General features: G+C 39.9%; 3 protein-coding genes and 1 long non-coding RNA gene across 4 annotated transcripts; 3 read left to right on the top strand and 1 right to left on the bottom strand.

Annotated features, from left to right (window-relative positions):
* The first annotated feature begins 2,698 nt into the window (after nucleotides 1–2,698).
* LOC145455486 (uncharacterized) lies at nucleotides 2,699–25,433 on the top strand. Its single transcript, XM_080333467.1, has 15 exons — nucleotides 2,699–3,330; nucleotides 5,637–5,844; nucleotides 7,230–7,553; nucleotides 7,617–7,777; nucleotides 9,957–10,131; nucleotides 11,551–11,717; nucleotides 12,247–12,376; nucleotides 12,691–12,802; nucleotides 14,094–14,308; nucleotides 14,799–14,998; nucleotides 15,518–15,695; nucleotides 15,782–16,084; nucleotides 16,939–17,233; nucleotides 17,300–17,376; nucleotides 23,369–25,433. Exons 1-15 carry the CDS (start codon nucleotides 3,157–3,159, stop codon nucleotides 24,094–24,096), a joined length of 3,447 nt encoding a protein of 1,148 aa, XP_080189593.1. The 5' UTR covers nucleotides 2,699–3,156; the 3' UTR covers nucleotides 24,097–25,433.
* A 1,061-nt stretch (nucleotides 25,434–26,494) lies between these two features.
* LOC145455489 (glial fibrillary acidic protein-like) lies at nucleotides 26,495–29,180 on the top strand. The gene is made up of 9 exons (XM_080333471.1): nucleotides 26,495–26,693; nucleotides 26,755–26,985; nucleotides 27,045–27,283; nucleotides 27,614–27,770; nucleotides 27,964–28,125; nucleotides 28,247–28,372; nucleotides 28,440–28,605; nucleotides 28,665–28,807; nucleotides 28,870–29,180. The coding sequence occupies exons 1-9, from the start codon at nucleotides 26,541–26,543 to the stop codon at nucleotides 28,912–28,914; spliced, it is 1,422 nt and encodes a 473-aa protein (XP_080189597.1). The 5' UTR covers nucleotides 26,495–26,540; the 3' UTR covers nucleotides 28,915–29,180.
* Nucleotides 29,181–40,334: 11,154 nt separating this feature from the next.
* On the bottom strand, nucleotides 40,335–54,170 carry LOC145455413 (uncharacterized). Its single transcript, XM_080333379.1, has 3 exons — nucleotides 52,212–54,170; nucleotides 43,970–44,141; nucleotides 40,335–40,670 (listed from the first exon to the last, which is right to left on the bottom strand). Exons 1-3 carry the CDS (start codon nucleotides 53,301–53,303, stop codon nucleotides 40,591–40,593), a joined length of 1,344 nt encoding a protein of 447 aa, XP_080189505.1. The 5' UTR covers nucleotides 53,304–54,170; the 3' UTR covers nucleotides 40,335–40,590.
* On the top strand, nucleotides 47,451–50,468 carry LOC145455414 (uncharacterized). Its single transcript, XR_013920329.1, has 3 exons — nucleotides 47,451–48,021; nucleotides 48,490–48,534; nucleotides 49,499–50,468. It is a non-coding gene; the product is annotated as an uncharacterized LOC145455414 (long non-coding RNA).
* Nucleotides 54,171–58,830: the final 4,660 nt, after the last annotated feature.

Raw genomic sequence — 58,830 nt, 5'->3', positions numbered from 1 at the left:
CCAAGTTGATACGACTCTTTCAAAGATATATTGGTATATACTAGAGCCAAAAAAATATCAGCACTTTTCGTGACGTCACAACACGGTAGCAAGAAGCCAGAGAACTATAATCTGCGACCGCTATAGACTGAGAATGTTGATATTTTCTTATGGCGTGTCCAGATGCAGTCCGTCTAGTTTATTTGATGTCTGAACATAGCAATAGCTACAAACAATATATCCATAGTTCAAATTTGTTCTATGTATTCCAAATTTTGCAATATGAATAGATTGTATGTTGCTGTGTTGAGTTTCTGTACTTCCAAAAGCCTATAGCAATACCTCTATAGCTAGCATTGCATTCAAAAACAAATGGTTGTTTAAAACACTTTGTTTAAAACATGTTTTAAACAATGTTTTTGACAAATGCCTTTTTAAAGAAATTGTGTTTTTCTAAGTTGTAAAAGTAGGCCATAATTGTGTAAATACTTTCCAAAAAACATGTTGTATGAGCCCACGGACACCTACCACCCGATATAGCCGACGTATATCGATACGGGATGGTTGGGACTCTCAAAATAGTCGGTTCAACAGCTATAGTACAGATATTTCGTCAGAGGAGCTATATTTACCCTATATTTTCCATTGTCAATGTCAATCCAGTATGACGTCACAATTGAGTATTCGTGATGTCATGGCTTAAAAATAAAATAAAACATGTTTTAAACAAGGGCTTTGTTCTAAACATTTTTGTTTTAAATGCAACCCTATGTATTGCTACTTAAATATGTGCTGTGAAGTTTTGGAAATGTGTCTCAAGCTATATACCCTATATTTTGAATATCGTCTAAATCAGTGGTTCTCAACCTTTTTGGCTTCGCGGACCCCTTTTGACCGTCACGGCCCCTCGTGGACCCCCTCAAGTTTTAGTTCAATTTTAGCTCTATTATGTAGCAACCTTCATCTGTCTTGTGCAAATATGAACTGTAGGCTTGTGATAAACAGCAAAATAATGATTTTTATTGAAAATAACATCATACTATTATTGTAGAAATTGGTAGACTTTTATTATTTCAAAGCTAATTTTGCTGCTGTATTTCTTGAAGTACGTGGTCGTGTCTTGAAAATCCGCGTCTTCGTTTTGATATGAACGAGGAGTGCCGAAAACCATTTCCGCAAAGATAGATGGAGGCTAATGCAATATTAACGCATAACGCTTCCGACGATACTTTGGGCGTGATCGCAATATTTATGGCAACAGAATGAAGAAATATATATTTTATGAACATATCACGTCCCGCATCTAGCGCAGGGACGGGCAACATACGGACCGCGAGCCGGATCCGGACCGCGACAGCATTTTGATTGGCCCACAGAGAGTTTCTACCGTCAAAGTGAAATCCTAATCTAAAAGTATAGACAAATTTTATGCGCCAAAGAATGGATACAAGTTTTCCAACCTGAGAAAGACTGTCATGAACGACTTGTTATGTTCGGGTTTACATATATATTTACGAAGAAACATTTTCGACCATGAACAATTGAACATTAACAAGACAAGGCTGCATACCAATACAACTGGTGATATGAATTTCAGGGTTTGGGGCGTAATGCTTTGATAGCAACGAAACACTCCTTGTTCATCAAAAAATCAGCCTTGTCGATAGGGCATCCGCAATAAGAATGCGCTAAATCTGATAGCCGAGCTTTGAGAGCAGGTATATCATTGTCCGATTTATGACGAGTGTCAGCCGAAAATATTCGGGTTCATTTCAATATGAATATATTATGATTCAATTGTATATTGAAGTTCTGTACCTCCAAGAAGCTGCTCAAATAGTGGTTATGTATATCACAGGATGAAGTGGATTTCGTGGCGAGGTTTCAATCCCTGCATTGGGACAAATTAGGGAAATACTTCGAAAATTTTTATTTCAAACGACTGTTCACTAATTTGATGAGACTGACAACTTTAAATCGAGAAGGTTTCGCCGACATTACGAAGTCACCCTGATTGACGTTGCTATCTCCATATTTTTATTTTTTCCACAAACATCAACAAAACGTCTCTAAACAGCAATATCTTCGTATCAGCCGGTTATTGGAAAATTGGCAATGAAAATGAATTTCCACACTACGATAGCTCATGTCAGACGATTATTATGATGATATGAGTCATGAGGTTTTAGCAGTTGTGGTGCGAAACTGCCTCATGCTTTCTCAAATTAAAAAAAAAAAAAAATTACGTTATCAACCATTTAAAATTTTTAGAGGTCTCGCGGACCCCCTGAAATTGCTTCGCGGACCCCTAGGGGTCCGCGGACCCCCGGTTGAGAACCACTGGTCTAAATATATGGTTATTGTTTAAATGCAACCCTGCGGGTAACCTAAATATTCTATAACAATAATTGTGCTCAACGATATTGTGAGCTTATGGTATTAACTGAACATGTCAGATACTAATTTGGTATATTATACCCACCAAGCAATGATTTATTGAATGTTGAGAAATATCAACTAAGCTCCAAGGAATTTTGTGAGCGCCATGATTTGGTGACGTGCAACTATGGCGGAGGTGTGACTGTAAGGATGCTATATACGTTTTGAGAGGATTTAAAATTTCCTGCGCATATTACGAAGCCTATAGATTTTACTATATTACATATCAGACGACCATGGTTGTTGTAGCAATCATTCGTTTTAGGCTTAGCTTTAGCGAATCAACCGCAAGTGACGCAAGAACTGTTTACGCCACGAGCGAAGCATGGAGTGACTACTTAAAACATGCTGTCACTGAGCAGACAAATTACGGCAAATGTATATAATAATGGTTTGTTTGCCAAGTGGAACGATATATCGATCAGATCTTCAAGCCATAAGTATCGTTGACACTTATGAACGAAAATCATCAATTGATATTTATTGCACGCGAGAAGGAAAATATAGATGAAGAAAAGGAAATCGCTTAAATTCACATTGAAAACATTTGTCCTTGACAAACAGTCGCTCAAGACGGTCTTCAAACGCAGGCATATCGCTGGATACCCGACTATGTTTGTTTGGCTGTACACCGCGTCATCAGTTAAATATTACCAAAATATGCACCGCAGACAAGGCGAGTCGTAATCAAGGAGAAGCGTTTAGACTACCCTCTTCTTGTGCTACCTGCAATAAAACATGCTCCTAATAACTTTACTTTTGAGTCTACTTGCGTGCTTAGTGCCTCGGGTAGTTAGCTTCAGTGAACCATTTACCGAAGTATCAGTAGGTAGTGCAGTGGCTGTGCGATGTATTGCTGACATCGCCTCGGAGAATGCAACATCGAAGGGCAATATCGTGTGGACGCATCGGGTAAGTGTGGCCTATCCCTTGTCGCTGCGAAGCGTACTGCCTTCGATTCCTCCGTTTTTCGGGTGGACTAAATGTGAATCCACCATGTATGCTTTTCGCACGATAAATCATGAAATCCGCAAGGAGATCGGTACATCATAGTTTTCGAGTTATTGAAGCAACTAGATGTTTCTGCTTCGTGTGGTAACCAATGAGTTTGGCTCAGTACCAAGAGTGCTAAACACCGATATCACATATCTTTCCACCGTGTATTGTGCTACACGCGGGGCATGTTCTGATGAGATCTTCACATCTCACAATTGCTAGAACAGATCCATGCGCCAAGTTCTTTAGGACATATATGTACTGTCTAGCTTTTAACGAAGTTTCCAAGGGGAAGAGTCATTATCAGCTATTGCTGTGACGTATTTTCGCTCTGTAACTCTACGGCAGTGGTTCTTAACCTAGGGGTAATTACCCCCAAAGGGGTAATTTGGCAATTTTCGGGGGTAATTCAAAGTGACGTTTTTTATATACTTATAACGCTGCACTGAAGTATTTTCAAACTTAAATATGATTGTAGGCTAACATACATATATTATGCGAGCTTGTATATATTTCGTTTCACTTAACGCACCAAGCCTGCTGTGATATTATAGTAGCCATTAGCGAATATGAATAACAGGGCCGAATGTAGTTTAGTGCAGCTCCAGGTAAGTCCAATTTATTTTGCAGCAGTGCAGATCATATATTGTTGCGCATGCTGGCAAATTGAAATACAACAAGAGGCGTCTAAGTTCATAGCTTTACACCTATCATGAAGTAACAATATAGTAGAAATATAGTTGTTTGTTAGTATTGAAAAGTGTAGTTGTCTAGTCTACTCAGTAAAATTAAGTCTGAAATCAGCAAAATGCCTTCGAAGAAACAAGGGGAATATTTTGGAACCTATTGATTTCGCCTTCAAATGCATAACCAATCTTTGTCATTATGGCATTGAACTTTCTGATTGAATTTCTTTCAACTTATTGTTGTTTAGTAGGATTTTCTGCACGAAATAAGTTTGCGGTTGACAATTACATGAGATGCTGTCTATTATCCTCCCCTTTGTCTAGATTTGACCACTGGATGACACGTAAACAGCATTAGCCTTCCCATTGACTTGATATTTTTAATATACATTTCAGGGTACATTGTGACGTCATCTTTGTGCTGTTTTACAATTAATTGAGTGCAAGCTGTAATTTGTTATATTTTGGAAAGGGGTAATAGCATCCCGTCATTTTCTTCCTGGGGGTAACGATATGAAAAAGGTTAAGAACCGCTGCTCTGCGGCATCGCGTCCATCCTTGCCGATAATGTAGGAATACCGCATCGTGCGCATATAAGTTACACTGGCACTGTATGCAGTTCGTATAAAATCTAGCTTTATTCTCGATCCCCTATCTTAGTCAATCTGCTGTGTACGTATCAGTCCGATCGACATTTCGATCACTGATTGATTGGTCACATCTAGGTAGAGCAATCGATGGGTTTGTACTTGACGACGTCTGTCAAATAAGAGGAAATACATGTACTCTGAATTTATTGATTGTCCAAGTAGAAACATCGCAGAAACCCGTGTGAAACGTTGTTTACATTATGTCAACATCTATTGTGCGCAATATCGGTGACCAGCTGACTCGATGACCTAACGGTCTTCTCAGTGACCACCATGTCATCAAACAATTTGTCGGTCCGTGTGCGAATTTCTGATGATTAATATTCTGCAATGACAGCTCTTCTTTACTGATCACTTCATCTGTTGAATATGCCTACGCGGTTTCGATTCTGCTCGAGAGTTGTTATTGTATCGTCATTTTGGGTCGATGCAATGTAGGCGACCAAGTCGTTCTCACATCTTCCAGCCTTATAATATTGCTATGCTGCGCTATCCTTATAGTTCCCTTTGACTATAGGGGTTACCATATGTCATCTTTTTTCAGGAAATCAAAAATGTCTTCCGAGGACGCATGAATGTCCTCTTTTTTGTCAATTCGTCGTCATTGATAGGTTTGAAAGCTAGGCCACTGGATAGGCACAACTGAAAAATGCCATAAATGACGCGAAATCTGTAATGTGGATTTTTGGGAGTGTAATTGGAAAACTGACCGTTTTTTAGACAACCTAATAGAATTTCCCGTACAAAATTTAGAAACGCCAGTTTTCTAGTCCAGTAATATAATTTTTGTGATTTGTAAAAAGTGTCCTCGTTTTCGGATCCCAAAATATGATAACCCTAACTTTGACAGCCCATGCATTGCTACATCTTCTGATCATACTTGCAGCATGACGGGAATGAAGAATCATATCGAATATCTGACGACAATATCACTAGCATTTACAACTGCTCCGAACCCATTCACGAAGATTGCAATAATACGAATGTATTATCGCTGCTCGTAATCTCAAACTTTGGCACATCCCATGTTGGATTATACACATGCATCGGCGAAGACAACATTGAGATCGACAGCACTCTTCTAGCAGTGAAATGTGAGCCGTTGATTTTGGAATTTGTACGTAATCGCCTGATATGAGTAGGGTTTACGTGTAGCGATATAGTAACGGTGGTATTTGTACGGTAATTTCTAGTTTAAATATTGAATATCATAGTATATCATTATAGACAGCATGACAAATGACGTCAGATTACTTGCTACATAATTAATATCACTCACCTGTTGTAACGACGACTCGACATTAAAGACACAATGGTTTTCAGAAATTCCAGTACCAGTACATCAGTATTACCTGCAACGCTCTCAATTCTGGGTTCTTCTCAAAATCGTAATACTCGCTCATCAGCAAGGCATGCTACGAATTGGCAATTTTCGTGTCATTGCAACAACACAATCAGGCAGCGTATACTGGTACATTCCACCGATAAAACACCTACGATGGCATAGGTTCGCGTCAGGCCGAGGTCAAGTCTTAGAATTTCTACTCAGTGTTGTAGACCGTACAGGATATATCCCCATCCGACCCACTTAACAAGCGGTGTCTAAAAAAAGCGAAAGTGGACCGAGCTATAAGTCGGCCGCACAGGAATATAATTAGGGTTGCATTTAAAACAAACGGTGTTTCAAAACACTTTGTTTAAAACATGTTTTATGTTTTAAACAGTGTTTTAAAAAAAGGCCTTTAAAAAATTGCAATCCTAAATATAATCAATATGGGCATCGACTTGATGTAAACCGACAGGCAGCTGTATATATCTAAACATCATCAAAATAACGAATGCGCTTCTATAAATAAACCGTTTCACTAACTAAGTTATCTCAATAAAACTTAACCTGTTTTTGATGGTACGGGAAAAGCCAAGTCATACTTCCACTTTTAAGTTAGTTAGGGTTGTTGAGCTTCTAGCTTGTAAGCAAACTGTTACGTCATAGACACCATTGAGATCTGGCCAATCCAGATCAAAGAGAATAGAAGCATACTAGCAATAGTTTTATAGTATGTTCTTTTTAAATCACAATCTTACATTTTCCGCAATACTTGATAAAAGTTGCAGTGAAAAGTTGCATGGAAAATAGAAAAAAGTTTCAAAAAGTTGCTTAATATAATTCCTGCAAGCAGCTTAAAACATAATACTAGAAAGCTGCCAAAAGCTGTAAAAAGAGCTGCAAAAACTTATCCCTAATCCTCTGTAAAGAATCCGTGGCAGACCAAAACGTCTTACAGTATAGTTTTGAGTAGGCATATTTTGGAATGAAAAGGATATTTCGCGTACAATTTGCATGGTGTTCATTTTGAAACTTCGTTTCGTCAAATATGTTTTTACTAGCTTCATATGTGGATCGACTGAATCTGTATTGATATTTTCTGTCTTTTATACAAAATTTGCCTCGCCGACACACCTTTATTCGTAACGACAGGTCATCTGCCGGTATATTTAACCGAAGATGGATGCACACACTACATGGACACAGACACGCTCAGCTGCTGTTGGACTGCGTCTTCCTCGATACATGCTTTCAGTAACTTCACTTTGTCGAGTACATACTGGAACTATGATGCTAAAACGAGCTCGAGTCATGTACCGAGTGCGAATAAATTAACCTCTTGCAATGCAACCGACCGCGTTTGCTGTGATGTTCACCACTTGAACTCATTTGATGAACACGATCTAGTATTAACTGCGACAGATGGTAATAAATTATTTCAATCGAGTGAGATGAAGATCATTCCTTACAATCACAGTAAGTACACCGCATTTCAACGGTGCCTGGAATCATAACGAACGCATGTATGCATCTTTTCAGTAAAGCCGAAGAGAGCTATTATAACAGGAGTGAAGCCACTGAAAACAGGAGATGATATTCGTATACATGTGACTTTCTCGAAGGCACCAGATGAATTGTTCTCTGAAAATCACCGATTCAAGTTACGATATCGTAAAAACGAAAGCTCTGCGAATTGGATGGTATACGCGTTATTTTTATGTAGATATGTAGTCTATCTGCATCTGTTTTAGTGTTTATTTCTAAGACTCACTTTATTCATGCAATGATTGATTTGTTGATTGGTTGCTAGGAAGATCCTGATTTGCAAAGTGTGCGTGATAGTGTTTTCTGCATTTATCTATGCCATCCCATTCTGGTGGACAAATTAGCCATCTATGCCACTCAAGTTGAATTAATGCCAAATAAGTGCTAAAAATAAATAACGATTTCAAAGGCATACCAAATACCAATAATACGAGGAACTGGCTGTTTGCAAATGTTCCTCATGTAAGCAGTTTTAGCCACACATTGCATACTTTTATTTGTCAGTCGTATATTGTCTTTAGTCACTTTCACGCCTTCGAAATTGCAAACCCTTCTGCCGTTCGCAGTGATTCGAATCTGTATATGACCGTGATCACGATCACCCATAGTATCGAATGGTTATGACAATTTCACTGATAAACATGATGAAAATGTGGGCAAATATTTTCCATATACCGCACAAAATATTTCTAATATAGTTGTAGAAGTAGAAGTATTTACAAACAATATTATCAGAATAGTATCTATTCAAAAAACCTGCATGATGGTGCCAATTCGCTACTGACCACTTTTTTCTGTACAGGCAAAATTGAATATTTGTGCAGTGATAAAACGAAATATATGCTACGCGTACGAGTCGATATCAAACTTTGAAAGATATATCGGTACCGGTCATTAGAGGTAAAAAAATATCGCCAATTTTCGCGATGTCGCAACATGGTAGTACCTCTTAGCGACAACAGAACAGAACCTAACTCAAGTAGTATATCACGGTCATAAATCCTATGTCCACGTGCATACCACGCCCCTACGTAAAAGCACCATTTGTATTAAACGGTTGTGGTTGATTTATACCGTGGTGTAAGTCTGAGGTACAGATTCTGGTTTCGTACTACGTATGTATATTCACACCCCGTATCACGAGTGTTACACAGGTGTGAATCAGTGTTGGGATCAAGTCACTACCTTCGAGTCACGAGTCATTTCGATTCATTGCACATTTTGACTCGAGTCAAGTCAATCGATTTTCGAAGGTGACTCGAGTCAAGTCAAGTCACTCGATTTTTGGAGGTGACTCGAGTCAAGTCGAGTCAAGTCAAGTCAAGTCAAGTCACGAGTCAAGTCACATTTCAAGTCAAGTTGCATTTTCGAATACCTACGCCATTGCATTTTGCTAGCTGTCTGGAATACAGATTAACTGGTCATTGATTTTGAACCGATGAACGAATATGAAGGTAAATATAAACGTAAGACGGCGCTGTATCGCTTACATATACGTAGAAATGCTGAACTACGCAAGTATAACGGCAAAGCCTCAGTATATAGTTACCAGCCAATATATAGAATTGATAAGAAACGAATTGATAAGATGCAATACATTACCCATTTACAAATGAATATGATACCATTCGAGCCTGCGCCAATGGTCGAGGACTATATAAACTATCTTCGAATTTAATTTCAAGAAAGAGGTTTGGTTCAGGTACAGAGAACAGTAATAGACATTATTCTATTAAAATACATTACCATACTAGTTTACGACAGCGTAAGCTATAAGCTTCGATCACTTCGTAAGCGGTCAATTTATTTGTGAGAGAACAATGGAGGCTCAGGAAAACGCACGATCATTGAATGATTGGTCGCTCTCACGAGTTACACCAGCGTTTTGCGAACAATCCGATTGCAAGATACAGTGATTTTTATCGACATCGATTGCTTGATGACTTGAAATTGACTCGTGAATTTTGCTTCGAGTCACGAGTCAATCCACATTTCTGATACGTCGAGTCAAGTCAAGTCATTTTAACAATGTGACTCGAGTCAAGTCAAGTCATACGAAAAAGGTGACTCGAGTCTGACTCGAGTCAAGTCATGACTCGAGTCATCCCAACACTGGTGTGAATACAACTCTTTTCGCCAAGATTGAGGAGTCAGATAACAATTATTTGCGACTGTTAGACTGGTGGTATTAATAAGGTAACGCTTCCGATTATCCACATGCAGCATTTCTAGCTTGTTCCGTGTACTGGACACGTATATAGCAATGGTTATTAAGTGAATATGGTTGAAAAAATGAGATTTGTTGATTAATTTTTGCATTTGTTATTTATTCAGGACACAGACCCTGTCGACAATGAACAAAGTTATACTTTGCCCGCCGCTGACGAACCTAGGTTACAACCAAATACGATATACTTCGTTCAAGTCCAGGGGCGTACGGAAGATTTAGCTATGACTGGAACCTGGTCCGACTGGAGCGACAGCGTATCCGTTCGTACTAATCTATTAGGTATAACGCTAGCTAGATAAAAGAGTTGGTCTGGCAGGGATCTGAAATACACATATGGGTTGGCAATAGGGATGGTGTGAACCTCTGAAAGGTCCAGGTTCGTGTGAACGCGAACCTTTTTGAAAGGTTCTGTGTGAACGCGAACGTGAACCTCGTGACGTCACGTGACGTCATATAGCTAATTCCAACCCTATCTTTCAATGAAGTGATAGCCTATATTAATGTACACAATACCTAGCGACGACTGGGGCCACATAATGCCACAATGCTGAAGTACATTTTGGCGTTTTAAACGTCGCTAAATGTATCAACTGAGGCAATCAAATGATATAATACTCCCATAAAATCAATATCATCCTTCGCTTTGCCAATAATTTCGAAGAGGAGTTGCCAGGGAATATAAGCTTACGCCTTAACGGTCTTGACCAGACCGGGCAATGTATTCGGTGTATGAGTATTGCTACAATGATATTGGGCAGAGTGTAAAACAGGTTTTTATACTTGCTACCGATATTAGGCTACCACAAAAGTTATACAGCTGTAGCTAACACCTCAATCGCACGGATTTGGTTTTAATGATACAGTAAACATATGATGTGAAGATAGACCCCGTACGCTAGCTAGATTTGTACATCAAAAAACGATATCATTCTTATTGATTGGTTGAATAAGCATCATTCGCTCTCTACATGTTATGTATGTCGCCCGTGATGTTGTGTGATTGCGGGTTGGCTCACATAAGAGAGTCACTAAATATTCACAAACGGAAAGTTAGATATTTCGAGCAAAATTTTTGTAACAAAGCAAGTAAAATCTTTGAGATTGTAAAGGTGCATGCTCGTTTTGAGTTGGTTTTTTATGCTGCCGGCGTCATTCATAGAGTGGCCCGTAGTTGAAATGCAATAAATTCGATCCAAAGATGTCAATATGAAGTGAAAATTTTAATATATGAAAAAGGTTCACAGTGCAGAACCTAACAAGGTTCTGTTGTGAACGCGAACCTCTAAATTCCCGAGGTTCACACACAGAACGCGAACGTGAACCTCGCGTTCACACCATCCCTAGTTGGCAACCATATGTTTAACTACTTGTTTACCTTGTTTCACTACCCGCCCCGAATCATGACAATTGACACTCGGTTCGGACTCGTATACTAGAATCGCTGTGTCCATTATACTGTAAAGTAACCCGATTTGAACTTAGTAGTTATCGCGTCGTGGTATTTATATCACATGGTATCTCTCATGTCCTTCATACTTTGTACTGTCTATTTTGTCGGAACTGTTGAGCGGATGTTCATGATATTTACACGGATATATCATCCGTCATTACTTGTTCAATGGAATGAACTGGTAATGTGAGGTTTAATTTTTCAATGGGCCGCACGGTTTACTTACGAGCGAATATCTTGGTTTTCAGCTCCTTCGCGACGCTTCAAGTTCACTCGACGACTGACACGGGTAAAGCAGGTGCGCGTCGAAGGCACCACGTACAGTTCAGCTGAACTGCACTGGCCGCGATATCCCCTGGCGTATGAAAACGTGAACAAGTTCAATATATCGTGCAGGGACGCGGAATGGCGCTACGTAAGACTATGTTCTATATCACAATGTCGTTGGTAATCGTAAGCCTTTCTGGTGAATTTACGACCCGACCACGATAGTGGCGTAACTGCCGATATCGCAGCAAACAATATATCCGATTAATTCACTCCCAGACAATCACAACGGTGAACGAGATGACTTAGAAATTACGAAATAGCATGCGTGTGTCTGCTCATGCCCAACAAACTACATTATACTACACAAACCATTGTATAATGTATATCATATTCATAGGATGCTAAAGCATTGATTATTGATATCAACTTCCCTGTCGTCGGGTATATGTAAATCGTTCGAACTTGGACTCGATTTCGTTTCGATGAGATCATAGTAATGGTGGTTCACGAATACTGCACTCGACCGATGTCGAGGTACCTGACTTGAATTCCTGCTCATGTGCTTTTTGTACCATATTTATTTCCCAACTCTCTACGCAGCCTTGACCGTATCCTCAATGGAGATTTTTGGTTTTAAATAAGCTACTGAATTTTACGATATTAACAATTTCCAGAAGAATTTTACAATTGCAAACTTCACCAGCATGACATTCAACACTACTTATGAAATGATTTCATGCTCCGGAAGATATTGCAACGACATAGGATGCTCGAAAGAGGGGGAAATTGATATTTCAGCGTCAGGTAACTAACCAACGTTTACAGTTTTCAGTTTTGACAAAGTGATTGAGGTCAGCCTGTATGCAATAATATCACTTACATATTGTATAGCAATTTAATTCCTAGTTTTTATCATTCATTCAGGGGCACATCAAGTGAGGGAAAGATAATTTTATTGCCTAGAATATTTTTTTAAGTTACACATTCAAAATTCCCGTTTCAATCGTTTTAGTGACAGAAGTAACGTTGTTTCGCAATTGACACGTTCTGTTTTAATCATCGAGTCTAACCCCTAAGTCCTACCCTATTTCATTCCTCATGATCAACTTGATTTTTAGATTGGTTTCCGAAACGTCCTCGCAGCGTTACAGTTGACAGTTCAACACTAAAATTCATTTATGGAAATCAAACTCAAGAATGGATGAAAGCTCGGATATGTTCGAGATTCAGGTGGCCGATTTAATTGCTAAAATAGGAAGCAGCATACGCTTTATGCTTTACCTCGTTTTAAGTTTGGTGAGAAACTGAATTTAGCTCGCTGGGAAACTGTAGTTGTCCTAGAATCGATATGAAAGTTAGAAAGCATAGTAAGGAGTAACGCGCAAGCCTGACCAGGGTAGGATGGTGTCACCACACCAAAGCACTAAATTTAAGACGACTTTCGTTGAACACTTGAACAGTGGGCCTCTTCGACCATACTGCGGTGGCATTGACAAACACGACAGTGTCATAGCAGTGGTCGAGAACCTTTTTCGTCTGAAGAGGCATGTTAGCCCTATATTTTCCATTTTAACTCCCAAAGAGCCATACATGTCCATCAATTGTTACGTCACAATCGAAATTCGCGACGTCATTGTAGTACAAATTCGAACTCACTACATGGCATTCGTCGTGGGCGCCATATTTTCTCTGTAAAAACTGGTAGGCTACTAATCATCCTGTGATAGCGCAATTCCTCGTTAATAACTCAGAATTTATAATAATTGATATTAATCTAATATAACTGTAGCACTCATTTCGAAAATCCAAATACGGCGGTAACATAAACGTTGCACTATACACGCCTACATTTCAGCGGCAATACTAGAAAGCTACTTACTAATGAAGAACGTGGTTAGCGAAGCGTTGCTCGTAATTTGGATTAGTAATGAATGTCACTTCCAATGCTGTTCATATCTCAGCGTAGATCAGGTAGAGAATGTGTATTTGAAAAATAGATTGTCATTTATGCATCCCCATGTCTGCTATTGTCTTTGATCAACCAACGTATGGTGCAATCCAAGATCACGCACCGCGCGATGCCCGGTACATCGAATTCGCGATGGATATTGGTCGCTGTCGCTACAGCAGCTCAAATTTGAGGATTTTATAAAGGGGTTCGAGCCCGTAACCCTGAATACGCCACTGTCTGACCTCTCAAATACATGTTTATGCTGCCACGAGAATAATTATTCTGGCCGTTACGAAAATTTACTAACTAGTTGCTGCAATATCGATAAAATTTGTTTAAAATTAAAAATATGTCAATGATCCATATCTTATACCCAAAAGAGCCATATATGGCTCGCGAGCCATAGGTTCCCGACCACTGGTCTATAGTACACCATATAGCCTAACTGTTGCAATTTGACAATTGTGTTGTTTTTCATTAAGAAAATTCACTATGCATCGTTTTTGTTGCAATTTCGGATCGTATTATGTGTGAACGATAATTGTCCTCTAATGTTCACCTTGTTTACAGAACACCAGACGTTGAAACAGTTGAAGAGTACGACTATTATAGCGATTGTCTCGTCAAAGGCTTCAACACTATTTACACAAAGAACATGGACATGACTCGGGACGTTTTGAGAATCAACCACAGATGGAGCCCGTGTCTGGAATATGTTGTTATTGTGGAAAGCATGGCGAATCCCAGAATGGTTTTACAGTCACGTGCAAGTCGCATTGTAAAATGTTAGTATGTTATGTGCGTTTTCATATATTTTGTTCGGCTGGCACCCTGTTGAGATATAATACAGTACGACCAATTTAATTGTGCCACTTCTCGCATAGTGAATATAAGTGGTAACAATACCACTCGCGTTATATCACCAATGAAACATATAATGCTAGAACATGTTGCTATAATCGCATTTGCACACATTACGCTTACTCATATCTAAAGTCTTGGGCTAGATAAGTACAAGTAACGAGTTCAATTCTTGTGAAATAGTATCGTCATTGCGTTTGCGATGCTGGTATTGCCACTTCAGCGTTTAGTTAGACAGTAGCTTTTCCTTTAGCTGAGCCCACCCCGGGCACAATTTAATAAACGTGGCCCTGCTTGTATCTCTCGTAGCCTACATATGTTCAGCTACGCAGCAAGCAGCTCGATTGCGTCACCTGCATTTTGAGTGCACAATTACCATCGAGGATAAAATTCAGATATTGTCATATGTTTCAGATGACCCGTTGCTTCGCGGAACTGAAGACTTCAGCCTCACCGATTCTTCCAACACCACTGATGCAAAAATCACCATCGAATGGCCAAATATGCCAAAATACGATTTCATGAACCGACAAATTCAATACCTCGCTGTGGGGGGTGCGGAATGCGACGGTGAATCGAAACGGTTGTGTCATCGAACATTTATACACAACATCGTAAGTAGGCCTACATCGTAAACTAACCTTTACGTGCTGCTTTTAGACGTGGAATATATAATTGAAAAGGAATACTATAAATTTAAAATTTTAATCGGATGACTCGTTCGTTAATAATATTTACTCTTTCCGACATGATTGCGCTGATATTTGCGGAGAATACATTTTGTCGTGAAACCATCAGCACTGATCACACGGTCTTGTTTTAGTCAACATGCTCGTCAGTCGTCATGATCACCCCATTAAACTATCAGTGTGGTATTCAATGATGGATTTCAAAATTGACGCTGTAATTTCTGGGTTACAATATTTTCTATGAATATCAAAATGACAAAAACAAGTTTATTTTGTACTTTGAATTCGTCATGGATTTGAGGAAGTTCAGCATGGTATATTAAGTCTATTGCCCAGTGACACTGCTACACTCCTACACTGTTTACTAGTCTATCGGAGAGGAATGTTGCGTTGCCCAACCGAACGTTCACACACGTCAATGCTTTTAACTTTCATGTTTTGCAGAAAACGCGTAACTCAACCAAAGTCACATTGACAAAGGATGTATTCGGATATACCAAGTATGGAGTGACGGAGAGGCTTGTGTGTATAAATGATCTATCCGAACCAGGCGATAATAGGAGAATCGGTGTCGCTATGGATGTTCCCATTAAAATGAAATTCATAAAGACACCAGTAACCAGTGAGATATTTTTACATGTTTTCTAGTGCAACCGCTGTCTGAAATTACGTATCATCCGTTTTAATTGGTTTTCCTGTCGTACTCAGAACCTGGAAAACCAGGAAAACCCTGGACGCCGCTACCGAATAACTCACCGAGTCCGATGTTGTCCTGGAGTCCACCCTTGCACAAAAACGGACCGACCATATACGAGATAACGCAGTACGACCTTCACGAAGCAGTAAAGAAAACATACGTGACAGCAAAAACTCAGCAGGAAGTAGACACTTCGTGCGTTGATACCAATGCTACGTTTTCGTTCACTGTCGTTGCTGTTAATGAGCTTGACGGAAAGAGTTTACGTTCTGAAGCGGATGAGTCGCACGAGATCTCCTGCATCATTTCCGAAGGTATGTTGAAAATTAAGTGTCTTTATCGAGAGACTCGACAGAAATTGATAACATTTTTCTCAGTAAATACAGCACAGTCCTGGACCACTTGGTACTTGGTCCGTATTTTTATTGAGGACATTTTTATAGTAGGTCAATGACATGCTGCGTGGGAAATGTGCTTCAGAGTAAATTATATTATTATAGGATGCACTAGAGGTGTCCAAAGTCGTTGGTGTTGTCAATGTTTCGACTCAGGTAAAAGTAACTTTCTACTCTGTCACAAGTAAAGTGGCACTTTCCAAGACACATCAAAACGAATTCAAGAGTAGAAAATGAAAGGTATGAAAAAAGTAGATTTAGTCGAAGGATCGCATACTTTTAGCATAGTTAATCAGAGGAACTTTCTAAATTCCAAGATGTATGTTCGCGATTAATTCATGATGACTATACTAATAAGTGAAATCTTCGAAAATATATTCAGTTACCGTGAGATAGGGGATATTTCTTAGGACACTGTCATTTGAAAAAACTCCTTTTTGCTTTCCAAAATCTATATTGTAAGAAATTAGTAGTTTTCCGTAAAACTGCCGATTAGTCACCTGACATTATCGGACGTGCTAAATCAAGCAACAATCGGTGTAAAGCTTAGTCCCGAAATAAGTTATTGAAATATGTACTTCTCTTTAACGTAATACTGTAAAAAGTAACTGTCGAAACGTTACAATCTGCCAGTCACTCGTTGTATATTGTATCTTGCAAAATAAACTGTGCAAAGCGTTGTTTAGATATTACTTAGCTCAGCTTTAATTCGCACAGCTTTGATCAGCCCAGCTGCAAATTTGGATGTCGTTTTCTGATACCGATCTTTGCAGATGGAAGCAGCTCCAATAACGTGATATTGATTGTGACGTTACTATTGGTAATCGCTCTGATTTTGTTCGGCTTGGCCATCATGTATTGGTATCGAAGCGCAATCAAGAAGGGCTTAAAGAAACGATTCACAGCACCAGCCCCTACCATCGACATGAACGTGATTGATAAAGTTACGGTGTCGTATACACAAGGGAAAGCAAATAATTCTGATGACATGGAAGTCTATAATTCCATTTTCCCATCGACGAATTGTGATGAAACTCCTGATTTTGTTGACAATGTCGAAACCACAAGGTAAAGCAATTGCAACGAGTCTACGCGATCTAAACATTTGAAACTGATATTGCGACATAATTGCAGCTCTGAACTGGACACAAACTCACAACATCGCCCTGGCTATAACGATGACGAGACGCACGACATCATTTCATTGGAATGTAAGTGTGTTTGCTTCACTGTGAAAACACCTTGCCATTGTGTATGTTATTTAACAAGACCGACTGACCGTACTATACTCAATTACTCATGGTTAGGGCAATTTTTTTTGACATGTCAAAAAAGTCACAATTAGGTCAAAATTGTAGCGTTAGGTCAAAAAATGTCAAAATTGTTCAAAAAGTTGAAACTTTTTTGCAACCTGCATTTCGTTTGTATCGTAGATTTTGCACTGTCGGTGAACTTATTATTTGACATTTTACAGCTTGTAGCCTACTTTATAGGCCTACCGTTGTAGACGGCCCATTGTCTGCTCATTGTGAATCATAAACATTCAAATGAAACAAATAGGCTGATGTGGTGTTTGGTCAATGTGCCTCAATATCCTAACTGAAGGAAGACTGCGTGGGCATTGCATGGTTCTTATATCAAGAAACGCATGATGAAAAATTGTGATGTAGATAGCATTTTCAAAATGAAGCAACACGGTGTGTCACCAGCAGTGTACGCACAACTTCAGTGCTGTCAGCCAAAAAGGCAACAACTGCTGCTGTTGATCGTTCTTTCTCCATTTTTGGCAAGCTACTTAGTAAGGACAGACACTTTCTACCCGAGAATGTAGGAAAGCTTCTTTCGTTAAACTACAACAAATTTTAATTATTTCTACCATAATTCGTGATGTAACTACTGGAATTCTTCATTGGGCCAGATTTCGTCGAAATACTAGTTTTTTCATCTAAAAATATGTCAGTTTTCAAGCCAAAAAAGTGTTTTAGGCCAAAATACTTCATAAGGACAGACAGTTCCAACCAGAAATGAAGATAAGTAGTACAATTTTCACATTAGGTGCGAAAACACCTAATTTGCATACGTGAGGTCAAAATTTGGTCAAAATTCAGTTTTTTTAGGTCAAAAAATGTCAAAATTTTGTTTTGTTAGGTCAAAATCTTCCGTTTTTTAGGTCAAAAAAAATTGCCCTACTCATGGTATACCCGGCATGCCAAGATGCATGCCATAAATACCACCATATCATACTCTAAAGCCCTGTGTGCATCGAGGCCTCTTGGTCAGTAATTGCAATGGTCTTATTGACACTATCGTGTAACAGTAAACACGCGCAATCATCATATTTCGTCTCGCTCGTTAAATATATCTGTTTAACTGGCGATGCGTCAGATATATATTTTGTCTTATAACCTAAATATCTGGTAAACTAATTATACTCTACCATGGTAACTAGTAAAACATGATGCAAACATATAGACCACAGATCTTCATTTAGGGCAGTGGCACTTAACCTATGTTCGATCGAACACCAGCGGACATCAAGTCTTTGAAATACTCCATCATATCGACTGCTGCAGGATATCTGAGCAATCAATTTCACACGAAAATAGTAGATATGAAAACGAAGAAAAGCAGTAGACTTTGTTGTAAAAATGATATAAGAGTGTCATTTACCAATGTGTAGTCCGTGTTATTTTTAGCAGAGGACAAAAGTACCAAAAATAGCTAATTTTTGCCATTTTTCATATTTTATTTTTAACAATTTTGGCATCGTCATGAATTCATATTTATAGACTCGTATTAGCCATGTAAATTGCTTCAGTTTGGTCTTCCTTATGGAGCGGAAGTCACAAAACATGCAGTATCCACACAGTGTCATCAAACAGCAAGATTTAAATCCGAATTAAAAACGATGTTGCAGACCAAATCTATTCGATACAGGACCGAGTGCTTCTGCAATATCTATTCTCAATAGTCGATTCACTATGCTTACGAGATTACTAGGTATGGTGTGAACGTTCGCGTTCTGTATGTGAACCTCGGAAATTTAGAGGTTCACTTTCACAAACGAACCGTGGTAGGTTCTACACCGTGAACCTCTTTGATATATTACGATTTTCACGTCATTACAACATCTTCGTTTGAAATTTATTTCATTGCAACTGCGGACCACTCTATGCATGGCGCTGGCAGTATTAAAAAAAATCCAAACTAAACGAGCATGCACCTTGACAATCTAAAAAAATTGACCTGCTTTGTTACAAAAGTTTGCTCGAAATAGCCAGCTTTCTGTTTGTGAATATTTAGTGACTCCCTGCTGTGAGCTTGACCCGCAATCATATAACATCAAGAGCGAAATACGCCACATGTAGATAGTCAGCGAAGGATGCTTATTCAACCAATCAATGACATTGAAATCATTTTCTGATGTAAAAATTCAAGCAAGCGTACGGGATCCATCTTGATTTCATATAGGTTTATTGTATCATAAAAACCAAATCCGTGCGATTGGGTGCTGGCTACTGCTGTATAACTTGTTAATAGGTTAAAACCCGTTTAACACATTCTGCTGAATATCAACGTAGCAACACTCATACGCCAAATACATCGTCCGGTCTGGCCCATACCGTCCAGGCATAAGCTTAATATTCCGTTTACAAGTCCTCGTCGAAATTGTAGGCAAAGCGACGGATGATATTGATTTTACGATTTATTATATTATTTGATTGCTCTAGTTGATACATTTGGCGACGTTTAAAAAGTCAGTATACTTCAGCATTGTGGCAATATGTGCCCAAGTCGTTGCTATGTATCGTGAACTTATATAATGCATATAAATATATCACTTTACTGAAATGTAGGGTTACAATTAGGAATATGACGTCACGTGATGTCATGAGGTTCGCGTTCACACAGAACCTTTCAAAAAGGTTCGCGTTCACACGGACCTGAACCTTTTTGAGGTACACACCATCCCTAAAAATGTTTTTTATACGTTTGGCTAGCAGCCGTCACTACCCAAACAATGATTAGAAATCATGAGGGAATTTAATAATAAATAATGTGAAACATCATCTACCCGGCAATGAAAACTAGGAAAGGACTGCATGTAAGTATACATGTAAGTGTTTATGTATGTATGTATGTATGTATGTATGTATGTATGTATGTATGTATGTATGTATGTATGTATGTATGCATATATGTATGTATGTATGTATGTATGTATGTATGTATGTATGTATGTATGGTGCGTATAGATCTGAAGGCCTTTTGCACAGGCAGTGTTAATTTTTTGCATATGCCAAAATTACCAAAAAATTACTTATTTTTGGCATTTCAAAATTTTTATTTTTGGCAGTTTTTGCATTTGGTTCCTGAAATGCCAAAAACAACACGGCCTGCCAATGTAAAAACACGCAATTCAGAAATCGCCTCTCAAAGGCAACTGGTCAAACTCGTCCAGACGCACTGTTACCGAGCAATGAGAACGCAGTGTCAATGTGTCGTAGTTTCAGTGCGCAGCGATCGTTCGAAGCACTGCCGATTTTCTCTTTGAGTGTAATTTTGAGGACATCAGCTTCCCGACTGGATTACAATTCACCTTTTCTGAATCAGCGTGACAGCTAGCTTAAATTAGAAACGATTTCAATAATTCCATTTGTGAGGAACCATATTTCAAATTACAAAATCACATGCTCATGATCCAGTGGCGGAATGCTGCATAGGAGGAAACTTATAGTCATTGGCAGCACCTGGTCTCGGTAGTGGTTTGATACCATCGTCTACACCAGTGGTTCTTAACCTTGCCTCCAGCGCCCCCCAAGGGGCGCTGGCCATTTTGAAGGGGCGGAAACGCTCAGGGGGCGATATGGGGGGCGCTGGGCTCAGGGGCGGTATGGGGGGCGCTGGAGAAAAATGACTTCGCAGTAGATGATGTGTTGGTAGCACATAGGCCTATCCCTAATGAGTATTCAGAGTAAATTAACACCGAAAACTTCGTTATATATAGCCTACAAAAGACATATAGGTTTAATTGTCCATGGGCGCCTAAATAACTGGCACCGAATGTTCCTGTCTTGGCAATCTGAACCCCAGAAGACGAATTCCATCTGGCAGGGAAAAATTATATGCAAGTGAAGAAATACCACTCTGAAATCGTGCGCGTCTTTTAGTTTAGTACGATTGGGTGACAGGGATATCTAAAACTAGATATTCCTGTTGGGCGATATCCCTGTTGGGCGATTCTATATTTTTTGATATAGCAGACAGGAGTTCACGAAATAACATCATGCAACGAAGTCGTACCAACGGGTTCGCCCGCCCGAATATGTTTAATTATCAGTTACGGGCCCTACCGTTTCCAAGACACCTCACAACGTTCGCTCTAAGTTTTGATGAGTCTGCGCACACTCAACAACTCACTGCGCTGACCCTTGGACAACAGTGCGTAACGACTAAAAAAAGGTCATAACTTCGGATTTGTTGTGCGAAACGTAGATTTTCTGTGCGCAGAGACCGTGTAAGCACTGCGCACGGGCGCAGCTTAGAGGGAACATTGCACCTCACTCAGCTCTATACCGGTAAATCTGGCAACGTGAGCAGAGAGGACAAGAAATTGATAGCAATATATATGCAATTCCCGATCTTACTGACCGATTTTATTATGAATAATCGAAAGTTTTCGCGCTTCGCACTGGCTCGCTAAACAGTACAGCTGATTCCTGGCAAAAGCGAACGACGTGATGGGGGGCGGTCGGTTTATCACCCTATGGGATCCCAAGACCCAAGTTTTTTTCGGTGGGCCTGACGAAGTGCCGTTTCGTTCCTGCCAACGGGTATACGCCCGAAGATGTATAATTATTATTGAGGGGTCCTACCTTTTCAATCACACATCACTCAGCTTTACCGGTAAATCTGTTTACGCGAGCAGAGAGAGGATAAAAATTGATCTCAATATACATGCAATTTACGATCATATTGACCAATTCAATCATTAATTAGTGAAATTTTTCGCGCTTCGCGCGTCTAGACGAGAATAGCTGCCTCAGTAAATGGACACCCAATGTAGATGACTAGTTTCAGCAAATAGCGGATAGCCGAAGGGGGGTCTGGGGGCGTAGCCCCCCGGAAGTTTGATTTATTACCCGATGGGGGCTCAAGACCAACTTTTTTTTTAGGGGGCTGACGAAGTGTTGTTACGACCCTGGTAACGAATTAATTGTACCTACGGGCACGCCCAAATATGTTTAATTATTAATTACGTGCCCTTTATTTTCCCATACAACAGCTCCCTCAGCGCTACTGGTAAATCTGATTACGTGGGCTGAGAGGATAGAAATTTTATAGCGACTTATATATGTAATTACCACTTATACATTCATGCATTATAGAAAATTTTGGTACCTAGGGCGACCAGGCCACACAAACTCTGCTGACCATCGAAATCACGCTACGGGGTTCTTGGGGGGCAAAGCCTTCAGAACTTTGGTTTATTACGCTATGGATGCGCAAGGCAATCGTTTGTAGGGGGGTTGACGAAGTGCTGTTACGGCCCTCCCTCTAACTCATTGTCTTTATTACATTCCTTACAATATGAGGTTGGGGGCGCTGGAGCACGATAATTTTTGAAAGCTGGAGGAAAAAAGGTTAAGAACCACTGGTCTACACTGCCGTCTTCACCTTACTGATACTGATCGAAATTCGACAGTTCTGTGGTGATTAAGTTCCATTTGACCACTAGGTGGTGTTTATGCTGATTGCTTTCTGATTACTTTGATATCGTGAATATTGATTTCATTCTGTACTCATGTACTGGTTGGGTGTGGAATCGTTTCTGTTCTTTGTACTTGCGTATTGAGATACACGAGTGTATACTTTTATGTTAATAAAAGCTTAGGAACCGATCGTATTGGGTTCTAGCAAAGGGTGTATAACACTTTCCTATTAGGACAGATGATACATATATGAACGTAAAAACTTCCCGACTCCAGTTTATTGAAAATACCGGAGTACGTCGGTACCTTCCAGAATTTTGTTAAATTTGCCTATGTTGTTTATCAAACAGACCAATTATACATTGATTGCTAACTAGATATTTAAATAACATTACATAGCCTCGAAAGGGTTGATATTGGGTTCTATTACACGCTCATCCGTATAGTGTATGTTTCCGGCTGGAATCTGCCACCAGTATTCTTGTTTCAGACGTAGCCGACGACGCAGCGACAGCTTGCGAAGATTGCTGCTGTCCGCGAAACCGAACCGTCTCCACCGCATCAACACTACCGGCGTATTCCGGTCGCGAAACCGGAGACAAACAGTACCTAAAAGTGTGCGAGCAAGCGACCGTGAGTCAGGGAGACTCTTCTGAGTATCTGCAGGAAGTCGATGCTATACCTGTTAGATCCACGGTGCCTGACACAGCAGAGTCGACAAACAGAGAATCTCTTGCCTCATTCGATGTAGAATACACCGATTTTCCGCAATCATCGGTTCCTCTGGACCCACCCGCAAACAGTAATATCCTACATAATCATGTTAACCCCGAAATGACCCTAAGTGTGGGCGAATCATGTTTAGATGAAGAACCTTACATTCATGAGTACTTGTCGTCGTCACTACCGGGAGTGAACGGACCCAAATCGGCCTTGAACAATGACAACCCGCGTGGAAGATGTTCATCGTCATCGAGTGGTATCTTTGAAGACTTTAACGATTGGGGGGACTCCATGAAAGGAGATATCACGAATTTTTTAAGTAGATGCGTTCCGCAAATAGCGAGTGCCAACAATACTTCGGGTGATAAACCAGAGGATGAATGTAGACCGTACGAGATGGACGATATGGAAAATGTCTCGCTAGTCGATGAGACGGGAGACGAAGAATATATCGATATAGAAAGGGTCGAGCTATTATCTCCAACTAATGTATAACACCAAACAGGACTGGTCGCTCCTGACTTATTGGAAAAAGAGTGAGGGCTTGCTGTAAAATGCAAGAATCAAGCAAACTTTTTTCGAAGTGTCTGTCGCACCATAGTGTCCTACAACGGTGCGGATAAGAGCAAATTTCACAGCTCACTGCGATTGATTACGTCACACTTTCCATTGAACCAACGGTAATTTTACGGTAAGTTTTGACCAACTTGCCGAGCGCTAAAATTGGTAAAATTTGGATCAATCCAAAGCTACCGCGGTACTGATTGCGAAAATATATATTTTATTGTGCTCGTGGTCCTGAACCCCCCCCCCAAATCAGCCTCGAATGTTGCATTGTAACGGAGTTTGGTATTGTGACGCAACTATGCCGTCTGGGAGCAGGTGAGGAGAAGCACAAACCTTAAGCGTATTCGTCTTTGTTGCGCAAGCAATTGAGTATTCACACTCTCATTCTCGTACGCACATGCTCATGAGCTGCGCATATAATTCTAGAAGCATCGTTGCGTTACGATACCAAACTCTGTTACAATGCAACATTGCAGACTGATTTGGGGGGTTCCTGGTTCAAGAGCAGAATGAAATTTATATTTGCGCAATCAGTACGGCGATAGCTTTCGATTAATACCAATTTCATCAATTTTCGCGCTCGGCAAGCCGGTTAATAATCACCGTAAAATTGCCTTTGGGCAAATGGAAAATGTGACGTGTACCAATCGCAGCGAGCCATGAGATTTGCTTGTATCCACCCCATTGTAGGACACCATGGTCACACGTTCCGACAACTATCTTGCTATATGATATGCAACCATTCTGAAACTCAGGAATTTCCACCTTTGATGTTGATACTACCTCATGCTAGGATCCCGGTAACACGACGCCTGCATTCCCTTTCTAATTGTGATATTTATATTATTTTATAATTACGGTATTGTATTGTTTTGTATCTGGGCTTGAGGCCAAATGAAAAATAAGTAGGACTAATCGTTTTCAAATTCTGGATACTCGTTACAGTTGTAACGTGAAACGACATGATCCTTTCGTATTGGTACGAGCCTAGTTCAAATACACAGATAGAGCAGGAATCTTTGCTGCAACATAAAACCTTGAGCAAGGACGTATCATAATATGTCCATTTTATGCCTGAGCAAAATTAACCGCAGACAAGATCTCACTATTTATTGCTAATCAGTAATCATGTATGTCGATAGCGATGTATAGCTGGTCAGTGCTCACCCATGCAATAAGCTTCTTTCCGGATCTGAATCTAGCAAATGGAATAATCGTTTATTATAATTTTACTTTCATCTTATTTATAAATTCGGGCTATGCTACACTGTGTTTTGTGTATTATATTTATATTTACTTTTGACGGGTTCTGGCCAGGGTATTGTTACGACACGCTACAGTACGATACATCTATCGCAATTTTTAGTACCGTACTAGTTTGGTCTCGCACCATATTTCTGTATGGTATACATACACATTTGGGTTGACCGAGCTCTACGGCCGCGGTGTAGTTAACGACGGCATGAAATTCCGAATGAATATTCAACAAAACAAAACAAAAGACTTGCGGTTTACAGCGTAGTGATATACTGCCGACATATCTTGGCTAAATATGGTTATATCTATACTATATGGAAGCAGTGACATAGCCAGGGACGAAAACCGCCCATGCATGGCCCCTCCAGCTTTCCGACTTTCGCATTGTGGCGTCATCTTCAAATCTTCTATACACACTATACAGCCATGATTAACAGCTTATGTCGATAATAATTCATCTCGGTTATGCTGTAACATTGAAATAGGGTGGCATACAATAGGAAGATGGTGGCTCGAATATTCGAGGACTGATTCGCGATGAGTCGCATTTTGTCTATATATGACACTACGCGGATAGTTATATCATATCCAGTGGCATTTTCTTCGAATGTATCAGAATTTTTGCCGCATCAGCGCGTAAAAGCCATATGACATGTTGACGTGTCTGCAAAATGTAATCTGGCGCCCGAGGCGATGTATTACGACAGTTGCGAACTTTCCAGCTAAAAAATTCAATTGGCTGCGCCGCAAAAGTTTCCTTTGGGCGTATAGTTAGTTCTTGGTTATGCCAACGAACGTTAGCACGGGCGAGGCAGTCGGAATTCGCATTCATGCCATGCAAGGAAGAGATGCAAAAATCAAAACCAGGGTAGGCCTAGGTGGTGTTGTTCAGGCAGGCAGATAATCAGTTATTGGTGTATTGCTATTTATTTATATTGTGTGAATGAATTATGTTCGTTTTCTTCATATTGAGGTTTCGAGTATCAAAATAGCGAAAGGAGTTACCGGATAGCATTTTAAAACATCAAAGAAAATACGCAGTTTTCTAGTAATATCAATTTTTTAACAAGGAAACTCGAACTTCTAACAGCTAGAAAACTAGTGCAGCAGACAATATGTCGAAATCCACAACGAAAACCGAAAGGATCATAACGAAGTCCTACTCAAGCTCATTGGGCGGCAATACCAGTCCGATGAAAATGTCGATGGGAAGAATGTCATCCGGTGGGCGAAAGTCAGAGTTTGGATTCGGCACAATATCCCCAACAGTGAGTATTAGGGATATGGATTATATCATGGCATCAGACGATTATAATCCTATCTACTCAGGTAAGCAGCACTTCTTATTCGTATTCTTCTGGATACGGAGACGGCTACGGAACTGGATACAGCGGAGGCATGGGTTATGGAGGGGGTATGGGTTATGGCGGAGGTATGGGTTATGGAAGTGGAATGGGTGCTGGTGGGATGTACATCAGCGAGAAAGACCTTCAAGAACTTGGTGGAGAAGGCGGGGCTGAGTTTAGAACCATGAGGTCTGGCGAAAAGAACGAACTAAAGGTATGACAGCGTTGGATGGGCTTATTTAACACCGTAATCGGCTATATTTCTTTGCTTAGGTGCTGAACAATAGTTTCGCATCCTATATCGAGCGCGTGCGATTCCTGGAACAGCAAAACTTGGTCTTGGAAGCTCAGCTTCGTCAGCTGTCCGTTAAGTATGAATCACAACTGGATGATTTGTTCAATGCTGAAGTGAGAAGATTGAAAAGTTTCCTCGATGCCCTAAAGACGGACCGAACTCACATCGAGACCGAGGTTGAGCAGATGCAAACTGACGTTGCTGATCTCAAGAAAGAGTGAGTAAATATGTTTGGGATTCGTTACAAAAGTCTGAAAAATAATCATGCTTCCTGCATGGTTGCCGTGTATTAGAAATGCTTTTGAAGACCGAACCTTGGTTATCAAATTTACAAGTTCAGCGATAAACTTCTCGATTTCCGTCATAATTTCCGAATATCCAGCCACACCCAGAATATTTTCGCTTATCGACGTTTACCAATCACGGAGTGAATCGTTTTTGTCGGCCCGAGGCTATCTTATGGGAGGATTGTTTTCCGGCATATCATGTACCGGCACGACGGCACCGCTAAGATTGTTATTGATATGTAAGTCGAATTTCTCCGCAGATACGAGACAGCTGTCGAGGATCGTGAAGAATTGGAACGCGAATTGGAAAATCTGCGGAACAATGTCGACGAATGCACCATTACGAGAGTGGATCTCGAAAGAAAACTCATTTCTCTCAGAGAGGAGCTGGATTTCGAAAATCTCGCACACATTGAGGTGAGGCCCTCGACCTGAAACTCTCGTTGCAACTGCGCATTGAAGTCGATAAATGATCGCTCAACTTATCCACGCAGAAATGGTGACCATCGAAATCTGTAAAAGTCTAATAAGAAATTAAGCATATAAAGCAGCCACATGTTTATTGTTATAAATAAATAATAATTTCATCTAATCCCATGCTGTTCTGCAGATTGTCAACGAGCTGAAATCTCAATTGGTCACCGATCATGTCCGTGTACAAATGGACACTCACGGGCCTGACCTGTCCGACCTATTGCGGGATATCCGCGCACAGTACGACCTTGCGGCCAAAAAGAACAAAGAGGAAGCCGAAGCCTGGTACAGCAGCAAGGTAAGATGTTAAGTACTTTCAGCCTCCAGTTTTCATCCAACTTCAATTTAATGCTGATTATATAGGTTCTATGTCAGTGCAAACTTCATATTATTCATTTATCGTTTCCCTGTCATTACAGCTCAATGGTCTCAATATGGCAGTTTCGCGGGATGCGAGCCGTCTGAAGGACGCTCAAACTGAACTCAGCGACTACAGAAACCGTGTCAGCGGCCATAGTGCGCAGATTGAGTCCCTTCGATCTAATGTAAGGATTTTTCTTCTAAATCTCAAGACGAGAGTCACTTCATTTTCGATGTTATCTGTACACGCAGAAAGACTACCTTGAAAGACAATTGGCCGATGTTGAAGACAGGTTTAACCGCGATATTGGCGGATACCAAGATCAAATCACCGAACTCCAATCGCAACTTGATAAGATCAAGTCCGAAATGGCGGATCGCCTTCGAGAATACCAAGAACTCCTGGCCGTTAAACTCGGTAATATAGAGCCTCAATACATTTAGTTTTTGTATTACAATAACTGAGGATACTGATAGGGCTGGATTTCGAAATCAGTACCTACCAGAAGCTCCTAGAAGGAGAAGAGCTCCGCCTACAGTCAGTCCCACCGCGACTCTCGTCTGGAGAGCAGCTTTCTCTTCGAAGGGTGGTCGAGGAATATGAAGCGGCCTACAAGAGCGTAAGTATATAACTAACAAAATAGTGCCCGATTCTAGTAAGTAATAAACGTTCGACTTTCAGGCTCATTCGGAGATCAGTCACGGTAGAACACAAGAGAAAATATAACCTCGTTCTGAAAGCTGCACTTACTTTATAACCCAGCGTCGTTCAACAACAATATATTGAAACATTTTAGTCATGATTTCAGAATCTTCGCTATGGTGCTTGCGGTATTCTCAATTTGTTATTCGGGTGGCTCTTGCACTATCATTGCACTTAGCGCAGCAATAGATGTTGAGAATTATGTCTTGCTGCGGAAATATGCTACTGCTGTTTTGTACAACTGAAACTTATCGTGGGTGAAATTGAAGTATATCGTGCAGTCAAAAGAATACATTTAATTTTGGTTTCGGGGTGGAATCAGGTATCGGCATTCGTTGATTTATGCGAAGTGATACACGTCCCTAACGCTTAACAATGTCTACTGAAGCGTCAGCAGAGGTTTACTGGGCTAGTTTTGTTTGACAATTGGTTAGATCGCATTGACCTGCGACAGTACGGACGGAAACTTTCCCGGCTATGAATATTGCACGACAAAATGGCGGTTCTCAACGTAGCGGAAGAAGATGATGGAAGTATAGGTTAGGTAACGACATTAATCAGACACATTTATTGATGCTCTGGTAACAGAGTTAGGTTACCAGACCACGAGACCGGTCAATACCGAAAATGATATTACAGAAAAAGACACGACCAAGAAGGTATATTACCGAGAATGAAAAATGCCGAGAAAGACACGACCGAGAATGGACATTAGTGAGAAAATAAAAAACATTCGGCGGCATTTAAAATGATGAAATTTAGGTCACTGTGCAAGACACAGTGCACTGTCAGTGTTGTCAGGCATTGTTTCCCCATGCCATTGATGCGCTACTATGATACAATCATAATTCATTTGCCCGAATATTAGAGCACGACGATACTTATGACACTAGACTTATATATTTTCATATAACTGTATTATGCATATGCGCACGTAGTCGTCACCAACAAGTGTGTTGTGAACAGGATGCGCGGGTGTTTTCGTAACTCGATTTTGTGTCATCGCCGGTACTGCCATTCTCGGTAAGGTCTGTTTTCGGTAGTGTCCAGTGTTGGGATGGCTCGAGTCAACTTTTTCGTGTGACTTGACTTGACTCGAGTCAATTTATAAAATGACTTGACTTGACTCGGCTCTTCGGAAATGTGGATTGACTCGTGACTGGGAGCAAAATTTACGAGTCAGTTTCCAAGACATCAAATAAACGGTGTCGACTGAATCACTGTAACTTGTTTATGTTTGGATTGTTCGCGACTAGGGCTGGGCAAAATCGAGTACCTGAGTGATTCGATTCTGAATCACGTGAAATGCTTCGAGTCGAGTCGAGTAATCGAGTATCACCCATTATGACGTCACAACATAGTGTAATATGTCGAATTTCAAATATGTACCTTTTATGCGACCACAAAGACTATAATTCCTGTTTCCATCACGTTAAAGATACTTTGGTATTTCTTCTACCATGCCATTTCATTGCACTTGGTGACAATGCTGTAGGATAAGCATGACTTCGGAAATGTGTTATTTCTAGTAACGTTCGTCACTCTGTACTATTTGTTTGGTATGCTACGAAACGGCCAATCGAGGCTCTAAAGCAGGGGTTCTCAACTTCCCTCGTATAACGGGCCGCATTGTAACAACCAAAAGACGCCGCGGGCCGCAGAACATTATCGCCATGTATTTTTGGGCTGCTATTAAATTTAGGCTACTGTAGCCTATTTACCAGTCTTATACGGAAATTTAGTACATTTTAATGCATTCTAAAGCAATAATGGACAGCGTTCGTAAGTTTGCAGTTGCTGTTTTTTTTGTGACAATATCCATCTTTCAGCCGCGCAAGTAAATCCCTTCACGGAGCGTGTGCAGTGCATAGCATTCGATGCAAGTCGGTATATGCACCTTCAAACCTTTCCACCATAGAACTCTCTGTTTCAATGCGTGAGCGAGCGAGTATAAAATTCCGTTCAGATTACGTTATTCGTTACAGAGGCCATTATCACTTTGAGCTCTCAGTGATACGAGAAGAAGTCTGGTGTGTGGGGTTATTTCTGAGCAAACCAATCAACCCATCTTATTTTTTCCATGACTGGAGCGCAACACCAATAGTTACAGAAGTCAGCTTTGTCAAGTTGATGTTTTTCACTGGTCCCCTTCGCACGTTTGCCCCGTCAGCATTTCCTCTGGAAATATGTCCATGTCCAATCTGATAAAACGCACCTGGATAATTAGCTATGCAATGTGTGTGAGTCGGTGGATTCGTCCAACGCTAGAGGCTGAAGTAGTCTACGTGGCAACGTGTTTCAGAACACGCGATGAAACTTCGACTTATACTGCGCTGCTACTCTTCTGGTGACGGTTGAATCAGAAAACTGTAGTTTCGAAATTTGTCAGGTGAAGTTGTGTTGGCCTTGCTGCTAATAAAAGTTGCAGAAACAGCGAATATTCGCACAGTACGTTGAAGTTTTATTGCAGTCACACCTTCTCTCGCAGATTCTTGGGTTTAGCGATATTCTAAGAATTTTGAACAATGCGTCGGTAACGTCGTCGGCAATTTTAACAATGCCTCGAAATATGGATTGCTGGGCTTGACATCTAGCTAGCAACTTTTTACGTCTAAGATCAGGCGATATGTATAACTCCAGAAGAAACTATCGTGGTATCATTTTAAGCTTCTACGCTTCGTTACAACAACTGTTCTTCGACAAATATGACACAGCGGTCTTCCATAACAATACTGTGCCAGACAAATATGATACATCGGTCTTCCATAACAATACTGTGCCAGTAGCAATGGCGTTCATAATGGAAGATGCCGCGGGCCGCAAAATAATCGTTTGCGGGCCGCGGGTTGAGAACCCCTGCTCTAAAGCTTCAACAGTGAACATTAGTATCGAAACTATAATTCTCGTTGATAAATTAGCTTTCAGTGGCGAGGAGAGTATAATTTCAGTACTCGAAAAAATCGTATTTTACTACTCGACTCGAATCATTAAAATTAATACTCGATTCAGATTCGAGTACTCGAATCATTGTGCCCAGCCCTATTCGCGACACGCTGGCGTGACTTGTGAGAGCAACCAGTTATTCACGGATTGTACGTTTCACTGATCCTCCGTTGTCACATCACAAATAAATTAAACGCAAACGAAATAATCACAGCTTGCTGCGTTAATGTGCTAGCAATAGATTAATCTGATAGCGACGTATCTCTAGACGACTCAGTCCATACATTAGGCAGTGCTCACCTTAACCAACACTCTTGTATGATTTAAGTCAAACGAATATAGCTTATGCGTTTATATTCTCGCGGATGTGTAGATGGGTAGTGTACTGAATGATGTCAATTTGTTTCAACTTCTCGAGGCTTCGTATTAGATCCTCTATTTTGGCACACTATTCTATTAGCAGTTCTACGCTTGCGTGAGCCATACAGCGCCATTATTGTGTATATTTAACCAGGGCTGTGGAGTCGGAGTCGGAGTCGGTGGAGTCGGAGTCGGAGTCGGGGTGATTTTCGCTTGATGGAGTCGGAGTCGGAGTCGGAGTCGTGAAAACTATAATAGCTGGAGTCGGAGTCGGAGTCGGAGTCGGTGGGAAAATACTGACTGGAGTCGGAGTCGGAGTTTGTGAGAATGACTATGACTTCGACTCCGACTCCGACTCCAACTTCTCTATCATGAAAACATTTGCTTTCAAAGAATTTTCAATAGAATTTTTATGTACCACCAATCACTGTTATCATTAACCATACAGATCAGGTGCGGCCAGCCCGTGGCCCGCAGGCCAAATTTGGCACACGAGAAGGTTAGGTGTGGCCTGCGAGGTAATTCTCGAAATTATTTATGACATCAGGTACAATTGCAAGGCCAACAAAAATTTGATTAGCATGACCGCGAAATTTAATGATGACTAAAACAACAGTTCTGACGCATTGACGTATCCAGGGGTCAGCCACATTTATCCCAGATCTTCGTATATGACCATGAAGTAAAATATTTCATAGCAGATTTATTTGACTTGAACTTTTTCTCGGTACTTCGCATGATTCATTGTCACTAGATTTCTTGCATTCAGTATTTGAGCCCCCTTCTGAAAATTATAAATACATATTATTCACAGAATTGAGATACGGCTTCGCTTGTGCACTCGCAGCGAGATCGTCGACAAAACATTTGCACAAAAGGATAGAGGCATGTTCACTGATACCGTCGATTTTGCTATGTCTAAACGTCGAGTAATCCTGTCCTTGCCAAATGAGCCCAGTGGTATACAGATGCGACCCCCAATGTATGTTAGCGACATATTTATTGATATAGCTATAGCCTAATTCAGTCGTTATCTTGCAAACAAATTTCGTGCTTCGCGCGACCAGGGCCTGATTGAGCACTGCACAGTTGCATCAAATATTGTTATCAATTTTAGAGCGTATTAATATAGGCCTTGTTTGCAATGTTACCTAATTCGGTTCGCTCCTATCGACGACTAAAAAAAGGTTATCAACATTCCAGTTGCCCGCGCAATGGTTCGTAAATCTCAGGTGTCCCTTTCGCCGAAAAAGTTGCCCACCCCTGATATAGATAAAATTAGACATTACTTGCAAATTACAACTCAGTTGCAGAGGAGAAGAAAATCGCAAGATGCGTTTTCGCGATGCAGTCAAAATTGATGCAATTTTTGGAATTATACCATGATACTGTGACAGAGAAAATGCATCGGCTGGTTTTGTAAAATTGTAAAAATGATGTAAATATGACCAAACGATGCTTTACACTTGACAAAATTAAAAATATTTGTAGTGTAGCTTAGCTGTTTGGGTCGAACAAATGATTAAGAAAGACTGCAAGTCCCAATCCTTGAATACTTGATTAAGTACATGTAGACTATGGTCTTTGACTACTTAACTAAATTCCATTTATGACCAATGTCTATTATTAGTAGTAAGAGTGTTTGTGCTTGTAATCAGGATAGTGTGCAATGACAAAATTAGTAAGTTCAATTTCTTTATTAGTTGCTGAGTCATACACAAGAGCTACACATGGATTTTTGGTCTACATTTTTATTATACAGGATTGGATATCTGCCATATTTGAAGGATTCATACATTTCAGGATATTAGAGAGTCAATTTTATAAAAACTTGAATAAGGAAGCATATTTAGCAAATCTTTATTTCATGTTAATTGCATAGTGGATAATTCGAGATTTGCCACAATGAAACAATTTAGCATGCCACAGTTAATCATATGTTGGCATATGTTTAATGGTTGCATGATAGTCATTCAACCGACAATGTGGCATATAATTTTCGAATTAAATTGGTAATAATGCTGGAGTCGGAGTCGGGAGTCGGAGTCGGAGTCGGAGTCGGTATATTGAAAATGTGTGGAGTCGGAGTCGGAGCCGGAGTCGGTGGTAAAATTTACCGACTCCACAGCCCTGTATTTAACTTTATATTCGTTATATGATTCAAGATAAATGGCCAATCAATCTATCTTTCACACAGCTAGGAAAATGTAATGACTTAGAATCATCATTCATACTTCGAAAATTCAATTTGACTTGAATTGTGACTTCACTCGTGACTGGACTTGACTTGACTCGACTTGACTCGAGTCACCTCCGAAAAACGAGTGACTTGACTTGACTCGAGTCATCTTCGAAAATAGATTGACTTGACTCGACTCGAGTCAAAATGTGCAATGACTCTAGATGACTCGTGAATCGAAGGTAGTGACTTGATCCCAATACTGGTAGTGTCATTCTCGGTAATATACGTTCTCGGTAAGAGGACTAATAGCATTATCGCTAATAGCATTGACGATATTAGAATGTAACAACCAACTTTCCTCTCCTGTAGCAATGCGGCTACTGTTTGGAATTAAACCAAGTTTGGTGTGTAGGCTTAAATTAGGTAGCCTAACAATTTTATATCGTAGCCAGTACGATTTGAGAAAAAAAGTCATTTTTGAAGGCCCACAATACACGGGACCGTAAGAGCACTTCGTCAGGCCAGCCAATACGCTTGTAAGCTTGTTTTGAACCGGCCATTTGGTGATAAATTACCCTTTTTTACGTCGTGCGTTATCACTACGATATAGTGTTCGTGTTACTATTCTTGCCTAGCCGCGCGTAGCGCGGAAAAATCAAATTCATGGTTAAATTCGGTCAACGAAATGGAAATTGCATATATTAGGGTTACCATACCTTTTTTCAGTCAACCAACCACAAAGTCGAGGAAAATTTACCATTTTTCCGGATTTTACTTCAGAATTGTAAGTCAGAAAATTTTGAAAAAGTGTCCTCTTTTCGCATGTCCAAAATATGGTAACCCAAGCTCTAGCATATATAAATGTCTAATTTTTAACTACTAGCCCACGTGCTCAGATTTACCGTGACGGAATTGTTATCTTTGAAAATTTAGGGTCCGTAATTAAAAGTTTTATACGTGCTTGAGGGCTCGTTGTTATCAATTACTTTGATTTGTGTTGTTATTTCGTGACCATCCGCTATATAGTCAAAAGATTTCGGAATCGTTGAAACGCACCAGAGCTAAAGAACTTCCGTGCGACGCAGACGATTCAAAGTGGTATTTTCTCACGGGGTGCATAAATTTTCTCTACGGGTGGCATTTATAATGTGGGGCTGAGATTGCCAGGACAAAAATATTAGGCGCCATCCAGTTAGGCGTCTACAGACAAAGGAAAATCCGACATCTACATCGGATATAGTCACCACGAGACGGTTCCGTCGAGCTTTTTGTCAGCACACTTCGCAGAGTCGCATCTTAGCCAAAACGTCATTGTCAACGCCTTGGTGTGTCGTGACGGGTGACGCGGTAATGGCCGACGACGAAATGCTTATCTCTTTGAATTATGCGTTTTTTTTTAGGGAAGAGTTACCCAACCCTTAATAATATCATGACAGCAAGCAACAGTAAATCGCGCGAAGCGCGAGGAAATTTTGAATAAAGTTCGCTAAATATTTAAAAAACGTTTATTTGACGAAATAATTTTGCGTCCCTTCGAGCTTGCCTCCCGATTGGGGGGTGTGGGGTGCGGCAGTTACGGTCCTGGTTATGTAGCCAATAAAAGAGCCATACCTCGATTTGTCGGGCCCGTCTATAAGTTACGTTTTTACTTTTGAGTGAAGGAACCATGCTATTATAGGACATCAGACACCTAGTAGATATATATCATTGATATTAATAACTATAATCAAAACTTTTTTTTTCCGGAGTTCAAGTGATAAATTGCTGGTTGAGCTAGTATTTCCTCGTATATTGAAATGAGCATGGAGCAGGAGGCCCCTTTTTGCAGGGTTACGCAGAGGTGGTCAGTAACGAAGTACTTCTACTTTTTCGAAGTACTCAAGTAGTTTTCCTCTACTTATGGTACTTACTCAAGTAGATCTGATTTTCTCTACTTCGTAATATTTTGTGATCTACTTACTTTTCGCTATTTTCAGTTTGTCAAGTAGAAGTAGTTTAATCCCCAATACGAAAGATAACCTGAGGAATTTTGGGACTGTTTTCACGGAGTACCAACATTTAATACTCGAAAAAGTCAAGTAAAGTCTAGAAATTTTGTTGCACTTCGCGCACAGTAGTTATGGAGTGACAAATATGTTTTCACGAAAGTATGAGTGAATATAATTTAGGTACTGGATTGTTTATGGTTCCGCTCACACCGCATTGTGACCTGTATCAAATATTTCATCACAGTAAATATGGCCCCCAATAACGTTTGAAACTGCCATTTCGCAATCTAGCAATTAGGCTACCTATCCTATCGTTATCTAGCAGCCCATGACGTGTACTGCTAATCTGGAAAATCCGACTTTTTGGAACGTTACACCTATTTTAGCAGACCAGCTTTGAAGCATCATGGACAAAAGACATAAAATATATTTTCCGCTTTTTAGAAGTGGTATTTGTATTTCATTTTCAATTCCGAGTATGATACTCGGAGTATCATACTTTGAGTTCTAATTACTTTCAATTCTTTTGTCTGCAGAACAATGTTGAAGCATAAAAGCAAGTGTAAATAAATCTACACCAAGTATAAATTTTACGATCCACAATATTTGTTATTAACGTATACTAACCGTGCGAAGTGTTGAAACCGCATCCGATAGAACTTATCCGTATTGCTCTTCGCCTAAACTTGCGGCCTTATAATATGAGGTAGGGCGCCATGCCATGATATTTTCTAAAACGGGGTCTTCTAGTAAATAAAGGGTTAGTATCGCATTTTCATATCAATACTATAATTTGCATCCAAGATGCGAAAGAATGTTTATTCTGTCGAAAATTGCTACCTCCTGGGATGCATCAATACGAATCAAGCTCTCTGCACCTTCCGCATAGCTCAATTTGCGGCTTTTGAAAGTCTATGCGAACGAATTGAGACTGTTTTCAAAACTACTTACTTACTTGAGTAGATTTAAAGTCAGTCAATTCTACTTCTACTTCAAGTAGTTTGAGGTGGCTTATGGAAGAAGTACTTCTACTCGTACTTGAGTAGATTTTTTTCGTCGCTACTTCTACTTCTACTTGAGTAGCTTTCTTGACTACTTTGACCACCTCTGAGGTTACGTTAGGTATTTCCACAAGGTGGCAATATTCTGATTGCTTTATTACATGTCTTTGCCACAACAAAAAAACAGGTCGTATCCCGTATCTCAATGCAAAGTCAGTTTTTCGGAAAGAACACATGAAAAGATATATTGGGTAATCGACTATCTACTGACGGTTTGCGGAATCTAATCTTTGCCCTCCTCGAATGGATGATATCATGTATAATTTAAGAGGTCGCCTGTTCAGTGTTCATTCTCTCTCCGAGTATGACTATTGAAGAGAGCCACAAATTTTCGTGATGCGATTGTCTGAAATTTCATCGCCAATGGTTATTGATCGACTCCGATGCTCAAAAACGGTTGTATACACGCAGGTTTACTGTAAGCTAACGCGGTGCAAAAGTCGAAGAGAAAAAATCAATAAAATCGATATCTACGAGCCGTGATGTACGTGCACTGTGCAGCCGCGTACTAATTGGAAGAGCCAGTAGCAAAGTAGATCCCGCTGAGAATTGGAAAGAGAATTACAAATTCCATGTTGATTTTCCTCCAAATGTCGAACGATACGTAGCCTACGCTCTACGTGGACGAGCATATACTGTATTTACGTGCAGACCAGTCCAGACTAACTCAAAAGTACGGAGGACTGTTAATCCGGGCCAACTCCAAAACTATCGTGTACTGCTCCTAGCCATTAATCTGCGACACATTCAAAATTCGCCATCAATGTGTCTCGTGCATGAAGTGAAATGACATCGAAGGGAAACCATAATTAATTTACCATACACTCGGTAACCTTGTGGGTTGGATGAATGTTTTACTTATCAAGTTGAACGATATGGCTACATTGTGCACATTCACTATATTTTGGCTCCTAAAAACATACAGCTACGTTCTTGTTTGTTCATATATACAAAATTCGGAACATCATCGAAGTAAGCGAAGAAATGCTAAGTTTTGAACATAGCTAGGGTTGCATTTAAAACAAACGGCGTTTTAAAACACTTTGTTGCAAACATGTTTTAAACAGCGTTTTAAACAAAGGCATTTTAAAAAAATTGTGTTTTTTTAAGTTGTAAAATTATGCCATAATTGTGTAAATACTTTCCAAAAAACCATGTTGTATGAGCCTACGGACAATTACCACCCGATATGGCCGACGTATATCGACATGGGATGGTTGAAACCTCAAAATAGTCGATTCAACAGCAACTAGTACAGATATTTCGTCAAAGGAGCTATTAGAGATGGTGTGAACCTCTGAAAGGTTCAGGTTCGTGTGAACGCGAACCTTTTTGAAAGGTTATGTGTGAACGCGAACCTCATGACATCACTTGACGTCATGTTGCTAACTCCAATCCAATGCTGACGTAATATTGACGTTTTACACGTTGCTGAATGCATCAACCGATGCAATCAACTGCTACAATATGTCCATAGAATCAATATCTTTCGTCGCTTTGCCAACAATTTCGACGATGACTTGCAAGGGAATATAAGCTTATACGCCTTAACGGTCTAGGCCACACCGGACAATGTATTCGGCGTCTGAGTATTCCTACGTTGATACTGAGCAGACTGTAAAACGGGTTTCTATAGTTGCTACAGATATTACCCCATTAACAAGTTATACAGCAGAAGCCAACACCCCAATCGCACGGATTTGGGTTTAAGATAGTAAGCATATGAAGTCAAGATTAACCCTGTACGCCTGCTAGATTTTTCTTACATCAGACAACAACATCAATCTTATTAATTGGCTGAATAAGCATCGTTCGCCGACTAGATTTCGCTCTTGATGGTGTGTGATTGCGGGTCAAGCTCACAGCACAGATACGAGTCACTAAATATTCACAAACGGAAAGCTGGATAGTTCGAGCAAACCTATGTAACAAAGCAAGTAATATTTTTGAGATTGTCAAGCTGCATGCTCGTTTAGTGTTGGTTTTATGCTGCCAGCGCCATGTATAGAGTAGCCCGCAGTAGAAATGCAATAAATTTCAACCAAAAATGTTATAATGGAGTGAAAATTGTAATATATGAAAAAGGTTCACAGTGCAGAACCTACCAAAAGTTTCGTTTGTGAACGTGAACCTCTAATTTCGGAGGTTCACACAAAGAACGCGAACGTGAACCTCACGTTCACATCTTCCCTAGGAGCTATATTTACCCTATATTTTCAAATGTCGACTCACTATGACGTAACAATTCAAGATCCGTGACGTCATGGCTGAAAAAACAATAAAAAACATGTTTTAAACAAGGGCCTTGTTTTAAACATGTTTGTTTTCAATGCAACCCTAAACATAGCATTAAGCTCATGACACCTCCAGTATTGTCCCAATGAGGTTCCACAATCAAATTCATATATAGGCATATTACTTAAGGGCCAAGTGGCTAGGTAATTGTCAAGTTATGAAAGCGTTACCGCGTCTCGGCCCAATATCACGGTTTGGGCACAGTGCTGGTAGTTAGTGGGCAATGGGCATCCAAACTTTGACGTATTATATAGTGTTCTGCTGTTAAAGACGGGGAAGCGCATTTACGTGGTGCGCTTACGTGATAACCAAATGTTTTCAGCTTTTGTTTACCAGCGAACGACACATCGATATTACGAACGATGTAAGTGCTAGGTGCGTTGATTGCATTCGTATCAGTAACGATGACGTCCTACCGTAACACTGGCATTTAGTATATCCTAGATATCGCTAATTCTTAACCGATCCCGCGCAGCGTGAGAGCGGAATTTTGTCAGCGATGAGCATGTCGCACTACTGTTTCAAACTTCGTACTTCAGAGTTCAGAGTGCGGCACACCCGCCCGAGTCATACCCTCACAATCACAAAAGAGCCCAACACGATCACGACCATTCGCATGATTGAAGAATGTTCATTCTTTTCGGTTTCCATCACCACCGCAACAATACCCGATCAGAGACTCAAGGTTTCAGTAAGGCACAGTGAAGATAAATATCTAAGACGATATCGAAAAAAACGCAACAAAATCAACGAGTATCAGAAAAACAGAAGGTAGGAAATTTAGTGGAACCCCGCAGACCCAAGCAATGTCTACAGAAGTGTGAAAATATAGCATTGTCTGACATTCTTGGTAGGCACTACGCTCCACGCGCTAAGGTTCACGAATGTTTATAATAGAATTCCCTTCGACTGTGTAACAGCTTTCTTCCTTCAAACTACTTCCTTGGAAACCTAAAAAGAGAAATCTCAATTAGACCAGCAGCCTGGGAAAGAAAAATACAGTACGGTCCAACATCTACGAAACCAGAACAATTCCAGGCTTGGATGTCGTTACTAAATTGTAGAATGCATAAATGTCGGAAGCACATACTTCTGTCGTCACTTTGATCGACCACAGATGTCTGATTGACCTCAACAGCTATTGAAGCACATTAGGTTGAAAAATTCATTAAATACTGTTTTGATCTCTATGCTTCTAACTTGAAGTTTACATTAAATACGATTCATTAATTGTATAGGTGGATAAATACGTCATTATTGTATCGATTCTGTAGTCCGGCCCGCCAAGTATTTCATTTTCCCCTACCAGACCCGTCGATCGAAGAAGTTGCCCGTCCCTGGTATAAGTGTTATACGAAATAGTTTAAAAATAGCCTACAATTCGTCTCGGACATGTTCTATGTGAGAGTTACGAAGACTCTTGAACAAACTTCGCTAAATTCCGACAGTGCAATTAAGCAACACTTGGCAGTATAATACAGGATATAGCAAATAGTAAAGTCGAAAAGAACACCAAACAATCACAATCAGTCTAGTGGTTGTTAAGAAGACTTCGCGAGCTTACAGAAACTTCAATAGAACCGCATAGAAACATCTAGTATCAAAAATGCATCATTTAATGAAGTACCGTATCCAACATTACATTAAGTTGCATGCATTTTTCCCAATTAAATTTAGGTGAATTTTGGTTTTTGACATTGGTTTAAAGTTTTACCGGTCAGCGAGGTTAAAAAGGCTTAGAACCACTTATATAGACTACCAACAAGGTGTGGTCACCAACCAATGCCAGAGCAGATGTTGCTTCATAGTATACCGCCACCAAATTGAGACCTGGTAACTTCCGTATAGCGACAAATCGCTTGGGGTGAAAATTAAATCGCAGATAAAGCTCCAAGAAAAGCAGTTTATCTACGGAGATACAATTGCATTATCGAAGCCAGCAATCAGTTTCGAGGGCAGTGTAGCTCAACGGGTGGTTGGGCAGTACATTTACACGTAAAACGCTACGTAATACGCCACTTGTACGTAGGCTACTTCTCAATACTTGGCTTGGTATCGAAGCAAAGTGATCATAAACAATGATATACCAGTTACAATAATGTTTCGTTTTGAAGTAAATCCGCGAATGAATCGTACGTCAACCCAAAAGTACAGGTACCGCGGTAGATACATTATTTAATTAGGGTTCGAAGACAATTGATGCATAAGTAACACGCATAGACACTAGACCAGGGCTGGCCAACCTTTTCAGCCAAAGGGCCACATTTGATTGACGAACTATTGCGCGGGCCTCTAGCCGCGCCAAGCACGAAAATTTTTCGAAGTTCATTGTTCAATAATATTGTCACTTGACTATATTGCGGGCCTGCTGTAGGCTATATCGCTGGGCTCAGTTAGCAAGGATTGGGCTATTAGGCGCCCGGACATATCGATATCGAAAGCTTCGACCAAACATGCGTCAATCATTTTGCGCCTAGGTTTCATAGTCGACGGTCTTTCTGCGAGCGAAAACGCAAGGTCGCATATGTTGAACGACACTGTCTCGTAATCGCGAATATAGTTAGACTCAATCTGATGCATTAGGCGTTCTTTCATTTTCACAAAGGGGTAACAATATTAAAAGCAAGAAATCGAGTGGCAACATGTTACGCGAAGCGTGTAGAAGTTTTTTACTTCTGATAAATCTATCGCAAATTATTCTGCTATATTGTGGTGTACGAAGATCTACCAAAATGTGACTGGCTCATGGACCTGCTAATGCGTCGGAACTGATATTTTATTCATCACATCTCAAGTGTGGCGGCCAGACTAATCAAATTTTTGGTTGGCCTTGCAAGTTCACAATCTGTGCAATCCATTTTTGATAATATTACTAATTTCGGAAATTACCTCGCGGGCCACTCAAAACCGCGGGCCACGGGTTGGCCGGCCCTGCACTAGACAGTAGATACCGATGATTTCTGTAGTAAACCGAAGGATTTCCCATTGCTACACATTGATCGCTTCTGAATAGCAGAGGTTGTAGGCCTACCAGGTATTGAGTTTTACTTGAATATCTTTCTGATATCAGGAGCCCATTTTGGCAAGAAATTGAGTTGTCAGCACACCCTTTGCAATTGCGTAGGACAAAAGTTTAATTTGGCTGTATTATCATGTAATATAGATCAGAGGTTCTCAATTTTTTTGTCTTTGCGGACCCCTATTGGACCGCCTTCACGGACCCCGCGGACCCCCTCAAGTTTTCGTTCAAAATTAGCTCAATTATCGTGCAACCGTCTTGTGCAAATATTAATTGTAGGCCAGTGACCACCACACTATGTGTAAAAATTGGGTTGACTTTTATTATTTCGAAGCGTATTTTGCAGCTGTATTTATTGTCTCGGAAATACGCGTCTTCGATGTGGCATGAACGAGTGCTGAAAATCCGTTTCCACAAAGATAAGCGTTGGCGAATCTAATATTAACGCGTAAAGTTTCCGACGACAGCTTTTGGTGCGAGTGTAATGAGCATATCACGTCCAGCCTAGTCATTTCTATCTAGCATCTCATCTTGAAGTTTTTTAATGATTATATCACAGGAGAAATGGATTTTGTGGGGAGTTTTCAATTCCTTCATTGGAACAGATTAGGAAACGAATTCAGGAATTTCTATTTCAAACGACTGTTTACTAATTTGGTGAGACTGACAACTCAAAATCCCAAATTTTTGCTGTTTCCAACATTTCATTTTCCACAAACCCCAACAAAACATCTCTGAACAGGAATATTGGAAGGATATAGGCAATTTGCCAATTAAACTGAGTTTGCACAGTCGGATATCTCATCTCACATGACCATTTTAATGTTGAGAGTCCTAGTTTTAGCAATTATGAAGCGACAGTGTCTCACGCTTTCCTTAATAAAAAAAAATATAAATTAGGTTGTCAATCATTTTACAACTTTACAACTAGAGGTTTCACGGACCCCCTGAAAATGCTTCACAGACCCCCGGTTGAGAACCACTGGTATAGATTGTACACGGCGCAAGATGTTCATCACCAACACTCCACACATAAGTTAATCACTAGATATCATAATCTACTTCATTGTCTGCGATAAATCCGTACACTACCATGCAGAACATTTGTTATTGGTAGTGGCAGAAATTCGAATACGGGTTAATCATGGTAAGTACCAATCTGCTGTCTATGTTCTTGTCATAAAATCAGAAAATTTTACCGCAGTTCGGTCTCGATTGCAAACTTTCCTACCTTGACACAAAAAGCCTGGTTGGCCACCGTACAGCTTGGTGTTGTTGTGGACTCGAAAAAATGGGCAGGCCTTTTCTGCAGCGAGGCACACGGACGGACAGGGTTTCATTATCTTGGTGGTGCCATTGTATACTTTGTGAACTTCGGAGCATATCCAGTTTTTATAAGCAATCTGAAAATTATGGTCAACATAAGTTGTTGTGATGTTGCAAATGTTGAGCAGATGTAGATATGACAGGCCTTTCCAGCACCAAATACCGCAGGGATATTTGACTAACTGTACACGACAAAAGAGAGTGCATTGCTTATACTGTGGCATAATGCACTGAGATTTGAAATCGGAGCGGCCGATCTTGAAGAGGAAAATCAATAATCATGATTAAATACACCTAACAAAAAGCTATCTCACACTTGAAGAGTCACAACATACCAGAAAAAGCAGGACTATATCTTTTCCATGGAAAATGAACATATCACTGAAACCTAGCAATGATGCGCCAATATTCCAATATACTGCCTCATGTAACATGGATTTTAATTCGCAACTGCAATTCAATCACAAATTCTGATGCGACGAGACTTCGATCACAATTTCTTTATCAATCAGCTCTGTTGGAGGCACCCATGCATACAACCACCACTCTACCAATGCAATCCTATTTGAATGGATCACCGCTCAATGATATATACGAATATACCCAGACCCAACATGTTCACCTGAGTTATAATTTTAACTGAAAGTAGTGTATTTGGGCGAGATTTATTCAGTTGATAATTTCCTGCTTTAGTGGCCTACCATTAGATTCCTTGCTTTTATTATGGGCTTTTACAGAATGGAGAACTATATATTCCTGGTATGACTTTCATCAGCAATAAATTTTTTTTTAAATAAATAAATATAGACCTACACTGATTTTTCATAACATTAATATAAACTATTTTGGGGCGTAGTGAGCCGTTAGATATAGACAGAAATCTCATGCCTTCTAAGAGTAGTAGTCCCCTTTAACTCGTAAAATATAGTTGCTTCCCTAAAAAAAATTTTCGGCTACGCGGTAAGTATACCCGTAACCAGGGATGGAAAAGGTAACCCATTTTGTCCAGTGCCACTCCTAATCAAGGCCTCATCGTCATCTGGTAACTAGTAGATGACCAAAAAAATCACCAAGACTTAAACGGCCCGCGCAATTATTTGTACATCGAATGTGGACCAATAGCCGACAAGTAGTCTTGCTCTGTGGCTGTGGCAACAACCAACTTTTACTGATATATCCAAGCGACTATGGAATAACATTGTGGCAGGAGCTGGTGACCATGAATATTTTCAATTCCTCTTGGCTCGCACGCCACGAAGCATTGATTAGAACTTAATTCGGTAATAACCCGAAATTCATTCAATTGTTGAATATTTGATTTACGAGCTCATGCGCATAATGCCAATTGATGACAATATATCATAAGCGACCTTCGCAGAATTACGCGGACTCGGAATGACTAGGTGACAATATAAAAATGACTCAAATTTACTCTGGTCAAACTTTAAAATTAGAAAAAGACTTGCGAGTCGGAAAGCAGAGACTTGGTTAAAAACATGGACGAAACAAACTATTCTAAAATAGTATATTGTGTTATGGAACCCCATCAGATGTCCAGCATGTGCAAAATTATACCGAGGAAGATTTTATGATGACATCATGCATTTGTCTTCTTGATAGTATCTATATCTCATAGTTTGACAAATTATGCTTACTTTCTATCACTTTCATTTGTCTGCCTTGGAGTCGACTTTTATCAAAATACACCAACCAAGGCTGTGTCAACAAAAGGAGTTCATGTACCATCCAAAAAAAGGTCATCGACACCCCTGCAATAGGCTACAAAATGTCACGGAAGTAGCACAATAATCTATTCATTACTGGGATCGTTGTCAGATTATTTTTTTTGGTTGTCGACAGTCGTAAGCAGACATCCATAATATCAATCTCTTTCCAATTTCCTGTCTTATTTGAATAAATTTACATACGATATGAGCCTTAGTGGCACTTGGTCGTTCTCCTAAAAATATATCTTTTACTATAAGAAATATTTGGTACACCAGGGCAGGAGAGTGTCGCTCACATCACAGCATACCCAAAATTATTAGCTCGGAACTATTTCGAATCATCGGATTATTTACTGTGAACACTGGACAGCCATGACCATTGGCATATAGTTTAGAGACTGTTCATTGTTCAGTCCAACCAAACCCTCTACTATGTGAATTCGATGTTGAAGAAGCGGCAGACACAAATTCCAGATCGACTTGGAATAGCGCCAGTGCAGCGACACAGTTGATGCTAGCCATGTGAAGAGAACACCAGCGAACATATTTTGTTGCGTTTTCATAAAGGAAAACCATGAACACACCTACACTGCATATGATTCGCTAGCCCTGGTGTCAACCATTCTGATGTGTAGTTTTATGTTAAATTGATTATATCAGAAATTATCATGTTCGCACATATTACCATCGCCAGATTCATTCATGATGCTGTATTTACACTAATCAAGTGGAAACTGCGATATAGGCTACTAGTAACTAGTTAGAGATATGTATGGTCTACCTACATAGGCCTACGACAAATACCGCATTCTTGTACTTGAAAGTTGTACATGATCAGGCTACTGTAATGTAAATAGGCATACCGTACCCCAGATTTAATTGTCAATCTTGGTAGAGATAATAGCCTATCTAGAGTTGATAGTAACAGAACTAGGCGTCTTGATGTGGACACCACACATGGGCTACTACCTGGTTAGACTTTTAGCAATACATCATATGAATAATTTAGTACCAGTACAGTGACTGACAAAAAACACGATCTATACCTCAATGTGATATATATCACTTGGTAGCCTACTCTATGTATACTAGAATACAAATCTCCGAATTGTGAGGGTGCTTCCAGTGGAATGTCGTCTACATAAGGGTAAACCATTGGTAGCCCCAGCAGTATTCATTTGATGAAGAAGAACAATCCGTAGTCCCGTGTAATATATAGGCTATCATTAAACTAGTAATTAAACCACAAATCTCACAAGCTCAGGGGTTATTTCCCGTGGAAAAACATTCATAGAATGGTAGATTATTACCAGCAATTGTTGAAAAATTGTGTCAAATAATCAGCTGTGCTGTGATATTATTGATGAAGTAAGCGAATCATACTCCCATATCTTTGAAAAGTACAAGATATGCTCGCCCAAGCCAATCAGGCTAGAGATAGACCTACTTCTACAGATAAGTTGCCAACACTAAACTCGTTTTCATATAAATCTACTGACGCCAAATTTTGCATTTTTAATTCAACAAACTTATCAATCATTTTACCAAGTTCCCCAACCTGACCTTTTGAGGTTACGTAAATTTAAAATTGACTCCCCCTGCCCCCTGGTATTGCCAACTCCAATCAAAATCGGTGTAAGCTGGTGCCCTTTTAGGGTGGAGGCCAAAAATATAGATCAAATAAAAGATCGGGGGATTTTGCACGTTGCTGGATTTTCTGCGGACCAGAAAGGTAGATTAGTAAGATTCTGCCAGGACCGACTGAGTATAGACTGCTGCTTCTTGATCCTGGTCGCCACCAGGATTAAAGTCTAGATTAAGGTACACAAGCATATAAATTTGGCGAGGTTTGTAACAGTTATGACATTGTAGATTGAAATTGCTTATCTGAGGCTCATTATAAAGATAGTGAATATTGCATGTTAGCGATATTTTGTTACCGGTACTCAATTGTGCTTCTCCTTATTGACTGATGATTATGTTATTACAGAATGTTTAATGATAATTGCACACAAACTATGTAATAAACGAGTTCTGCCGTTCTCTTGCATTGGAAACAATCAACCAAGCCGTGAAATGCCACATCACCAAACATGGCAAAAAACAGAACAGCAATTGTGCCAATTGAAGGTGGCTTCAAAACAAGAGAAAGTCTCAAAACTGAAAATGACAGAAGGCCTTCAGAACATTCAATGGTATCTGACCCGGTGACGGTGCTATTTATTGCAAGGTAAGATTGTAGACATTAATTATATCCATAATATGATTCCACCATATTTTCTGTAGCTACTGCAGAAAATCAATCATGTAAGTTATTTTACGAGAGAGTAATGAGAACTTGTTCGATACATTGACCACATCGAGAAGTATTCCCCATGATGAAGATCGGTTCTTGTCAGAGGCAACTCTTCTCGTTATTTTCATCACTACTTTTTGCTAACATATCAATTGTACAAGTGTAGATGTATATTATATCGATTTCTTACCCGGTGGTGTATTGAAGGGAACGCATTCACAATATCAAACGTTCTTGTCATACATTTAGCGATTTTATAATGAGATTTTTTGCTCATCGTCAAATGATCGGTTTCAGTATTTTTCACCATCACTAGCAAATATGCATGTGCAATTGTGCATTGTACATGTGTAAACATACGTATAGCCTGAAATCCTTCTGAAACATTCACATTTTTTTCAGAAACAAGCTACATGGAATCGCAGTCAACATGCGTGACAAGACCTGGTATGTAGCTTATACTCATTTGGATTTCAAGTCGAGTTGACATTTTAAAATATACAATCTTGCAGTTTCGGAGGGTTTGGCAAACTTTTGCTCCACTGTCCCAACCATTGTTATGTAAAAATTTCCCACTTCTACTTAGTTTTCTAGTGTAAATTGTATTTTATATGCGAACGATAGAGTTGGAAATGGTGTTTGACTGCTCGAAAGATTGCTGATTACCAGAGCAATGCACATAGTTACAATCCTGTAACAATTGATATAAGATGGTGTACAATGGAGCCTGACCGATTATATCGCTTTGTGGATAATATAGACTCGATATCACTCTTTGAAAGAATTATTGGTATCGGCCATTGGAAATGAATATATATGGGCAGTTTTCGTGAGGTCACAGCATGGTGATAGGAAGTCCATAAACTATAATCTTTGACCACTAGACTGAGAATATTGATATATTACACTCTACAGGTGTCCTGATACAGCCTTTCTAGTTTATTTCCTGTCCAAGTATAGCATTGGCTGTTCCAATAGAAGCCCTGAAGTTTTTCAAATGCGCATTTTAAGGTATTCCACACAATTTGAATATAGGCTATAGTGGTTATCAGTGAAGGAGTTAGATATTAGTTTTATAGGTATCGGCCCAAAACTCCAATATCAGTCGGGCTCTAGTATACAAATACAATACAATGAAAACTACCAATTCTGCACTCTGTGATCAGCTGGTTGCAGAATACAAGTTTTTAATGACTAGAGACTGACCGATTATTGGTTCACCGCTCATATCAAATGGATACCACACTTGGAAACGGATATTGATATCAGGCATTAGAGGAAAAAATATCAGCCAACAAGGCAAGGAGAATTTCCAAATGATTTCTTTGTGATTGGCTTCCTAATACAAGTTTTAATTTAATCATAGGTTACTTCCTCATCGCAGAGTCAATATGAACTTCTTTTAATTCAGAAAAACATTAAGCTGAGAATTAAACTGATGGTGACCAAGATTGAGGAGCTCAAAGAAAGAAAAGACATGAGAGACGAAGAATGATATTTCAGAAAGCAAGAATTCGAAATGCGTATTGAAGAACATGCGATAAAAATGGAAAAATATAGATTAGAACTTGGACAATTGAGGAATTAGTGACATATGTAATGCAATATTTCTTTGTTCAATTATGTCAAGTTATGTAAATAGCCGAATACGCATTTTCTGAAAAGCAACATTTCTTTATAATATTTCATTGTGCCTGCCTGCCAAGTGTTCCTCGCTTTATAGGTATTGTCGACGGTGCAAATATTTCGGTACATTTTTTCAATTCATATTTGTCAATTTGGATACAAATAATGGGACACATGCTCTTTGTTTATTATCTACAGTGCAATTGTAGTTGAATCTTTCATTCCACGAAGTCATGCACATTTCATTCTCTTTATTATTTTTACACCAGCACGGTTTACTGTGCTCGTTAAAATTTTAAAATAAACATAATTAGTAGAAATATGTGTTCATCTTATTTTCAAGATAGGCTATTGCGTCAGTGTATCCAACTTCAGATGTTATATCCGTAGCTTCCTCGGGAGTAACTGCAATATCAGGAACTGGCTCATTGGTTTTTGTAGCAAAATTGTGCAAACATATTGTTGCAATGATTGCCAGGATGGTGTTTTCGATTTGCATTCGCATAGGATTTAGCAACATCTGGAAACGCAGTTTAAGAACGCCAAATCATTGCTCGATCAGCACGCGTGTCTTTGAGTGCATATAGCTGTATTTTTTTTCTTGTGCAGCCTGTGGATTTGTTAATGGAGTCACCAGGTACATTTTTAGAGCATAGAGCCTCTGTCTCCCAGCAAAATCCCATTGTATTTTTTCTGGCCGAGCTTGTATTTTAATCTGGAATTTGAAAAAGTTCTTGAGTCATGAGTACTCCCTGGCCATCTCACAACAGCATTAGTCACTACCGGTATTCTCTTGGCATTGCAGTCCATTTGACAGTTCGAAGAAAAATATCCTTTCCTGCAACGATAAGCTTTTCTAGTACAGAGTCACCTGGGGACTTTATTGGGATATCGGTAGCATCAATGCAACCGATGACATTTGGAACTCCACCTATGTCAAAGAAATCACTCTTCGTTTGTAACAAATCATCCAATAGTAGGATAAATTTTCTCTATTCTCTGATAATGCCCAAGAAATGCAGTGGATGATTCGGCGTGCAGTTGTCCGGCTGCGACCAATCAAGTCAGCATCTGTTTGTTGAAAATGACCGTAGCAAAAAATCGGAGAGCACAGAGTAATTGCATCATGTGGTGCAAAGCTTGGCACCGTACATCCAACCATATGGGTTGTCTTTAATCATGTCCAATAGAATTACCGTAGCTCCCTTGTAAAATCTGTAGCGGTCAACAAATTCATTTTCTGGGTATTTTACAAATGAGTCCGATATGTTTGCCAAGTAATGCCTGGGCATGACAATTGTATTCTAGTCGTCCCACTCGTCCGAACTGCCATCTACGATGTCCAAAATATCCATACTACAGACAGCAATAACAACAGTACCAGTTTGCAATGCCGTGTTTAGAACTTATAACTGTGAATAAACTACAGAGTAATATGCATTAAAGCTGCAAAGTGGCTTCAAATCAATTTCATAAGTCTACCTAGGAAACGATGGCATTCATAGCACATGACCAAAATCGACGACATTTCCAATCAGCATTGCCAAAGCATAATATTTACTACGAAGTCGGTGGGTTGACATGGCAACCTTTCACGGATCACTACATTTTGCGTCATTTTGACGCAATAGCGTCCTACATCCTGGATTTGTAGATCTACTAACTTCGCACGAACATCCAATGTTTTGGCGTGCGGATCATCTACTTCTAAATCGGGAGATCTTGGAACTCGCAGATTAGGCGAAAATCCAGGATGTTTTTACTCAGCTTTTTGGCCTCCACCCTTAGTCTTTTAGCCGTCTCGGATTAGGATGTCAATGTCAGCGACTTACTCGTAATCGTGACTAGAGTGACCACAACACCGGCGTCGCATGGTAATAATGTGGCCTATGAATATACTCGACATTTGTTGTCTTAAGTGATTGTGTAGTGGAAGCGTCTCTTACTAAAAATCTCAAATTTGCTAGAAATGTGCTGGATAATACAAGCCTTTTTCAATCTACTCAGAATTGCATCGCGGGCCGGATGAAACGGTCTGGCGGGCTGTATGTTTGACACCCCTGACCTAGGCTATACTTCAGAAATTCAATTTGACTTGACTCAAGTCAGCAGTGGCGTAGCAGTCACTTGGCGGTTCTGGCTCTGCGCCAGGGGCAGAAAAATGTGACATGATGACCTTTATTTGTTTTTCTTCCAATCAACACCGCAGAAGTACCGAAAAACGTGGGTAATGCGGGAGTTGAAGCTGAGTGATGATCTTTATTTTTCGGTCAACACCAAAAAGATTTCCAGTAAATACAATTGATTGAAACTACCGTACTTAAAAATTTGGGGCACATTTTCAACGTAAGCCAGGAACGGCAGCATATGCTCCTAAGCCATTGTGAGTCACCTCCAAAAAAACGAATGACATGACTTGTGGTATTGACTTGATCCGAACACTGGTACAATGTAGTAGAACCCAGTAAGTATGAGATTGATGAAATAATCCAACTTACCTTACAGTCATTCAGTGCCCACTGTTTTGAGTACAGTTTCGGAGTCGAATACTTCATTATAGTTGCTACGAAAGTTTCCATGTACTGTTGAACTCGAGAATCGACACATTTAGCCCGGTTCAAGGCAACACAGCACCGCGAAAATGGACCAGCGGTTTCTGTGATGTGACCGGAGTCCTTTTCAATTTTTACTACATCGTCAATGACAGATTCGGCTTCAAGACGAGATCTTGCCATAGAGCAACTACTAGTCTCATTCGATGTAAGGAGATTATCCAAGGAATACTGGCTACACGATAATGACACTTCAACGAGCGAGTCTTTGACACAGTCGCGCAGTCTTGATTCATTCAAGAATGTATTTCCCGACGCACAACCGACAGCAGCGAGGGTCGTTCCAAATAGATTGGTCAAAAATAACAAAAGGATGACGAAACACGTTTTTTCTGTGCAGTTGACAGAATTATTGTCACAAACCGATGGACATTGCCTCTTTGATAGACCAGGAATTTTTGGTTGCGCATAATCAATGCAAGCCACATCAGGGCCAGTTGATCTTTGGCTCAAAAGTCTCTGACATGAGCGTTTTGGAACAAGTAGGTCACCGTTCAGGTTCATCAGAGGATTCTTAGTCCGATTTCCATCTTCATTCCTATATAACCGAATCGTTTGCTCCGATTGCATATGAAAACAGTTATTGATTAGTAACACTACCAGCGAAATATATCCATTCACTTGGCATGCCCAGTAGCAGCAGCAAAATTGAGAGTTGACTGGAAAGTTGAATATTGATGAAGACATGCACAACCTCTCCCTGGGGAAATATGTTGTGATTCTAACAAACGGCCTTAATAATGATACGACTTTTAATGGAACTTCACTTATAGTGACCACAAATGTACCCTTCATGATAAAGTTGCATGCACTGTTCTCTGCACTTTGACAGGACCATTTGTCGATTATGATAAGCAGACACATCGGATGCAAAATCTTTGCATTGCGCAGTATGAAATCTTCATATTCTTCCCGATAACATATCTTGAAGAGAACAGCTTTTCTATTCCATGTTGTTCTCAAAGTACAGATATCCATATTTCTCAATATCTAATATCCAAGAATGCTGTGATATGTCCGTTATATCCAAATGTTCTTTTTGTCTCATAAAACAGTAGTTCACAGTGACTGAACAGTGATATTTCCTGCTGTTATGCAATTAAATCAATGAATGAGTTAAAAGTCCAAGATAAATCACAAGGATGCACTGATATTATTAACGAGCATATAACCTTTTATGTTGATATTAGTCACATAATGACTTATATTGGTTGCACAGAAAATTACCCTACGGTCAAGCCTCAACCTCAATTCGCTTTGGAATTCAATTCAATTTATTGTTAAGCATTTCATCATTTCACCACCCAACAAGACTACGATACAATGAAAGATAGGAAGGTGTCGAAACGACTAGGAGTAATCTTGGAAATCAGACACCCAATTGGCCTAATCGCGATGTAAAAAGGTGACATGCACATTGAATGAAAAGTAAAAGAAGATGATATAAAAGGACAGGCGACAAAAAGAGGTAGCATGTGTCGGAAGGTGAGATCAATATGTCAGGTGGTGGTCCGGTAAACTAGAGGGCTGACTAGTATTGATTCAGTCGAAATTGTTTTACTTCGACTTGAATGTGGACATGCTCGGCGACTGTCATGGGTATAGCCGGCGAGACATTGTTACACATTGCAGGTTCGGCATAGTTGATAGAGCAAGACCAATTAATAGATTTCACCACGAAACGATTAAACGACAACTTAAAATGAAACCACAATCGTTCACCAAGCATGATCGAGTACAAATGATGCTGCAAATGAATGATACGAGATATTGGATGGAAAAAGACCAATTAATAGATTTCAACACAAAACGATGAAATGACACCTTAAAAGAGTGGTTCTTAAACTTTTTTAGACAAATTTTTCATGATAAAACTTGATTTGAACGAAATCTGACCCCATGAGGAATTTCAGTAGTTACATCACGTATTATGGTAGAAATAATTAAAATCCGTTGTAGTAGGCCTACAACGAAAGATACTTTCCTGCATTCTCGGGTAGAAAGTGTCTGTCCTTACTAAGTAGCTTGCCAAGAATGGAGAAAAAACGTTCAACAGTAGCAGCTGTTGGCTGACAGCACTGAAGTTGTGCGTGCGTATACTGCTGGAGACAAACCGTGTTGCTTCATTCTAACAATGGTGTCTACATCACAACTTTTCATAATGCACTTCTTGATATAAGAACTATGCAATGCCCACGCAGTCTCGCTTCAGTTAGGATATTGCGGTACGTTGAGCATAACACCATGTCTACCTATTTGTTTTATTTGAATGTTTATGATTCACAATGAGCAGACAATGGGCCGCCTACATCGGTAGGCCTACAAAGTAGGCTGCAAGCTGTAAAATTTCAAATGATAAGTTCCCGACAGTGCAAAATCTACAATACAAACGAAATTCTGTTTGTAAAAAAATTTTGACTTTTACATTTTTGACATTTTTTGACCTAACGCTGCAATTTTGACTTTTTTTGACATTTCCAAAACATTGCCCAGCTTATGACTGTTGATGAGAAGATTCTCCAATATGAAATTCAGACTATACACAGAGCAAAAACAATGAATTGAAGGTAAATCGCGCAGGGCGCGAAAAATATTTTTAATTGACCGCAATGAAACCGCAATCGTTCATCAACAAGCATGATCGAGTACAAATGATGCTGTAAATGAATGGTGCAGTAATACAAATCCGAGACCTGGATCCGTAAAACGTCCATAGCTATGAATTGAGATGAGAGTGCTGAGCAAGAACACGAATTACGATTTGTCACAGGTCATTTATACATGAGCACTATGATCTAAATACGATGTGGTCTCAAATTATAGATAATAGTGTAAAAAAATATATGTGAGCAGCCCGTTTTCCTCAGACACCCACAGCATTCAAACTGAAGACAAAATATGTGTTGCTTGGTAGTGTTATTGTCAGTTTTGTCTGACTGAATATGTAGGAATTCCTTACATCTACCTCAGGAGACAAATGGTGCAAATAGATATGATATAGCCCTATCTAATCAAGCCAGTCATTTTGTGTGGTATTGGAAAACTAAATGTGATAGCAGCAATGGATCGCATTTATAATATAAAGATCTTTGTTCCTTCCACACCTTTTTTAGCGTCCACTTGCAACGTAACCATTTTATTTATCACACAAGCTGTCCTCCTAACGAAGGAGCGGAGCTCCGAAAGCTCGTGTGATAAATAAAATTATGACGTTGCAAGTGGACGCTATTGTTTTTAGAGTATGAGTCCATTAATAAAACTTTGCTGAAATGACATTGCTATGTGCATCGAATAGGCATATACTACAGCGCGAGTTTGCGTGTTAAACTACAGTATTCAAATTGATCTTATATGCGATTACAAATGCATCAATCCCTGGAGGTCACTTTGCAGTCCTTACTCCTAACTATCTCAGCAGAAAGTAACCAGTGCAAGAATCGTATGCTGTCCTAGGCACCTGTAACACGCCAGTCTACCGGCAGTCCGGCACCGAAAAAACTAACCATATCAGCTGAGAATCAATAACAATAATAAGAATAAGGAATAGCGCAGATACTGACCACTAGCGGTGCGATTTGAATCAACGAGTTCGACCCGGTCTTTCATCATAGTGTTCTAAGAAAATGGAACCACGTTAAAACAGCCCTCAAAGTCTGAAAATCGGTATTGCTCCAAACAATTGCTTGACGAAATTGGCCATTGTTATGTTCTTTGTGTTGCGGCGGCGCCATTGTTGGAATAATGCCAATTTTCTCGATTATGATGGCTGTTTTGAGGTGGTTCCATTTCCCTTACAAGATTTTAATTTGTATTTACGGTATCAGTGCGACAGTAGCTCTTGATTCAGACAAGTTTCATTAAATTTCAGCCCTCGGGTCGCAAGCTATAATACCACCAATTATGCTTCTTTTAGAGTGCTCAGTAATAAGTGTAACTGCTTGCCGGGAAATAACGACGGGAGTTGCGTTCTATCCGTAGGTTAGTAATCTATAATTGAACTGCCGAATTACCGACTTTTCTCGTTAATTTTGTGGTGTTGACTGATAAAAAAATGTCATCACTTCGGATTTCTGGCGCGCAGCTTAGATTTTCTGTGTGCAGTGACCGTGTAAGCACTATGCAATTGCGCACGCGCGCAGCTTACAGGGAACAGTGTTATTTCCGTATTTTAAAAATATTATCGTTTTATTTCTTTTTATGCAGTGTAGTTACACAGAGATCTAATAATTCAGTGGTTCTCAAACTGGAGGGGCGAGCCCTACTTGGGGGGCGTGACAGCATCTGAAGGGCGAGGCGCGAACCTGCGGTGAACTGATTTTTTTTTTGGCGCTCCGCGTGATTTTACCTCCAATTCGCAGTTGTTTCTCTGTGTATAGTCCTAATTTCATATCTGAGAATTCTCTCATCATCATTGGTTTATAAGCAATTTTATCAGTTCAATACACCACAAAAATGCGATACGATAAATACACAGGAAGATGTCGAAGCGACTTGGATTTGTCTATGGAATCAGACACCCACCTTGGCCTAGGCGATGTAAAGAGGAGGCATGCACATTGCACACTGAATGAAAGTAATCATTAACATTCCATGCCATCAATCTATCAGTTGGGATTGCTAGCACTCGGGTTGCATTTTGTAACATGACGATAAGGGGGCGCGAAATTTTTCTCTATCATAAGGGGTGCGTCTAAAAAAATTTGAGAACCACTGTTCTAAATATCCTGAGTAATTTCGTCCGGAACACGTGCACGTGGGAGTTTAAAACTAAGCGCACTCTGTTGCCTTTTTCATCCCGAAGTAAAATTAAATGTAGATGGCATATTTACGATCTACCATATTTGGTTAGCATACAATAATCGAGCAAATCGTTAACTTAGTAGTATCTGATACAACCCCATAATGCCTTTCGCTTCAACTACGGGCCTCTTTAGTGGATGCACCTTTCTATGACATTATCTGAAATGGGCCAAAGCAACACTATCATTTGCATACCATGATGCGGTCCAATTCTTATTATGTGTGGAAACTGTAGGGCCTACCTCTTGGTATGTATAAGCACGAACTCAATTCTCTGCACCGTCCGCCGGGCTCAATTTCCAACTATTGACAGCCCATACCAGCGTATTTATAACTGCTTGTCACAACTACTTACTTGTTTGGGAAGATTTTAGCAACGCTACTTCTATACATCTACTTGAAGTAGTTTCCGGATGCTTTCAAAGGGACGACTTCTACTCGTACTTGAGTAGACTTTGGCGTATTACTTCTACTTCTACTTGAGCAACTTTTTAGTCTTCTTCGATCACCTCTGCTTAGATCCATCTCCCTCTGATGCCCAATGTCAATCATTCGATGTTAATATTTTTTCGGCTGTCTTTCAGACGCTCTTTTCTGTTCTTGTCATTCACTTCTTTGAGCACATCCTTCATGCGGTTTTCTCTCTCGAGCTGTTTGATGCTTTGAGATCGAGCGGCAGAGGGGACAAGGCTCTGTAGACAGGCGATGTCAGACCGAGGACCAGTAATGTCGAGAGCTGGCTAGCATTTACCGAGTAAAAACTGCTTATTTTTTGACTTGATGTTCATACTTGCTCGTAAGTTGTAACAGCTTTATTCTCGACGACATTGTTTCATCACAATACCAAACTCTGTCACAATTCAAAATTCGAGGCTGATTCTGGGGGTTCTAGCGCCACGAGCAGAATAAAATTAATATTTTCGTAATCATTGTCGTGCTAGCTTTCGATTTTACCAATTTTATCAAATTTCGAGCTCGACAAGCCAGACTTAATGCTGCAAATTTTCTTTTGGTCACATTGAGTGTAGATACCTAGCCTACGGAGGTTAGTTGTCTATCAATTGGGAGAATGACAATACGCAACCGTAGTTAGCGGTGCGATTTAATTGTGTCCACAACACTTTGGGACATTATGATTTAAAACTAGTGTCAATCGAAGGCTACTGCCGCACTGGTTGCATGGCTCTGGGAACAAATGTTGTCATGCTCGGGTGTTGCTTCTTTCTTGCAATTGTGTTGCATGCCTGCTCAAGTGCCCATATGTGGCCGCTCGCTGTATAATTTGATGGAAAAATAATCGTCAGATTATATTTTTATCTGAACAAGACACCAGAGGTGGTCAGTAACGAAGTACTTCTACTTTTTCGAAGTACTCAAGTAGTTTTCCGCTACTTCTGGTACTTACTCAAGTATATAGAATTTTCGCTACTTCTACTTCGTGATATTTTGTGATCTACTTACTTACTTTTCGCTATTTTCAGTTTGTCAAGTAGAAGTAGTGTAACCTTCAAATTAGAAAGAGAATCTGGGGAATTCTCGGGCTGTTTTCACAGAGTTCTAACTTTCAGTATTATGAAAATTTAAGTCAAACACAGAATTTCCGTCGCGTTCACACAAAGTAGACATGGAGTTACAAATATGTTTTCACGGAAATGAATATTATTTAGGTAGCAGGTTGTGTGGCCCCTTTCGCACCGCATTGTCG

Source organism: Botryllus schlosseri, chromosome 14 (genome assembly GCF_051294905.1).
Source record: "Botryllus schlosseri isolate E-star chromosome 14, Bs_hap1, whole genome shotgun sequence".
Lineage (NCBI taxonomy): Eukaryota > Metazoa > Chordata > Ascidiacea > Stolidobranchia > Styelidae > Botryllus > Botryllus schlosseri.
This window is presented reverse-complemented; position numbering and strand designations above follow the sequence as displayed.

What these genes read in the sequence shown, in the direction of transcription:
- LOC145455486 (XM_080333467.1), top strand. Translation starts at nt 3,157, where the DNA reads ATGCTCCTAATAACTTTACTTTTGAGTCTACTTGCGTGCTTAGTGCCT. An exon ending in GATCATTCCTTACAATCACA is followed by an intron (nt 7,554 to 7,616) that starts GTAAGTACACCG and finishes GCATCTTTTCAG; the next exon opens with TAAAGCCGAAGAGAGCTATT. An exon ending in TGCAAGTCGCATTGTAAAAT is followed by an intron (nt 14,309 to 14,798) that starts GTTAGTATGTTA and finishes CATATGTTTCAG; the next exon opens with ATGACCCGTTGCTTCGCGGA.
- LOC145455489 (XM_080333471.1), top strand. Translation starts at nt 26,541, where the DNA reads ATGTCGAAATCCACAACGAAAACCGAAAGGATCATAACGAAGTCCTAC. An exon ending in TCGGCACAATATCCCCAACA is followed by an intron (nt 26,694 to 26,754) that starts GTGAGTATTAGG and finishes CTATCTACTCAG; the next exon opens with GTAAGCAGCACTTCTTATTC. An exon ending in AAAATCTCGCACACATTGAG is followed by an intron (nt 27,771 to 27,963) that starts GTGAGGCCCTCG and finishes GCTGTTCTGCAG; the next exon opens with ATTGTCAACGAGCTGAAATC.
- LOC145455413 (XM_080333379.1), bottom strand. Translation starts at nt 53,303, where the DNA reads ATGGATATCTGTACTTTGAGAACAACATGGAATAGAAAAGCTGTTCTC. An exon ending in GGGCACTGAATGACTGTAAG is followed by an intron (nt 44,142 to 52,211) that starts GTAAGTTGGATT and finishes CATAATTTTCAG; the next exon opens with ATTGCTTATAAAAACTGGAT. An exon ending in ACCAGGCTTTTTGTGTCAAG is followed by an intron (nt 40,671 to 43,969) that starts GTAGGAAAGTTT and finishes TTCTCTTTTTAG; the next exon opens with GTTTCCAAGGAAGTAGTTTG.